The following is a 72,089-nucleotide window of genomic DNA, read 5'->3' on the forward strand; positions in this document are numbered from 1 at the left end:
TGTGCTAGCCAGTACAAGTCCTTCCGAAAGTGCATTCATCATACTGAGAATAGAAATGCCATAACGTATAATCAAGAACGACATAAACAGGCTACAGGAAATAACATATATGTATGCATTTATGTATGTATGCCCAAATCCTGTCGAGGCTTTAACTCCTTTGAACCTTAACCTTATTAGCCCAAACATTTCAACTGTCATGCCCCAAACCTAGCATATGTGAAGATATTGGTATCTTTCTTCTCTCCTAAGTAACATAGCATAGCTTTATGGCTAGGGATATAGGCATAGGAAGAACTCGCAAAATGACTTTGGCAAAACAATGCATTGGGAGACTTTCTCTTTAACATTGGTGTTCAACTTAGCATGTCATGTCATTGGTGTTCCACAAAAGAAAGGATTCAACTACAAGGAGGTTCTTTTGCATTTCAAGGAACTTTCTTCCTTCTTCAAGGCCCCTAAATTTGAAGGTAACTTAGTTTATTGTTTTTGTTTTTTTCTCTCTATATGCCCCTGCGATAGCAAAGGCATGTGGTTCATCCACTAAGAGAAGGTAGATGCAAAGGTTCAGATCGGAATTGGCATACAGCTAAGTACAGAATATAATCATCTGGCCTACTCTGCAGCCAAACGAGTTTGAAAGATTATTAAATCCACAAAAAAGAAAAGAAACCTAAAATCGCAAGCTTAGCCACGATAGTTAGCTCTCATTGATTAAGAACCTACTCTCAGTATATGGGCAAGTGTCTGTGCAAGCTGCCTTTTTTTTTTCCTTTTCATTTGTAGGTTGGATCAGCATAAAGCAAACATTACCTGCCCATTATCATGTTGACGACAAGTTTCATCTTTGCTCCATTTCCAACCTGCCCTAAGTAAAAAGACCTCTTTCCAAGTACATTAAAAGCTGGCATTGCTTCCTCATATAATGCCTGCATTCCAAACAGTGAAAATGATGCAATGGACAGGAAAACTGAAGAAAGGTGAATGTATAGCATACATGAAGCAATAAAAGGATCATTTTAGCCTATCACGTTTTGAAAATATAAGCTTGAATGTCCAAAGTTCACAGGCTAGCCTATTAACAGCTGTACTAACAGAATAAAGATATGCAGCACTCTGGAAATGACAAAATAGGCTCAAGGATCATCATGTGACAAGGTTGCTTCTTGCTTAGTTATCTCCACTTCTTCTTTCTATGAATCAAACAAGCTAGTGAATCTCTTGTGAGTTCTCAGTGAGACTAAATGATCATCCAACTAAAGCTCTGGGAAGAAGTGTTGGAATTTAGTACAACAGAGCGGTGTGGCAGAAGATAGAATTTATCAGTTATCAACTTCTTGCATATGGCTCGAGTTCTTTCATTTCACAAGCATGTTCCCAAACGGTTTTGGAGTGATACCGTCCTCACTGCCTATCACCTTATTAAATTTGTGTCAGCCTTAGTTCTATATGGTGCATCTTGTCACTCTGTTTTGTTTCCTACCTCTCCTTCCTTTCTATTCTACTGAAGGTTTTGAATGTGTTTGTTATGTTCAGTCACTTGGTTACTTATAAAAAAAAAAAAAGAATGTCCAGTCATTGGGTTCAATTTTAATAAACCTAATCTTGTCCCACTATATATGTGTATTAAATGGATACAACTAGATTTAAAAAGGATATTGTTGCTACAGTATTATGATACTTCACCAGCCTTTATGTCAACTTTGGATCTACATTTAAGTTTTAATGTTCGTTCTCCACATGAGAGCAATCCTGTGTCGGCCTCATCATTCATTATGCTGCCTATTTCCAAGTGCTTCTTCATCACAACTTGGCCTTGCTACATCAGGTTCTTTAGCATCACCTCATACAAATCCATTAAACATTAATTCCTGCTGCATGAGACTACTGACTCCCATGCTTCCACCATGTTTGCCTCCATCTCTAGACCGGGATGTACTCGGTGTTTCGGACTTCTTGCCTATTGCACTCATAATGGGTACATGTTCTTTTCCTTTGACAATAAGTAATGTATTAGCTTATCTGAGTTGGAGGAAAACCATGAAAATAGAGATAGATGTCTTTCATCATAATAAAAGATCAAATCACTAACTCCTAGTAAACATATTGTTATATGCTAAAAGGCCGATTTGTCAATTTTTTATTTGAAGATGAAATCAACAAATTACATGCCCATACTGAATCAAACTTCTTAAAATATCTCAAAAATTGTAAATACAAAAAATGGGTGGTAGTCCAACCCTCCAAGGGTGGTCGGCAACCCCTAGAGGAGTGCCTGGGCCACCCTAGCCATGCCATGGGTGACCGGCCATCTCATTTGGGATGGGACCAGCCACCGTAGGATGCCGGGTGTCTGCAGCAACCACCCCACGGGTGTGGTTTTCAAACCACACTGCCGAGGTGGCAAGATCCACCCCAAGGGGTGGTCCAGCCAGACCTGTGGTTACAAATGTTTTCTTTTGTGTTTTCTTTATGTTAATAAATAATTTCGGTGTGGTGTATTCAGTTTTTAAAGATTGTAGAACCCCTACCCTTGGGGGACAATCTGTTATTGGAGGCACCACATCCTAACAGTAGGTGGACTCAATTAAATCGTGATGATTCTATATAACACTTGAAGGCACGAACAGTTGCTAGCATAAAGTTTTTTTTTTTTATTGGCACCGGGTGTCCGAGAACAAAATCCCGACTAATCCTGTGGGTGAACCGGCCTTCGGCAAGGAGTTTCCTGCAAATGCACCTCAGATAATTCAAGGGGAAGTTCCCCAAGTCCGATAGCCCCTAGAAATTGTTTGCACCCAAGAAGATTCGAACCTTAGATCTGGAGGGAGCATACCACCAAGACCAAGGCATTTACCACTTGGGCGAACCCCTAGGGGTTAGTTGCTAGCATAATGTTACAAGTTAAAGAAACTGTTATAGGACATAAAAGCAATCCCAAATAGTGTGGTTTGGTTTTATTCATACGGTATTACAGCTTGGTCCTCGTAGATAACAAACATACCATTCACTGTTTTACTTACTCCTTATTACTCTGTCTACTACATACTCCTTATTACTTGTTATTTGACAGTTTTAGAATTTGAACCTAAAACATCCTCCAACTTCAACAAAGTGGACACGGATGAAGCTGCAAATAGGACTTCAGAATAACACCAAAATTAATTTGGCAGTTATGCCCATTTCAGACGTGACAACCATTACAGAAATTTGGGTTCTATATAAAATTCTGCACAACCAACTTAAGAGATTATAAAAAATGGACAAAAGAAATTTATCGTCTGTTACAAAATTAAAATCAAATGCTTGCTTTAGCAGGTAATAATGTGGTAGTTAAAAGAGCAAGATTCCTTACTTTAGACATTACTTTTCATCTCATTTATAGTGAATCATCCATGTTTTTGAAGAAAATTAATTCCCTTAGTCAACGATAGTTTTGAAAGGTGATTCTAATATTTTACAACAGCTGGAAGTAGTACTTGTCCATTTGAAACATCAAATATGGTTCTATTGGTCTCATCTTCCAAGCCCTTTAAAACAAGATGTTAATCACCAGTGTACCAGACTAGCAACCAATTGAAGCACCATAAACTCATGAACTGACCTTCTCCCCAGCAGCAAGGATTACCAGTTGACCATCTTCAGCCGGCTTTTTGCTACCGGACACAGGAGCTTCAATGAAGTGACCACCCCTTGATGTAATCGCCTAAAAATATCAGGTGCAAAATTAAGTAATTTATCTAAAGCAAACTTCTTGTGCTTTGTCCTCAGCACAGATAATCATTTACAATGGGAATTACCAGGAAAAAAGAAAACGATGTTGTAGAAGAATTAAAGATGTGAACAGAGAATGTTTAAAGAGTCATAGAGAAGGAAATGTTAAGATGTTCTAGAATGTTACTCGTCTTTAACAAATAGCATATTAATAACATTGATAATGGGATGACTAAAAAGTAGGCTTACTTAGCATCTTTAAAACACTTATCCATGCATCATTTTTCCAGCATCATATTCTTTCATACTTTTTCCTTTTTTGAATTTGCCAGATACACTGCTGCCAGGGTTTTGAATCCATGGTAACACCATCCACCCATCCCGACAGCCGATGGAGGTGCATCTCAGCTAGATTTCATTAGCATTTCCGAGGAAATTTGAAAACAGAAAATTCATTGAAGAAAAAGTATGGACTACTTAAGGGCATTTCTGTTTTTTTTTTTTTTTTTTTTTTTTTTTTCCTTTCCAACCAAGTATTTTTAGCATTGAAAAATCATCTACTCTTGGTTCTGTAAAAAAAATCCCTCAGAATATCTTTTTGGACTAGCATGGGCAATCAAAACCCTAAACAAACTATATAACAAGTCTCAAAAATCATTTATATATCGATCCGATGTAAGACAATTTTTTAACCCAAACGATGACATACAAGAGAAATAAAAGAGAAATGGTATCCATCATCAGTACTTAGTGTAATTAGGCGTATTTTGTGTATGCTTCATGTGTACTTGGGCTCGCCTTTTTCTATTAAGTTAAGTTTTTACTTATATATATATATATATATATATATATATAGAGAGAGAGAGAGAGAGAGAGAGAGAGTAAGAGAGAGTGAGATGGAAATGAGGAGTAGCATTAGCCTTTAACTCAAACCTCATTTATCTTAGAAGAAGTATCAGCATCTACAGTTGACATGTCAATGTAACCTTTTCCGCTGCAAATTTGCTCAAGAACACCATCTTTATCAAAAACCACCTAAACATTCACCATCGTATGGCCTCCTAGTGAGCAGAGAACTGGAAATAAAGAAATGAAATATCAAATTCTAAAGTACAAGTTACGAACTGAAAGAGCAGCTTTTGGTTCAGATAACATTGCAATGGTACACTTGCACTTCTTAACAACAGCTGCTGGGGTTTCTCCAATTGAAGCACCATTCTCCACCAGCTCATCACACTGCAATTTGGGGTTACAAGCCAAACATGCATGAGGAATTTATTTCAGTTCAAGCTATCGAACACATAGTATTCTGTCTGACGATAACAGGGACATGTGAGCTTTGCATGCTCCCTACCAAATCAAAGTAACTTCTACCTAAGATCTCACAGTCAGAAAATAAAAATAAAAAAATACTTCTGGTGTGTCCTTCAGGTATTTGACAAGGTACTAAATTTAGAATATATAAAGTACTATTTTTAAGAATATATCAACAGATCAATTGCAATTTCACCAACTTACTTTAATACTTCAGGATCTTTCAACATTTTATGCATCCTACTGAATTTTTAAACATGTTGGGAAGTGCTTAAAGCATGAAAATGGAAGGTTTGAAAAAAGCATGAATGCAACTTTTATAGCGCTCATACCAAAAAGGCCTGGTGTTGTAGAGGTAAAAGATTATCGTCACATTAGCTTGGTGAGTGGATTGTACAAAATTCTCTTTAGAGAATTAGTGAATAGATTGCAAGGTGTTGGAGAAGTTAATATTGAAGCCTCAAAATGCCTTTGTCAAAGGTAGGCAAATCCTCGACTCAGGGCTTATTGCCAACGAATATTTGGATAGTAAACTAAAGTTGGGAGAGCCAGGGCTTCTGTGCAAGCTGGATATGGAAAAAACCTATGATCATGTCAACTGGAGATTGTTACTCTACATGCTCAAGAGATGTGGCTTTGGTACAAAATGGTGTACTTGGATCTATCATTGTATCTCTACGGCTTGTTTCTCTATATTGGTGAATGGCACGCCAAAAGGCTTCTTTAAAAGCTCACGAGGATTGAGACAAGGTGATCATCTATCTCTACTACTCTCTTTTTTTTTTTTCTTTTTTCTTTTTGGTGATAGAAGCTTTTAGTAAGATGATTTTAGGTGTCATGGAGGGTTGGGTCATATCTGGCTTCTTTGTGGGGGAGAAAATTACTAGTTCGCTCAACATATCTGATCAATTATTCGCCGATGATATCTTAATCTTTTGTGGGGCTAGCCATGAACAAATTCGAGCTTTGAGGGTTGTCCTATTATGCTTTGAAACTATATCAAGGTTGAAGGTGAACTTGGCCAAATCAGAAGTAGCATAGTCAAAATTTATTTGGGATGTTGTTCTAGAAAAATGGCGATGAAATTAGCTAGTTGGAAGAGGATGTATTTATCCAAAGGTGGTGGGGTCACCTTAATCAAAAGTACACATTCCAATTTGCCAACTTACTTCCTCTCACCTGTGCACCCCCATAATTAGTCGGGATGCTATTCCTGGACACCCCATGCCAATCAAAACAAAAACTTCCTCTCATTATTTCCACTCCCTGCCAAGGTGGCTCATTGCATGGAGAAACTCCAATGTGACTTCTTTTAGGGAGGATAAATGATAAGTTTAAATTTCATTTGGTAAAATGGGTCACAATATGCCCTCCCACTAAAGGAGGATTGGGTATTTGAAACTTGAAATTTTCAACAAAGCCTTGCTTGGTAAATGGTTATGGAGATATCACTATTAACAGGGAGCCTTGTGGAGAACCGTCATCGAATTGAAACATGGAGAACCATGGGAAGGATGGTGTTCTAATGAGGTGAGCGGGCCTTATAGAGTGGGGCTATGGGAGCATATAAGAAGAGGTTGGGATACATATGCAAGAAATATTCGCTTTACTATGGGTAATGGATCTAAGGTCAAGTTTTGGCATGATGTATAGTATGGTGATACGGCACTGAAGGAAACTTATCTACAAGTTTCTAGTCTAGCAAGAATGAAAGAAGTCTCAATTGCGGACCTACTAATCATCTCCAATGGAATGTTACATTCCTCAGATAAGCACAAGATTGGTAAATTTATTTTTTTTCAGCTTTCTTTAACATTGTGCATTACACCTATTTGTCAAGGGTAGTGGAAGACAAGATTTTTTGGTGCCCCTCTAAGAAAGGGATATTAACAGTTCGCTCTTTCTACCAAGCCATGACCACGAGCGACACAAAACCATTCCCATGTAAGAGCATTTGGAAGACAAAGGCACCTCTAAAGGCAGCATTTTTTGTATAGAATGCGTCTTTGGGGAAGATCCTCACTCTAGACAGCTTGATTGAGAAAATGTTGAATCATAGTCATGGATTGGTATTGTATGTGCAAGAAGAGCGGAGAGTCTCTTGACCATCTACTACTTCATTTTGAGATTGGCATTACTTTGTGGAATGAAGTCTTTGCTTGGTTGGGACTAGCTTCGGTGATGCCAAGAAGGGTAAGTGACCTCCCAGCTTCTTGGAGAGGCATTCAGGGCAACTCTCAAATTGCATCAATATGGAAGATAGTCTCAATATGCCTATGGTGGTGCATTTGGAGGGAGAGGAATGAAAGAACCTTTGAAAATCAAGAGCGGTCAATGGATGAGCTTAGAAACTTATTTTTTAATACTTTACTCCATTGGTCGATTGTAATTGATTTTTAAGGCATGACTTTTAATGAATTCCTTGTATATGTCCATAACTGGGCTCTTGTATACTCTTTTGATCAATAAAAATTTGTTTACCGATAAAATAATAATAATAATCATCGCATATAAAGAACAATCGATGACTACATGGTTTATTTTCAAGTAGTTCGTCAAGTGATCCTCTAAGAGTTTAAATTCAAGTCAAGATTAAACTTGTTTTGCACGAGTAAGCCGCAAAAAGATTGCCTGTTGTTTATATTGGACCACTAAACTCGAATCCAAACTTTTTCTTACCTCGTTGTGGTCGTTTATGTCACAATTCAAACCAGCGCCATAAACAGTCGTTACTCGGAAAATATTTGCTATATTATAATCAATTTGAGTTGAAGACCATTTTCTCCAACATGTTTTTTCCCTAATAAATGCTCATTCTTAGGATTACTCTTATCATAGAAATAAGCAGCATGAAAGTGAAGAAATCAATCATATACTGCGCACACAAACACACACACACACACACACACACACGGAGAGAGATGGCATCAGTTGAGGAGGGAACGGAAGCTTACCTTAGACAAAGTCCTGTTCCAAACCGTGACCTTAAAGCCATTGCGTAACAGATTGGTGGCCATGGCCTTCCCCATTATTCCCAGCCCCAAGAACCCTACCTCCTCTTCCACTGCCATTTCCCTTCTCTTACTTCCGACTATCTCCTGACTCAGGGTGTACCTACTATTTTCCTTTCTTTATACACGCACAGATATATATATATATATATATATATATATATATATAATTATTTATTATATGTATTTGGAAAGATTCTCCCTGGTTGGTCGGGGCTGTATCTTGTTCCGTCCGTAGTGGATGGATGGGATGCGCTCCAGGTCACTCATCTTGTTGGCTTTCTCCCATCTCTTTCTATTTTCTACTCTCTTTTGAATATTAGGAATGTTAAATCGTATTAATAGATTATATTTCGTGTTATATCAAGCTATGTCTATTATATAGCTATGTCTATTATATTATATGAGTCAACTTGAATATGATTTGTTAAAATTATCGTGTCAAAATTTTAAGTTCTAATATGATCCATTAACATAATGGATTTACACGACACGACTCATTTTGATCCGTTAGTAAATACAAAATAGATTGACACGATACGACACGAAACGATTCATTTCAATCCGTTTATATTAATGGGTTGAACAGACCTGAAATTAACTCATTTGACCTAATTAATTTTATATAAATATTAAAATATAAACAATATCTATAAAAAATATAAAAGTAACTACAATTCCAAAATTACAATTTAAATAATACAAATATCGAAATAAAAATCTCAACAGTACAAAATATAATAAATATTGTTTATCATACTTTCTTTCTAAAAGAAAATAATATCAACGTCTACATTTTTATCTATACTCGATTCATCCAAGTAAAGCTCCAATTAACTTTTTTGCATATGGGTAGCAAAATCATAAATCAATCAAATTCCTATTAACAAAAAATAAAATAAAAATGTGTCAAATTAATATATGATATGAAATAATATAATATAAATAATTAAACAAAAAATATTATTTGAATTTACCTTGTCTATTCCATCTAGTTGAGGATTGACTTTCCGTTCTACTAACAGTTCTTTCATTTTTCTTTTCTAATTTGGATGGAGTTCAATATTCTTAGACATTTATTTCTATTCGAAAACCTCCATACATTTTCAGTCAATTTGAGTAATTCATATTTTGCCCATATATAAGGGAAAAAAAACCTTATTAAATACAAAAAAAGGGGTAGATCAACTTCTGTCTCCAAGGTTTGGGTAGGAAATACCATATAAAATTCACAGTTTTAAGATCTTTAAGAGATAACGGAGCTGCATCCATCATCCTGAGTACTCTTGACTAGGGTTTTTTTAATGACCGTACATCTACATGATATCATGCATGACAATTTAAGCAAAATATTAAATATATTCAATGAACCTCTCAATGTCATGCAAACTTTATATATAAGTAATGACAGTTTCTGGGTCTCATCTCAAAGATATAAGCAAAATATTAAACTAGTGCCTCCAGACCCTCAAAGATTAAATATATTCACTAGTATTCTGTTTTCAGCATTTTTGGAAAGACAAACACTATAAGAAAAATAAGTATTTGTGACGGATTATTTACGATAAAAATAAACTCATTTTGATAAAAAATAATCATTTTTACTGAAAATAACTTGTCACAAATAAGTAAATAACTGGTCACAAATAAGTAATTTTCTTGTAGTGAAATCTTGGACTATGATATATTCTTGCTCATTTGGGTTGAAGGGTTGTCATAATGGAATCCTTTCTAGCGGATTTCTAATTTTATCCACCTTTTGATTTCTTTTTTTGGGATTAATGAATCTGCGTAAAGAATTGGAGACATGTTTTCCTACATATGCATGAAACCTTAATTGTCTTGTCATTTCTGAGCCATGCATGAAACCTTTTGCTTGTATCTAGTATACAATCATTTGATCATATAGTCTAATACTATATTACTATATATAAATTACTATATAAATCACTATACTAAATAATTATATATGAAATAATGATATAGTAATACTAATATTGTTAGTATTAGTACATACTAATACTATGACTATCAATGATATAGTTATAATAAATTAAAATCACTATAACATATACTAATATATAGTTATTCTAATCACTATAACTAATACTAATATATATACTAATACTATTAGCCTAATATAAACTATAGTTATACTTATACTAATATAGTTATACTAAATCACTATAACTAATAGTAGTTTAATACTAATATATAGCTATGCCAATACTAATGCTATTATATAGTCTAATATAGCTATAACTAATACTAATATTTATACTAATACTAATAGTCTAATATAGTAATATAGACTATAGTTATACTTGTACTAATATAGCTATACTAAATCAGTACTAGAACTAATACTAATATATAACTATACCAATACTAATACTATTATATAGTCTAATATAGGCTATATAGCTATAACTAATACTAATATTTATACTAATACTAATACTCTAATATAGTAATATAGACTAAATTGCAAATTTTCCATTTTATTGCAGATTTTTTGTTTTCAGTTTTTGTAGCAGTTATATTTATAGGCTTATGGCAGATTTTTCTTTTTCTTTTTCTTTTTTTATAGCAAATTTCAATTTTCAGTTTTTGTATTATTGTAGATTTTTTTTATAAAGTAGATTTTGTAAATAGTAACAGATTTTTAATAAAACAGATTTTTTTAAAGCAGTTTTTTTTTTTTTTTATAAACAGATTTTTTATGACAAATTTACATTTTATTAAAATCAAAAGACCGGACCAAACCATACCGAAATTGGTAAAATCAGAGGTACCGGTTTAGAAAAGTAACCGGTGCGTAATCAATTTTCGAAAATGTAAAATTGATGTATACTAGTTCGGTCTCAAATTTTGTCCAAAACCGGACCGGTTACACCCCTAGGCATACACCATATGACTCTAAGGAGGGTAGGGGATCATATGGTGTTCTAAGGAACCCCCTACCTTCTAATAAACTTTTAATGCATTCTTGTCTCTCTATCATGAAGTTGAAAATTGTCTTGGAATGTCTGCAGTTGAATGAGGTAAATAAGCTATTTCGTATAAAAAATTTGCTTTGGGAAAGGAGGCAGACATAGTTTGCTTACAAGAAACTAACCTGAATTTTGTTTCTAGGCGGATAATGCAAAGTGTTTGGAGTTGTATGTATGCGGATTGGATTTATCGTGCACCAAATGGGGTGTCTGGTGAAATCCTAGTGATGTGAGACAAAAGAGTTGTGGAGAAAATAGAAGAGTTTGTGAGGGATTACACTATGGCATATTCTTTTAAGAGCGTGGCAGATAATTTTTTGTGGGCTTTTGCAGGTTTATACGGACCAAACTTAGACAATGATAGAAGACTCTTATAGGAGGAACTTTCTAGGTTATGTAGTTAGTGGGAGCTTTCCTGGTGCATTGGAAGGGATTTCAATGTCATCAGATTCCCTAGTGAATGATTGGGAGATAGTAGGATGCGCCAGTAATGACTGAGTTTTCAAAATGTATTTTTGACTTAAATTTGTTAGACATTCCTCTCATGGAGGGCACTTTTACTTGGTCGAATAACCAGCAATGATCTCGGCCGGACAAATTTTTAATCTCAATGGAGTGGGAGGTGCACTAACCAAACGTGTGTCAAAAGAGGTTGCCACGTCTTTGCTCGAATCATTTCTTCATCTTTTTGGATTGTGGTGGCATTCAAAGCAGGCGCCGATACTTTAAGTTCGAAAACATGTAGCTAAAAAGTCAAGGCTTTATGGATAAGGTCAGGCAATGGTGGCCTTCTTACCACATTCATGGTACCCCCCCTCTTACATCCTAGCCGGTAAATTGAAACCCCTGAAGAATGATCTTAAGCTTTAAAATTCTCAGTCCTTTGGAGATATAGGGGAGCGAAAGAAATCCATGGCGGAGGAGTTGCAACTGAGAGGATACTTGAGGACAGAGTCTTTCACCAGAAGAGTTATCGTGGAAGGCAGAGCTGGTTTCAAAATTAGAGAGAGTATTATCTTTGGAGGAGATTTCTTGGCACCAGAAATCGATAGCATTGTGGTTGAAAGAAAGGGACCCGAGCACAAAGTTCTTCTATAGAGTTGCCAACTCTTATAGAAGAAATAATACTATTGAAATGCTTAATATTAATGGTATAGAATGCAAGGAGACCCTTATGATTCGGGATCATGCGGTGGATTTCTATGAACAACTGTTTACAAAATGAGAGGGATGGAGGCCAAAACTTGATGATCTCAGTTTTGATTCTATTGAGCCTCAGGCAGTAGCTTGGTTGGAGCGGCCTTTTGAAGAAGAGGAAGTTTATGATGTAGTGAGACGCATGGTTAAATATAAAGCCCTAGGTCCAGACGGTTTCTCGATATGCTTTTTCTAATCATGCTGGGAGGTAGTGAAAAAGGACATCATGAATGTATTCCAGGAAGTATTCTTGGCTGGAAAGTTTGAGTAAAACCTAAATGCCACTTTTATTGCGCTGGCCTCGAAGGTGCTTGCCAACATATTAGGAGAGGTTTTAGGCAAGATCATTATGAAGCCACAAAATGCGTTTGTTAGGGGTCAGAAAATTCTTCTTAATTTAGTCATTATAGCAAATGAGGGCTTGTATAGCAAGTTAAAGGCTAGCTCCACAGGGGTTATTTACAAATTAGATATGGAGAAGACAAACGAACATGTAAACTGAGACTTTTAACTATATTTGCTAGGGAGATGCAGCTTTGGGGTTAGATGGTGTACGTGGATTAGTTGGTGCATCTCAATGGTAAGATTCTCAGTATTGATTAATGGTTGTCCTACCGGATTCTTTAGCAGCTCTCGAGATCTAAGGTAAGGAGATCCATTATCTCCACTTCTCTTTGTTATCATTATGGAGGCCTTGAATAGGATGATCTCGGTGGTGGTTGCGCACGGGTTTGTGGCTGGATTTCTGGTTGACGACCCCAATATATGCATTATTACTTTGTCTCATTTACTTTTTGTAGATGACATGCTCCTATTTTGTGAGGAAGATCGAAACCAGTTAAAGGCGTTGATGGCTCTCTTACTATGCTTCGAATCAGCATTAGGCTTGAAAGTGAATTTTGACAAGTTGCCAGTGGGGAACATCAATAATACTCAATAGCTAGCTAGTATACTTGGGTGTAAGGTAGCCTCTCTTCCCATAACTTACTTGGGACTACCTCTGGGGGTTGCCTTAAGGGCCTCATTATTTGGGATTCAGTTATTAAGAAGATAAGAAGTAAATTGGCAAGGTGGAAGAGATTGTATTTGTCGAAAGGTGACAGGTTGACTCTTATTAAAAGTATCATTTCTAACTTACCTACATATTTTTTGTATTTGTTTCCAATTCCTGCATGTGTGGTGGCTCGGATTGAAAAACTTTATCGTGATTTTTATGAAGTGGCATGATGGATGGATTCAAATTCCACCTGGTGAGTTGGGACAAGGTGTGTTGACCAATATCGTTAGGCAGGTTGGGTATAAGAAACTTGAGAACATTTAATCGGGCTCTACTTGGGAAGTGGTTATGGAGGTATAATATGGAACTAGAAACCCTATGGAAACTGGTGGTTGATTGCAAATATGGAAACTTGTGGGGTGGCTGGTGTACTTAAGAGGAAAGTGGGACCAATGCTGTAGGGGTGTGAAAGCACATTAGGTGTGGGTGGGGAGATTTTTATAGCCATTCTAAATTAGTGTTGGGGGAAGGGGGGGGGGGGGGGGGGGGGGGGGGGGGGGGGGGGGGGAGAAGGGCCCGAATCAAGTTTTGGAGGGACATATAGTGCGAGAATGAGGCCCTAAAGGATTTATTTCCAGCTGTTTTTCGAGTGACTCATAATCAAGAAGTTTTAGTAGTGGACCTCATGTTTCGATCAGGGGACCAAGTGTAGTGGAATGTCACTTTTAGTAGAGCGGCGCAAGATTGGGAAGTAGACAACTTTGAGGCTTTTTTCAGCCTATTATATTCTATAAAGCTGAATAGATAGCAAGTCGATAGGCTGTGGTGGACTCCCGCGGGTAAGGGTACTTTTTCGGTTCGTTCCTATTACAAGTCCCTTACCCATGCATCAAATATTCAGTTCCCATGGAGGAAACTTTGGAGGAATAAGGCGCCTCTGAAAGCGGTCTTCTTTACATGGACAACAAATTTGGGGAAGATCATGACTATTGACAACTTGAGGAAGCGCTAGATAGATATACTAAACTAGTGTTGCATGTGCAAGAGATCCAGCGAGACAGTGGAACATCATTACATTGTGAGACAACTAGAACCTTGTGGATTGAAGTGTTTAGCCGAGTAGAGTTATCATTTGTAATGCCTTCAACTATGGTAGATCTATTGGCTAGTTGGATACTTCTGAGAGGATTCCCACAAATCAAGGTTGTGTGGAAGATGATCCTCGATCTGCATTATATGGTGTATATGGCAAGAGCGCAACGATCAGACTTTCGGAAATAAAGAGCAATCACCAGAGGAACTTCAAACTTTATTTTTCCATACTTTATTTCTATGGGCCATAGCTTTAAACTTTAATGGCCTAAATTTTCATAATTTTCTAGTTTCCAACACTTCAATAGATCTTATCTCTTATATACCATCTTGTATACTTGGGCTTTGCATATCTCTATTAATAATATTGTTGTTTACTTATAAAAAGAAAAACACCATCCCCCTATTCATATCCATACTTCCCATCAATAATCTCTCTACATTGAATTTCCTTACATTTGATACCTCCACAACCACTTTCCTAATAATGCTTTATTGAAAATACTCAAATTTTGCACTCTCAAACCACCATTCACAATTGGACAGCTCACCATTTGCCCTCACAAGATGAAATTTATTCTCCTCCCCATGCTACCCCACAAAAATTCTTTAAATAATTTTTCAATCCAGTTTGCCACACCCACTAATAATGGGAATAAAGAAAGATAATATGTAAGAAAATTGGAAATTGTGCTTTTGATATGGGTTAATTTCCCCTCTTTTGATAGATAAAACCGCTTCCAATCCGACAATCTTTTCTCAACCTTCTCTACAACTTCTTCCCAAATAATCTTTGGTTTGAAGGATACTCCCAAGGGAAGTCCAAGATATTTCATAGGAAGAGAAACAACTTTGCAACCCAACAAATTTACAAAGATTTTAATATTCCTCACTTCCCCCATCGGTATCAATTTTGACTTTCCCAAATTCACCTTAAGGCTCAAGACAGCTTCAAAACACAATAATACAACCTTTAAATCTTGAATCTGTCCACTGTCAGCATAAAAAAAAAAAAGAGTATTATCCGCAAATAATATGTCGAAATTGAAATAACACCGTTACTATTGTTTCCCACCGCAAAACCAAAAACTCCCTAACGAAGCCTCTACCATGCGATTCAACTCCTCCTTAATAGTAATAAAAAGAAAATGAAATAACGAATCCCCTTATCTCAAACCTTTTAAAGTCTGAAGGGTGTAAATTAAAATAAAAAATCCACTTTCTCCTTACATTAATAAAGCTAAGTTATCACTAAGATTTCGTTTCTCCTTGCATTAATATCTCAGAAGTTTTGGCAGTTTAATCTCGGGTAACACCATTTTTCATCACTAATAAAATCTTCATCATACTTAAAAATATATATAAATATATCTTTGAATACTTTTTTTTTTTCTTGAATGATTGCTGCTTTCTAATTTTTTATTCCAGGGTTACCTGTTGATGCATTTAGTAAAACATTTGCTATGCTTTTTATGTTTACCTGCCAATGCATTTATTACGTTTCTCTTCCTGATCGCAGGTTTAAGCAGTATGTTGACTATGCTCTAGATGTTCCAATGTACTTTGTTTATCGAAAAAAGAAATATATCGACTGTACTGGAATGACTTTCCGGGTTTCCATCTATCCTTTAAATCTTGTAACTCAAGGCTGTTTTAGCCATTCCCCCTTCTTTTTTTTTTTTTTTGTAATTCAATTTCACTTGACCATTAAACTTGATTTGAACCCATTTATTTGTAGTAATAAATAATATTTTTTCTGTTAGTTGTTTTGCAGGACTTTATGGCTGGAAAACTTCCTAGCGCTAGCTCCAGGTGAATTGCCAACACTCAATGATTGGGAGAATCATTTGACAACAATATTTCCAGAGGTTCTACATGCATTTCTTATCTACTTTCTGAATTTGCTTCATTTTCAAATGTTTTCACCGCATTTATACTGAAGTTTACTTCCTTTCTTCAGGTCATGAGGCGGGAGAGGTACTTGGAGATGAGGGGTGCTGATGGAGGAGGTTATGTGCTTTGCCTGCATTTTGGGTAGTTGACCTCTTTGACTGTTTTACATAACTAGCCTGTTTCTAATTGGTTGTATTATATAATTTGCCTGTTTCTAATCCTTTATTACATGTGTGTATCAGCTTTCTTAGTGTAATCTCATTGCTTCATTTTTGGCACAAAACTTCTGATTCTTATATTATTGTCTAAGAACGATTAAACACAAACCATCTCAGCTGAGTTGTACGACTTGTTTTATCTGTGTATCCAAACGGTTAAAACCATGTTTTTAACTCATCTTATCTTATTTCTACACTGTACATATTTATCCAAACAATTCGAAAACCTCCTTCTGACACTCATATTTAATCAGCCAGTTCAGCGATTTGAACCAGGTTCAAATGGGAGCCGAACCGGTCGATATCGATTTTCTCTATTTGCTGACGCATGTCGATCGGTTCTCCATCGGTTTCTGCCGGTTCCGTGCTCCGGTGGTCGGTCTGATCGGTTTCCGGTTAGTTTGGACGATTATTGTACAGCCTTAATCACAACTCATCTCACTATCTAAATATATTTTTTTACAAACGATCTCATCTCATTTTAACTAAAAAATCTCATATCTATTTAAAATATCTCATTTTATCTAATTTGAACTGCATAATCAAACGAGGCCTAAAATTATTAACTTACCATGATTGTAGAGAAGTGATTTTGAATTTGTACCCTAACTACACACGCTATCCCAATGTCAATTAAAAATTTCATATACTAGATCTACTTATAAAGAAGAGTTCGAATACACCCATGAAGGTGAGTTTAAAATATAAATTAAATGATTAATTTCACAATTTTTTCCTTTAGTTTAAGCTTTACTTTTGGGATTTAATAATCTTTATAAAAATCCCACTTTGCCCATCCTCGCAATTTCAGCCCAAATACAGTTAAATGTTAGCTTCCCCTGTCTCTGACATGTTTACATTGTATTACAAACTTAGGATTCGTTTGGTTGATCAACTTTTTTTAATTTATTATTATAATTTTTTTAAATTTTAATAAATAATTTAATTTTTTTAAATTTTAAAATAATAATATTATTAAAAAATAATATTTTAATAATATTTTATTATCTCAACTCAATTCAATTCAACTCACTTCAATATCTAAACACAATTTTAATATATTTGAGCAATGTCAGTTTACAATTTTATTTTGCTTATAAAAAATCCAAACTTATTATTTCTAGGAACATCCGTACGTTCATTGTGATTTCCTACCAAATGTCAGGTAGGTATATTCATTATGAGCAATGATGAGACTTCACTGCAAAAAGTTGTAGACATAACAGCCGATTGGACTGCAGAAGAAAGACACAGCTGCTGAGGGATAAGGTATTAAAAATAAACGTCAATATTTTTTCTCTCCCTCAAAAAAAAAGCCACAATCCGTTATGGTGCTTGATGGTCTATTTCCTGTTCTCCATTTCCTCAACAACGTAAATTTCTTGTGCTGGAAATGATAAGAAGTTTGCATGGTTGGCTAGAAGAGAAACACCCTATATATAGAGTGGTTGACGTTACTGGTTATAGATGTAAAAATTTAGTTATAATTAGACGATTAAGTTGATAAGTTTGTATAAGATTAAATGATTAAAATGATAGAGTTTAATCCTATCATTAAGTTAATAATTTTAGATGAATATAAATTATTTAATGACTTTATCTATAATAATATTAAATTTATCTAAAAGGTATTAGAGATTGTTTAAATAAGTTATAAGTAGAAAAATCGAGTCTCAATAAATCTGTACTTATCCAGAAAAGATGTTGATCTGAAATCTGTTACTGCAGTGAAGAGTTATTGCGAAATGTCAGCATTCCGCTAGGAGACGACTTCGTGACCGTTAGCAGAGTCCTATTACAGATCAAACTTCCATAAAATTTGTTCCATCAGCAGAATCCTACCACAATTGGAATTAATTTTCAGATTGTTTATTTAAGGGATCTTATTGGTTAGGATTAGTAGAGATTTAGATTTACATATTTTCTAGATCACTTTTTAGTGTATATTTTGGTGAGAAAATTTCTTGCAGAATTTTCATAATATTTCTCTCAGAAAGTGGTACTTGAGAGTGGTACTTGAGTGTAAGAAAATTCTCTTGAGAATTCTCTCAGAGGATCTAGCTGCTACTATGGTAGGAGACAAATGAGTCATTTGTCTAGTCAAGTAAGAGTGTCAATTGACAAAGGTTTTGTAATTGTACTTTACTTGTAATTGATTTTCAAATAATAAAATTGATTTTTTTGGGTTTGGTTACCCCGTATGGTTTTACCTTTAAAGAGTTCTTTAAAGGGTTTCCTTTCGATACTAATCATGGTATTACACACTTCGTTAATTTATTTATTTGATTGTTTATCAAATTAATTGCATGTTTGACGACTAATCAATTTGTTGAGTGAATTGGTAGATAATTCTGCTGCGTTACAGGAGTACTAGGGTAATTTCAATTGGCATTAGAGCGTGGTTCGCTCATTCGAGTGTGATCATTGTCTCTGTAGATCATGTCGTCGTCATTATATGTACCGTTACACTTTGATGAGGAAAACTATACTTATTGGAAAGTTCGTATAAGGGTTTTCCTAAAGTCTTTGGATAAACATGTATGTGACATTAATTGATAGGACTACTTGCATATTCTTGCATTCCTTGCATTTCATTTTATTAGTTTAGGACATGCATTTTATTTTTCTATTTTTAATTTATATTTCTGGTTTCAGTTTTTAAATAAGAAAAATAATATAAAAAATTTTCTAATTTGTTTCTAATTTTTTGTGAAGTGCATGCTTGATATGTCAAAGTTTTGAGCACGTGTTCTTACAAAATAAATTTTTGAACTTATGCATCTCTTTACTCTGTGCAATTTACTTTGTGCATACTAACCCTATGGATCATATTGACAAAGTTTATTTACAAGTACTGTGAGGAACTTATATGTATGTTCATTATAATTAAATTCTATATTTATTATCGAGATACTCACCATAGAGAGAGTCATGCCTTGAATTGACTAATACTAGTTGAACCTAATATAATAATAAAGAGATATTCCATTACCAAACACAAATAGTTGATTCCTTTAGAAAGAGTTGGTGTTCTATCATTGCGGAAAAAGACAAACACTATACACAGATCTATCTTTTAAAGTCCTTATAGAAAGAATCGTGATTCAAATCATTGTGGAAAAAGATGAGCAACAAAAATGGACATGAAATGGGTTGTGCAAAGTAGTATTTGGAGGAGATACTCATGTATTTAGGCTCTAGTATAAAGTTTGACTTTTGAACTAAGTGACAAACTCTTGAGAGCATCTATAAGAAGAAAATATTCTTGAATGATATTATCTAAAATATATTGAAGATAAAAAGAAATAAAGAGTTATTTTTCTATATAAGTTTGCTCACTCACACACTCACATGAATTTTGACATTGATGATCTTATGAGGTGTGAACATCCATGGTGATTGTTACAAATAAGAGGGTGTGCTCTATTGAATTTTTTTTTTTTTGTGAGTGATAGTATGTTTAAACTAAGATGTATTTAGGCACGTTATTTGCCTCATAGTTTATACATAATTAACAAGAAAAAAATGGATTATTTTTATGTTTAGTATTTTTTATTATTGTTTTTCTTTTATAAAAAATGAGTAAAGTAATAAAAATATAAAATATTATTGAAGGTTGGGTGGATATTGGGTAGTGATATAAATCTGGGTGATATTAGTTTGACTAAGTCTCAGTAGGACACTGATGTATATCCATGTTGAGTCCCAGAGAGACCCCCTAGTGCATGTCTCGCACGACCCTTAGTCACTTAAGTGACTTAAAGTGATTTCGGTCACTACAAATGCTCCCAGTGCCCTAATGATACCCATCTAAACACACGGCACCTCGCATAAGTGTGCCCTAACACTCCTCTTCGCATCCTCATCTCATACGATCTACTTGAGAGAAATACTCAGTTCTGAGTTTCTTGCCTAAAAGAGTCATCATCACGGTAAGATTTTGAATTTATTCAAATCATACATTCTATCTCTCAAGTTCTAGGTTCTATATAAATATATATATATATATGGGACTGCGTTGATGATTTGTGTTACGAGTTGTTTGGTTGAGTGTCTGCTTGAACTTTTGATCTCTTTGGATTACATTAATCATGTATAAAAGGCTCAATTTTGGTGGATTCCTGCATTCCACTTCTCTAATTTAAACTAATGCCCACCAAGTATTTGTTTTTATGTCTCAACCAAGCTACTTCATTCATTTTGTCGTGATTTTATTTGCATTCATGCTCATACATCAGGTGCATTTAATCTATGAAAAGTTGAGACATATGAGAGTTGTTCATCATGTCTTTTTTAGTGTCTTCATCTCGGCTCACATAAGTGGTATTCATTATCTTATGAGTCTTGTCAGATTAGTGACAAAAAGGAGGAGATTTAAATGTGTTGTTGAGGGGGAGTTGAACGAGCTGAGGGAGAGTTGAATAAGTAAGTGAAATAAGTGTATTGCTAAAAGAAAAAAGGGGAGAGATTGAGGGAGAGCAGCATAATATTGAGGGGGAGAACTATATACTTGAGGGAGCAGTAAAATATTATGGGAAGTACTAAGTACTGAATATGGTTATTAATGATGACTAGAACACTATTTTAGTAGGTTTAGATTACGTCTAACCTTTGATTTTGTTGAGACGAATTTCAAAGAATGTTTTATGTCATTTTTTCTCATTATTGTATTAAGATTTTCTTCACGAGATCTTGGTCTGCTAGTTGTGTTTGTCTCAGGTACACTTTACATTCATTAAGTTGGTTTTGTTACCAATCCGCCAAAGGGGGAGATTGTAGATGTAAAACATTCCTTAAGTTGACTTTGTCACATGTAATACCCTGCTCATTCTTTCTTACACACGCTTCTTCTTTCTGACGTAAGTTCCCCCTTTATGACGTAAGCAAATTCCGAGGGCAGAGATTATGTGAATTGTCTGCCCTTTCTATCTAGCGACTGCGAGTCTCGTCATGCGTGCCGAACCCCGATGACGTGTTTTAAAAGATATTATGTGACTTTTAAGGCATGCCCAATGTTTTAAATGTAATGGAAATATTTAGAAGGAATATTTCCAGTGTTATTGAACTAAGTTTGATTTTAAATACGACAATTATAATATTCTTGAAGAGCTCCAAAAATATTATAACTGTCGGAAATCATGTTAACATTATTATTAAAATGATTCTAGTTATTTAAAATATTATGAGATTTAAATTATGTTGAAAGCTTTAATTAATTAAATGGTTTTAATCCTTTTAAATATATTAAATAAGACTTCATCATTTATTAATGATGAAGAATATTATTTTATAAACTAAAGTTAGTTAAATAATATTCTACCTTAATTCTTCTAAGTGCTTTTAATTAAGTTAATGTTTACGTATTTTCAAATCAGTGTTTTAATATCTCATCATTAGATCGTTTTGAGGATCCCCCAGACGAAGAGACTGGATTAAATACCCAAACCCCTCTTCCTTCTCCCTCACTTTTCCCCCAGCTCTCTCTCTCTCCTCCCTCTCTCCTTCAGCTTACGCAGCATGCGACTCCTCTCTTCTGCTCGATTCTTCTACTGCACAGCCCGACGCCGCCATGCGCCGGTGAGCCTCACCTCCACCACCATTGACACCACCTCACTCCGGTGAGCTTACCACCACCGATCTCCCCCTCTCACGCTCCCTCTCTCTCTCCGCTAGCCGTGCAATGCCCGAACGGGCTTAGTGCTTACTATGCCGCAGTGTGCCTTCCTCAGGCGCCACCACCTCCACAACAGCTTCCCCTCCCACCGGCCATCATCCTCCACCGAATCTGGCCTCCACCGTGCCGCCCTCCCTCTCTCCTTGCGCCGCTGTACCCGGCCACCCACGGGCACCAAGCACCGGCATGAACTTCCCCTTCCCTCCTCCTTCCTCTTCCACATGACCCATGGCCAGTAGCCCCCTCCTTCATCTCACGGTTTCTCCCTCTCTCATGCACGAGTTTCACACCCTCCACCGCCGTGCGCTGCCACCCACAACATGTAACCACCATCTTCAGCCTCCTCAAGCCACTATCGATCCATCCCACCCACCCACATTCCCGATCTGCCACCCATGCATGCACATTCTCTTTCACTCTCCCACGACTTCTCCTCCACCGTGCGGCCAGATCCGCCGCAGTGAGTCACTGTGCCACCACCTCCGAGCCTCCACGGCTCCACCAACAACTCCTTTAGCTGAACCCTATGTCCAAACCACCACTTTATGTAGTGGGTAACCACTGCACGTGATGGACAACCACTGCGCGTGGATGACCGCCACTGTACATGGCTAGATCCGCCGTGTTACGCTCCTTGCTACCATCACAAGGCCACCACGAGCACTTCCAAGACCACACTTAGCTATCCAAACGCCCAAACAGTCACCATACGTGGGTTAGCCGCCACGTATGACCCTTCCTACATCATCGGTTGTGACGATCAGGGAGCAATGCACGGGTTATCCCGTCGATGGTATAACCCTCTATCTCTCGATTATGAATGTTAGATGTTGATTAGTTGATTAGATTGTGGATTGTGCTGTTGGTAATTGTGGAGTTCGCTGTATTGTGATGTGTTGTGTAGTGAAGTGTTGGGCGTTCTGTGTAGTGAAGCGTTGGGCATTCTATGTAGTGAAGTGTTGGGCATATCGGTGTAGTGCATTGTGAAGTGTGGAGCATAGTTGGGAATTGTGCTGTGCAGTGTTGTGGACTGTGCAGTGTAGTATGGTTGTGGAGTATGTGCTGTATTGGTGACGTGGCATGTGGAGTGGGAACAGTACATGCTGAGTGTACTCTGTGTGTGGCGTAGTGTGGGATAATGAGAGTATATGTAGAATATACTCTCCTGGCGTATTGTGGAATGAGAATAATACACGTAGAGTGTACTCTGTATGGCGTGGTGTGTGAATGGAGTACATGTGAAGTGTACTCTATGTGGTAGAGTGACGCACCATATGGCGGGTATGCCATCATGGTGATGTGGCGTGGCGTATATGAAGAGAGTACACGAGAAGTGTACTCTATGTGGTGGAGAGATGCACCATATAGCGAGTATGCCATAATGGTGATAGGTCGTAGTGTGTATGAAGGGAGTACATGAGAAGTGTACTCCATATGGTGGAGTGATGCACCGTATGGCGGGTATGCCATAATGATGATAGGTTGTAGCGTGTGAAAAAGGAGTATATGCAGAGTGTATTCCATATAGTGGAGCAATGCACCATATGGCGGGTACGACGTAGTAGTGATGTGGCGTAGTGTGGAATAAGGAGAGTATATGTAGAATATACCCTCCGGGGGTATTGTGGAATGGGAAGAGTACACGTGGAGTGTACTCTGTGTGGCATGGCGTGTATGAAGAAAGTACATGTGGAGTGTACTCTATGTGGTGGAGTGATGCACCATATGGCGGGTATGTCATAATGGTGATGTGGCGTAACGTGTGTGAAGAGAATACACGTGGAGTGTACTCTATGTGGTGGAGTGATGCACCATATGGCGAGTACGCCATAGTGGTGATGTGGCGTATGTGAAGGGAGTATACGCCCAGTGTATTCCATGTGGTGGAGTGACGCACCATATGGCGGGTATGCTATAATGGTGATGTGACGTAGTGTGGGATAATGAGAGTATATGTAGAATATATTTTTCTGGCAAATTGTGGAATGGGAAGAGTATACGTAGAGTGCACTCTGTATGCCGTGGTGTGTGAATGGAGTACACGTGAAGTGTACTCCATGTGGTGGAGTGACGCACCATATGGCGGGTATGCCATAATGGTGATGGGTCGTAGTGTGTATGAAGAGAGTACATGAGAAGTGTACTCTATGTGGTGGAGAGATGCACCATATGGCCAATGGGAGTACACGAGAAGGTACTCCATGTAGTGTAGCAATGCACCATGTGGTGCATATGCCATGATGGTGATGGGTCGTAGCGTGTGAAAAATGAGTATACGTGGAGTGTACTCCACGAGGTAGCGACACTTCGTGTGGAGTGTCGCAGAGATAAGGATGGTTGTGTGATTGATGGAAGTGGAACATGGTGAATAGTGTCGGGAATTGGGGAACAATGTCCCGAAGTAGTTATGGTGCAGCCTGTAGTCTGAGGTGACAAGTGCCACCATGATTATGACTAGGAGTATGCGTGAAGTAGCAGAACAAGTATAAGGGAATGCAGCGGAGGCATGACTGGGCAACGTCACGAAGTGACATGGTTACTGACAATCATGCTTATGATGGGTGAGGAGTTAGTGTAGAAATGATGTAGCAGGATCGTGACGAGATGTCACGATGTAATAGGAGTACGTGAGGAACCGTACTCGTGATGAGTTAAGGGTTGATGTAAGAATGACGTAGCGGGATGTCAGGTGATGTGACAAGGTCATGGTGTAGTTGGAGTGTAGTCTCAAGCTATATGATGTGACATAAGGCGTAGTGATGAATGGAGTCTTATCATATTAAGTGTTGGGATGAACTGTCAAAAGAGACGGATAGCATGAAGAGTCATGCTAGCCAAGTTAAGAGAAGGTTGGTATTGAAGTATGACCCTTGTCCCTACGAGCAGGTGATCAACATGTCATATGTTGATCTTAGGTGATAAGGGGATAAGGTACATGTGTAATCTGGTTTGAGACATGTACCGGACGGATTCACTATATGTAATGGGTAATCTGTCCTGAGTACAGTTATACAGTGCTTAATCCTCAGAGTTAGCTTAGAGCCATGTGGCTTGTATGGATGGGAATGAAGATTTAGTGTGGGCCAAGGTGCATGAAGGTAGTGACGAGTGTATTGTTAGGATTGGGATGCATGATTCCATCGGTCGGAATCATGCGTCGAATGTGGTTAGTAAGAAGAGTAAAACTAAGGTCTTAGTGTCTTAATCCTAAGGTGAATCATGGGTTCACTTTAGTGGATGAGCACTCGAGGCAAGACCTTAAGTTGGAAGATGTGGTGACCGTAATGGTCCCCGAAGGGTTTAAGATAGTTAAGGGCTCGTAAGAGCATGTGATAGAAGGAGAGTGTTCCAAGTGATGTGTAGTTCTATTTCTAGTTTAAGTTGATTATGCATTAGATAGAGAATGACGTTAAGGTTATGTGTATGCATGTAGGTTGCCATCTAACACGCACATGAATGGACTGCATGATATGCAAGTAGCATGCAGTGCAGGTAAGTGTTACGTTCATACTCTTCTAGAGTCTTCTTAAAAAAATATAAAGAACCAAAAAGGAAACGATTTTCCTCACGATACCTTACGAAAAGACACGAAAGACGTTTTACGAAAGAAAATGCTAAGTGGTCAAAGGTATACGTATGTACGGCCCTCCTTGGCAGCCCCTTTTTACGCAATGAAAGTATTAATTGTACGCATGTGAATGGATGACTATACGATGTATCTATTGTATGTATTTTCTAAGAAAATCTACGAACTGCATGAAAGGCATGAAGACAGACGCTTTTACGGATCCTACGAATCGACGCTTTCACGAGCGCCATGAGGTGATGCTCATGGATGTCGTGAAAGACGACGTTTAAAGTGACTCTTATGGATGCCACGAAAGCCGAAGTTTAAGTTCATGTATGTTTTAAAATGATGTTTTCTACGAACGGACTGTTAACGATGTTTTCTCATGAAAAGAAATGTTTTCTCATGAAAATGAATGTTTTCTCATGAACTGAATCTTAAATAAAAAGAAAGAACTGAATGAAAGCTCCAGCTCTTTAAAGCTGGCATGAATGAATGAAAAGCAAAGAAAATAGATGAAAGCTTGAAATGTATGAAGACACGTAACGGTCACATGAATGAATGAAAGGGTACTAATGAATGGGTAGATTGCAATGCTGGGTAAGTAGTACTGAAAGTGCATCCAGTGCTGCTCCCTATGAAAGGGATTCCCAACCCGTGGCCATGGGTGGAGTTCGGGTCCAAAAGAAGACCGCCAACCCCAACACACGGGGCATAACAGTGTATACTGGCCTATGAAAGTGATAAGAAAGAATGTATATATGTATGTACGCATGAAACGCACGAAACGCACGAACGCATGAACCTTTTAGAAATGAAGGCACTGACGGGGGAAATGTTTTACGAAAAGAAAGTCACTTTTGAAAGAAAAACTTCGTCCAGTGATGTTTTCGAATGAACGCACGTATGTAAGAATGCACCACATTTTTGCAGAAATGAAGACACTGACAGGGGACACGTTTTAAGAAAAGAAAGTCCATCTTTCAAAAGAAAATCCCGTCCAGTGAAGTTTTCATATGCACGCACACACACGTACGTATAGTATGTATGAATGATGAATGCATGAATGAAAATCTATGTTGTTATATTTTAACTGTATGAAGTAATGCTTACGAGTCATCGACTCATTTTAGTTTTTATGCATGTCCCTCTCCCTCACAGGAACTGAGTGAAAAGGACGGACATGGCCCATGGGGAAGAGTATGAAAGTCTAGGTACGAGTTTTAATCGTACAAGGGACTCTTTTATTGTAAGATTAATGTTTTTCACTGTAAACCTCTTTTATTCTAAAAGCACATTTTTATGTCATAAATATAGAGTCTTGCACCCTGGGTATGCAAGTAAAAAGTTTTAAATCGAATTGTAATTCCCATCGTCTTTTATAAAAATATTTTATAAAAAGTCTTACCACAAGGACGGACGTTACATTACAAATCTGTCAAATGGGAAGATTGTAGATGTAAAAGTTTGGCTATGATTAGATGACTAAGTTGATAAGTTTGTATAAGATTAGGTGACTAAAATGATAAAATCTATCCTATCATTAAGTTGGTAATTTTGGATGAATGTAAATTATTTAATGATTTTATCTATAACAATATTAAGTTTATTTAAGAGGTATTAGAGGTTTTTTAGATAAGTCATAAGTGGAAAAATCGATTACCAATGAATCTGCACCTATCCAAAGAATAGGTTGATCTGAAATCTGTTACTGCAGTGAAGAGTTATCGCGAAATGTCAGCATTCCATTAGGAGACGACTTCGTGACCGTTAGCAGAGTCTTACTGCAGATCAAACTCCTATCAGATTTGTTACATCAGCAGAATCATACTGCATTTGAAATTGATTTTCAGATTGTTTATTTAAGGGATCCTATTGGTTAGAATCATTAGAGATTTAGATCTGTATATTTTCTAGAGCAATTTCCAGTGCATATTTTGGTGAGAAACTTTATTGGAGAATTTTCATACTGTTTCTCTCATAGAGTAGTACTTGAGTGTGAGAAAATTTTCTTGAGAATTTTCTAGTGTTTTATCTCTCTTTCTGAGTGTGTGCATACTCGTTGTCGGAGTTGAGGTGATCGAGTTCAGCCACTGAAGTTTCAGGAGTAAAGCCAATGTTTGAAGATCGTCAGAGGTTCTGGCTGGTAAAAGACAAATGGGTCATTTGTCTGGTCAAGTAAGAGTATCAATTGACAAAAGTTTTGTAATTGTACTTTACTTGTAATTGATTATCACATAATAAAATTGATTTTTCTGAGTTTGGCTGCCTGTAAGGTTTTACCTTTAAATAATTTTTTAAAGGGTTTCCCTTCGATATCAATCTTGGTGTTACGTACTTCGTTTATTTTATGTATTTGATTGTTTATCAAATTAATTGCATATTTGACGACTAACCAATTTGTTGAGTGAATTGGTAGATATTCCCGCTGCATTACAGGGATACTTCGATAATTTCACTAGTGATTCAAGATTGGGTTGAAAATGCTCTTGCCCTGCCTCATGCTTTTATATACTTCGCGTTTCTTGGTATCGGCCTTCCAAGGGATGAAAATTATAGATGCTAACATAGTAAGTCGAATATTTCCTTATCTTCGAAGTAGTTAATAAGGTTGTGAGGAATTTTATTTTTTTGTCTAAAGTCCTCTGATTATGGTTTAGTGGCTCTGGATTTATTTGTATAGTTTTATTTTGTTTTTCAGTTATTTGTTTTTTTTTCTTACACATGGGTTTGGTCTTGTTGCATATTTGTTGACCCTCAAGTGTCTGGCTATTTTCACGGTATTCCTTTGTCATAAGTGAGAGTTTATTAATAAAATTAGATACCGTCATCTTATAAAAAAAAAAGTTAAATATTTATAACCTAATATATAAAATTTTCATCCATAGTTAGAACGATATGATAAATTGTATCCTATTCTATTATTGTGTTCTATGAAATTCTATGCCAATTACATCTTTTTCTGGTGTTAAGATGGCATCCTAGCTAATTGCAAAATCTACTCAGTAGGTTCCAAAGACTGGGGGTTAAAGACACCTTTTCGGGATGGGTTGCTGAGGCATGTTGTTGTACAGTTGGCTAAGGTATGTAAGAATTTCTTTCTTTTTACTTGATTTTATTGTTGGAAAAAAATTATTTTATCCTCTCAATCTTACCGTCCAATTTGATTGCTTGCTAATTTTTTTTTCTTTTTTTCTTTTTTTCTTTCTACTTACTAATTAAAGAATTAATTTTAAATATATTAAGATATTTTTTTAAAATATTTAAATATATTAAAAAATAAAAAAAAATAAAAAAAGAGTAAGATTAAACGGGCTACTCGGACGGTCCGAGTCGGGCGTAGCCCGACTCTTATTGTTGTTGTAAAAGAACGTCATTCGAGGCTGCAGGATGGCTTGGAAAGAGAGGCTTCTTTTTATTAATCTTTTTTATTCTTTTTCTCTGGCATTGGGAATCATTACTTCGGAAAGGTCTAAAAGGTCATGCTCATCTCGAAAAGGTCTTAAGGTTTCTGTTCACATATTTTATTGAGGACTTCATATTTTTGTGGGAATCATTACTTTTGCTTACAAGGTATTCCAGCTGCCATTTCTTCCTTTCCAAGCCTGATAAATTCAAACATTCCAAACACTCATGAATTTTAAAAATTAATGCAATCATTAAGGGCTCATTTATTTTTAGAGATGAGATGAGATGAGTTGAGATTAAAGTTAAAAAGTTGAATAAAATATTGTTAGAATATATTTTTTAATATTATTTTTGTTTTGGGATTTGAAAAAGTTGAATTGTTTATTTTATTTTGTATAGGGATTTGAAAAAGTTGTAATGATGAAGTGAGATGAGATGAGATGAGATGGATGTTTCCTGAAAACAAACGAGGCCTAAGACTCCATTGTTACATGTAAGCAGGTTCTGTTAATACATAAATGCTACATGCAGATGCAAAAAATGTACATTTACTTTAACAGAGTGTCATTGGAATCTGTCTAAGCTTCAAAGTTTTTGTACCAAATTTTGGATGTGGTAAGTGAGGTAGGGTGAGTATATAGCAATGCCAATCTTCCTGGATTGTATTTGTGCCTGACAGGATTCCAGATTTGTCATTCACTGGGAGGAGGGACAGGGTCGGAGATGGGAACACTTTTGATATCAAAGATCGAGGAAGAATTTCCTGATAGGATGATGTTGACTTTCTCAGTGTTCCTGACGCCCAAGGTCTCTCTTTTTTTTTTATAAAAAAAAAAAAAAAAAAAGAGTTAGGTCCACATGTTCAATAGTGACCTCTCCCCAATTTTATTAATAAGAAATCCTCACTTATGGCGAAGAAATACCATATAAACAAAAAACTTATTGCTTATCAAAAGTACCTAACAATGCTAAGAAAGAATTTACATTAAAGGCCTATGAATACGACTATGTACTTCAACTACTTTAATCTGACACCTCTGTAAAATATCAACATGGGCACAAATGAGTCTTTTCTTCCTCTTCATTTTAATAGATATGTTCTTGAACTAAAAAAGAATTTGCTCCCAATAAGCTAGAATCGATGTATCTTTATCCTGCATGCGCAACCTACATCGGCGAATCCACATAGACCATATGATGAAAACCGGCATGATGCCCCTTAGATGTTCCAGTTGGGATGACTGCTTACCTTTAGAAACCCAAGTCCACAACTGATACCTCCAATTTTGCTGCTGCTCGTACTCGACCTCAAGCATATCTGATGCCTTCCTCCATAGCTTCAGCGCAAACTCCCCTTCTCCCAGTACATGGTCCATTGTTTCAATCTTAGGCTGCTCGCAGCATACACATGAAGAGCATAAGGAGATGCCCATGCGCTGAACATTTGTGTCCACACTCAACGCCCCTTGTAAACCTTTCCAGCATACAAAAGAAACTCTAAGAGGAATGACAGGATCCCAAACAAACTTTGCTCACTTGACTCCCTCATACTTGGATCAGCACAACTCCCACCCGGATTTCACAGTGACATTAGTTCCTTTCGACGGCTTCCAATACACCCTGTCATCCATCTCTATCCTGCCCAGCTTCACCTTCAAGCTAATGTGCCGAGCCTTATCTCTTCCTATCATTGCCGTGAGAACATCTTCTTTCCACTCTGTTCCATTAAGCACCTCCCACAACACCAATTTAGGTTGATGTATAGTACTTGTCTATTTGCCTAGGATGCCAAGGCCAGACCAATTTTCCCACTAGAAAGGGATTTGTGCTTCATTAATCTGCCAACTTGATTGCTCTATGATAACCGAAAAACATGATGAAATTTACTTCCACACAGGTGAGGCATTCCATTGAACCATTCATTGAAAATGATGATGTTTTTTACAGTATTTTCCTCTCATAAATTCTACCCATATAGAATTACCATATAAAACACTCCAAGCTAGCTTCAATCAGACGACCTTCTGAACCTCCCATAACTCACGAATGCCTAACCCTCCCTCTTGAACCGGTTTAGCAACCTTTTGCAAGACACCCAATGCTTTTTACGGTGCTCTTTCGTGCCTCCCCATAAAAAACTAGTGAAAATGGAGTTAAGCTTCCTAATGACCATCTTCGGAACATCCATCACTGACTTAAGATGTATAGGTAAGCTAGAGAGTACATGTCAAAGCATGACAATGCGTCCCCCAGCCGATAGAAGAATTTCTTTCTAGCCATCTAGCTTCGCCCGTACTTTATTTAACAAATCCTCAAAACAGCACACTCCAATCACAGAAGAGGCTATAGGAATGCCCAAATATTTACAAAGAAATTTTCCAAGACCATATCTAGTAATCCTTTGTAGCTTTTTTTTTACTTGCATATGAAATACGCTTAGAAAAATAAATGGCCGACTTATCCGTGTTCACCTTTTGTCCCGACCACTTTGACTAACGATCAATAACTTCCATGAGCCATTTCACCGATTTTTTATCCCCATTTAGAAAGAAAACAACATCATCAACATAAAGTAAATGGGATACCTGCGTACTCACTCTAGGAATTGAAAGATGTTTGATTTTCCAAAGATCCAGTGTCTACTTAACCATCCTTGTGAACACTTCCTCTGCTAGAATGAACAAGTAATGTAAGAGGGGATCCCCCTGCCTATCCCCTCTAGAAGATTGAAAATACCCTCGATATATTCCATTAAGCATCACGGAGAAACTACAATTCTGAACACAATTTTTAAGAAGGGCAATAAACTTATTTGAAAAACCATAAGCAAGTAAGGCCTCCTATAGAAAATTTCACACTAACCTATCATATGACTTCATCATATCTAGCTTCAACATAATATTTCCTCCCCTAGTCTTTCTGTTTAGGCTACGTAATAATTCCTGAGCCAACAAAGCATTCTAAAAAATGCTACGTCCCTTAACAAATGCACCTTGCTCTTATGAAATAATAGTAGATAATAAAGGCTGAATTCTTCCAACTAAAGTTTTTGAGAAGCACTTATAAATAACCGAACATAAACTAATTGGGCGAAAATTAGCAAACCTATTTGGCCGGTTTGTTTTAGGGATAAGGACCAAGAAAGTGGAAGTATAATATGGACCAAATGGAATGCCTGAAATAAATTATGTGGCTGCTTTGAGCGCATCTGTCCCAACAATGTCCCAGCAGGAAATAAAAAAACTAGCCCCAAATTCGTCAGCCCCGGACAACTATCCTCCGGAATTGACTTCATAGATGCTAATGTTTCGTCCATAGAAGGTGTCATGACCAGATCAAAATTATCCTCCTCCAATAAAATCGGTTGAACCAACTTACATATGTCATCTTGTGCACTATTATGCCCCTTAGATTGCAAGAGCTTCTGGAAAAATTCCACTGCACCATCATGCACGACAATTGAGGTTTGAAGCACCTGGCCATCCTGCAACTCCATATGCTCAACCCACGCCTTTCGTCTATGCTCTCTCGATATACCATGAAAGAATTTGGTATTTGCATCTCCTTCTTTTATCCATTTCACTTTAGCCTTTTGAGCTATGAAAATATCTTCTCTATGAAGCCAATCATGCAACCCCTTCTGAGCTTCTTGTAACAGTTTATCATCCTCTGCTTCACCCCACTCAAGCACATTCCCTTCCAACTGAATGATCCGATCTTCCCAACCTGAAATGTTAGCGAAAATATTCCCAAAGGACGTGCGATTCCACTCTTTTAAAGTATGCTTCAGGTGCTTCAACTTAGCAGCCAGATTCAAGAGCCCATCAAATTCTGTAGGTTCCTCCCAACTCTTGGCAACCACATCTTGAAACTGAGCAGTCCACATACGTTGGAAGAAAAAAGGCCTTGGACCATAAAACTGTCTAGCAGGTGAAATTTTTAGGTGCAATGGACAATGATCCGAGGTGCTTCTGGCCATCTTGATTACTTTCACAGTTGGGAATCTCCGTATGAATTCCTAATTAACAAGTACCCGATCTAACTTTGCCCATATTCGGCCACACCGATCTAACTTTCGCAGTCGAGAATCTCCGTACTTGACAACATTTGCATAGATACACCCTTCTGCCAAAACACCCATATTTTGCCTTCTTGATGATATTTGGTCATGAAACTAGCAAACTTCAATTTCCTTGCCCATTTCTGAATTCGACATTCCACAGCGAACGATTCCAAAATGGCCAACACATCAGGTTGCGTCTCAAAAATGTTCTTCTGTAATTGTAAAAAAGTACCCAGCCCCCAAACATTCCACACTAAAATGTTGTCTAATGTATCAAACTTGTTTGGAAGACCGAGCAATCATACTCGGAGGAACAATTATAACTCTTTTCTTCTTCTTCAACTTAACAATCGGCATCTCAGTTTCCTGATCTAACTCTACTGCTACTTTCTCTATACTTTCTACTCCTTTGGTGTCATATCCTTCTTGATATACACTATGCACATCCGCTTCCATGTTGGTATTAACGACTAATTCCACTTCAGTTACCACAGCCTGCATATTAATGTTCTCAACATCCAACCTCTTTGTCATTCCCTCCTTTACTCGGCACAACTCTGATGACTCTTCGGCTATGTACTCCCCCACACCCTGGACACTGCCATGCTGTAATTGCATTTCTCATATAGGAGTTGAACCCAACTCTGGTAAGTACGCATGCTCCCCTATTTGGTTGTTGATGCCCATGACACTCTCGTACCAGGATCACCATCTACCACCATATCAGATATTCTTTCTAATTTAGCATTTACAATTTCTTCCAACAATATCGATGCTTCTTCTTGGATATTATCAACCCCTTGTGTTTTCCTCAGGGAATCGGATATGTTTACCAACCTCGGAGCCCCTTCCACATTCATATTCATGTCACTCAGTTCTTTCTCTCCTCTTTCAATATATAACCGTGTTTCGCCATCCTACTATATCAAATTTTGATCATCCGCTGTTAAGGACGATACCATCACTCCATCCTGCCTCATGTACAAGATTGGTTGTTCAATTTCCTTTTCCTCTATTTGCTAATCTTGCACTTGGTTTGTTTTATGCACTGATTTCCACACCTGTTTATGTCTCTCAGATCTTCATTTCCACATTAGCTTGAGCATACTCTTTTTCTGATTTCCTGCATGTAACTTTTCTCTTCTACATGTATTATTCGAATGACCTTGTAGGCGGCACGTCGAGCAATATGCCGGTAATTTTCAAAGACCACTTATTGAAAATGGCTTCCCGTTTTACTAGGAGGACCAATCCAAAAGTAGCTCCTATGATCTTTAGAAATGTCCATCTCCACACACATTCTTGCACCCTCTGGCCTAGAAATGTAGGTTGTTGCATTATCTCTTTTCAGATATCTCCCATAAGGCCCTGCAAAAATCTTCAACGTAGACTCATGGAAAAAATGCGATAGTAATCCTAGTAAAAATATCCACACCGGAGCTAACGTCGATTCCTCATATTCATTGAATGAAGGAGTCCAATGGAAGATTTTATATGGGACGTTTGCAATATCCATCACTTCCCTGGACATAGCCGTGACAAAATCTGCTTCATTAGTCAGCCGAATCAAAACATTGCGGGCCTTCCTCATGGCACCGACAACTGGCATAGAGGTTACTCCCCAACGATTTTTAATGTATCCCTGAATGATATCTAGAGAAGGGCGACATCGCTAGAAAGATAACACTATCGAGAACCGAAATGGAGCCATCATTCGAGTGATCTCTTCTTTGTTGAAAATGAAACACAACTCCCCCTCAATTAGTTTTGCCTCTCGCATGGGAACCACTACCTCTGGCATAGGTAATGGATGAGATGAAACAATGTCAGCATTCGTCCTTGCTGTGACAGGCAACGACCCAGAAGCCGCCATCGTGGCCAATAAAATACCAACCCTAACAAAACGACAAAAAACCTAGTCACCCAAGGTCTCTGATACTGTGGTTGAGCCCTACAGTGCAACCCTCTTTGTGCACCAACTTGTTGAAAATGCTGATGAGTGTATGGTCCTTGACAATGAAGCTCTCTATGATATTTGTTTTCGAACCCTCAAGCTCACAAATCCAAGCTGTAAGTACAAACTTACTGTTATTTCTATATACGTATTTGTTAATTACCCTAAGCAATACCACGATGTTAACTATCTGTTGTGTACATGTTTGTGTCCCAGTTGGTGATCTCAACCATCTGATCTCAACAATCGTGAGTGGAGTAACATGTTGCCTCTGTTTCCCTGGTCAACTCAATTCTAATCTTCACAAACTAGCTGTCAACTTGATCCCCTTCCCACGCCTCCACTTCTTCATGGTTGGTTTTGCACCCTTAACTTCCCATGGCTCCCAACATCACCGTACACTCACTATCCCTGAACTCACTCAACAAATGTGGGATGCCAAAAACATGATGTGTGCCGCTGATCCACGCCGTGACAGGTACCTAATAGCCTCAGCTATGTTCTGTGGCAAAATGAGCACCAAGGAAGTTGATGAGCAGATGATGAATGTACAAAACAACAACTCCTTGTACTTTGTTGACTGGATACTTAATAATGTTAAATCATGTGTTTGTGGCATTCCACCAACTGGGTTAACCATGTCTTCTATGTTCATGGGAAATTCCACCTCGATTCAAGAAATGTTTAGGTGAAAGGCATTCTTGCATTGGTACACTGGGGAGGGGATGGATGAGATGGAGTTTACAGAGGCTGAAAGTAACATGAATGATTTGGTTTCAGAGTATCAACAATATCAAGAGGCAGCTATAGAGGAGGAGTATGATGAGGAGGCGACGGTGGAGAATTAAGGGGCATGTACTCTTTTGGGCATGGTCATGACTCGTGTTTTAGAATGTTATGTTTGTGCTGTGGTTGTGAAGAAGGGTTCATTATTGATGAGATCGGCTTTCATCTGTTCATGTTTTTGAATTTTTGATTGGCATAATTTATGTAACCTTGAATTGTGAAGAGACCAATAAGAGAAAATAATCATGTAATGAGAGTATGAGGTTTGGAAGAATGTGAATATTTTAATCGTATTTTTATTTATACGCTCACGAGATCAATGTGACCAAGCCCTCTCGATCATAATGCAGAGAAGTAAAATCAGATAATGAAAAAAGTTCACATCCCTGAATGATTTTTATCCTCTTTTTTATGTTTTTATTCTAGAATTGTTGATTAAATTTTGTAGCAACTACAAAACCTGTTAAAATAAGAGAGGAATTGGAATATAGAGCTCAAGTATAACTTCTTGCATTGTCACTGTTCCCATAAATTTGTAGATTACAACACCGCATATCACTCAAACAAGAGCAACTCAAAAAGAGTTGAAAGACACCTAAAATATTTGCATTAAGGTTGAGAATTAAGAAGGTTACAAGTAGCCAAAGGCCTATGGCTTGATTGACATAACCCCGGCCTTCAAAAAGGACGTCTGGAGTTCGAAACACCCCCTCCCTCAAATGTATCAAAAAAGGAAAAATAAAAAAAATAAAAAAAGTTATTTCTTGGAGTAAAGGCCAATGTGAGTACGTGACCAAATGTAAATAAAATATTAATCTAGACATCAACTCCACAATAGGGCAATAAGTTTTATTGGAAAGGAAAAAAATATAGAATACAAAAACAGGTGTTTGGCCATACCAATTGGGTTGTACATAAAATTACAAGCATTACGCATCTCCAATTCTCCCTTTGAATCCAAATAAAAAATTGAATCCTTTACACAAGCATATGAGTTGTTTCATATCATCTTTTAATTATTTCCCAAGTTCATTGTATTTTAAAAGTCAGAAACGTAAAATGAGCCAAGTTGTGATTGCAAAAGCATGGAAGGCCAATAACCCCTTGCAAACTCACTAAACCAATTGATCCAATAATGTGGCAAACGAAGGTTCCCAGATGCTGGGTGACGAACCAGACATGCAAACAATTGATAGGATCCATTTCTCTCTTAATGTTTGCTTCAGGTTGTTAAAATCTTGTGTCATTGTCCAGAAAGTGAAATGTTCGTGTTTGCTCTTTGGTGCTCGTCTTGAAGAAAAGTGATACGACAGACAGAAAAGAGACTTTCATTTAATGGCACAATGAATCTCAACAAACGGATAAAGCTCAACAAACAGATCAAGATCAAGATCAAAACAAACATGAAGATGAAGATCACGTTCACGGAAGCAAATCTAGGAAATAACAAACTCTCTGTAAATTTAAATATTTTCAAATGCTTGTAATAGATTTAGTTTATCTAGAAACATCTATAAATAAAACAACATATGATCCTCCTTAATCAAGAGAGGAAAACATTTCTTCCATCTATCTTTATTTTACCTTTTATGGTATCAAGAGCCACAAAGACATACATCTTCCATCCATGGCCTCCAACGTATCATCTGCCAGCAATTTCATCATTTCATCACAATCAAACTCACCAAAGATAACTATCTTCTTTGGCGAGCTCAATTAATCCCATACCTCCGTGGTCAAAATCTATTTGGTAACCTAGGTGGCTCTATTCCCTGCCCATCTATCACAATTCCTTCCTCTTCCAACAACTCCAGACGTCCCTAATCCCAAATACATTCACTGGTCATAACAAGATCAAATCATTCTAAGTGTCCTCCTCTCTTCCCTCGCCGAATCCCTTCTCATCCAAGTTGTTGGTCTTACAACTTCTTGAGATGTCTGGCACGCATTAGAGAAAACATTCTCTTCCACTTCCTCTGCCTGAATCCTCAACGTTCATTTCCAACTATCAACTCTTAAAAAATCATCCCTCACAATCACCGATTACTTCACCAAAGTCAAACAACTTTCAGATACTCTCTCTGCCATTAGTCATCCCCTTAGCTCCTTAGCAATCACCTCATATCTTCTTGATGGTCTCACCTCCTCATATGACTCACTTGTTACCTCTATTACCACCAGATTAGATCCCATCTCCTTTGATGACTTATATAGCTGCCTACTCACTCTTGAAAATTGTCTTGACCAATAAAACACCTCCAATGAATTCAACTTACCCTCGGCCAATATTGCCATTGTGACGCCCCCAGATTCCGCTTGGGATCAGACTGACATTCGAAGCGTCGGGACATGCAACACAAGGTTATCTGCCCCGTTCATGACATATAAGATGCAATATTCCTAACATGCTACTAGCATTATGTAATATTTGCAGCGGATAATTTTTTTTTAGCAATACTATGCACCAAACTTATAATATCCCAAATAGTTAAAACATAAACCATGCATACTTAAAACATTCCCGATTACAGCACGGGTCTCAGAAAACTGTGATATCAAAACAATGGAGACTTGGCTCTATAATTACATTGCCAAAATATACTATTGGGCTAGTTCGTTGAGTAACTCGACTAATGATGCCGGAATACTATCCAAATACCTAACTATGGAGGCTGCAAGCTCCGTGTTGCGTCTACGGCGTCTAGTCAACCTCCTTCAGTCTGCCAGTGTCTGCTCCCTGCTCTGGTCCTGACACATCGCCTACCATTCGGGAGGAATGGTAGTAGGAAACTTCCACACAGGTTAATGATGCATGCATGACAGTAAAAGCATGAATGCATAATCAAAGTCATAGGTAAGCATAGTATAACTTGACATATAACATGGCATAAGTGACATAACTTGAACTGAAACTAAAACTTAGGTTGACATGACATGATATGTACGTGAACTTAAAACATAACATGGACTAGAAACATAGTATGAATGTGAACTTGAAACATAAAATGGACTTGAAACATAACATGAACATGAATATACATAATTTGAACATGAACTTGAACATAACATGAACTTGAGCACAGCATAACATAAACGTGAACTTGAAACATAACGTTAACGTGAACGTGAACATGGCATAACATGAACGTGAACTTGAACATAACATGAACATGACATAAACATGAACTTGAAACATATTTTTGTCTCATGGGATCATCATGATTGAATAATCTTATCTTATGAGATTACCCTAATTGCGTATTCTTACCTCATGAGATTACCATGATTGATATGAATTTGAAATTTGACATGAATGTAAACTTGAACATAACATAACGTGAAACACGACTTGAACATGAAATACATGAACTTGAAATCGTATTCAATAGACTTAATTAATAAAAGTGACTATACAGGTGCTACATGGGTCCCCTTGAGCCGTGTGTCCCTGCCGATTACCGTATCACAACACATGTGTCTATACCAGTTGTGAGTGCGTTAATATGTACTCCACAGTTGTTGTGACCCCACGTATTCTACGCCTCACAATTGTTGTGTCTCACATAGTGTATGCTCCATAGTTGTTGTGGCCTCATACTTCATGTTCCACAGTTGTTGTGGCCCCATAAATTGTTTGTGCCACACTTACTGTGGACACACGAAACATAAAGTGTGACTCCACTAGCGTTAGTGCCTGGCACGCTCCGGTGACCAGCTAGTTAGGTCTCATTCGTAACCTATTGACTGTACTTCATCAACCCAGGAAATTTCACACCTATTTAGACACTCCAGCGTGAACAAAGGAGTTCCACTAGAATGTTACCATATCCTAGCGCTTAGGGTCGTGATTGACATGAATAACTTAGCTGGTATACATGACATTTCATAATGTGATGTGACATGAACGTAAGATGACAGACATGACATACTTTGAGACAAAAATATAACAGACAACATTTCATAACATGGCCTACATGTAACAGACAATATTTCAAAACATGGCATAACATGTAACAAACAACATTTCGTAACATGGCATAACATGTGACAGTGAATTTTACGTGACATGACATACATGTGATAGATAGTATACGTAATGTGACATATTTGCAACAGATAGTAACATGAGATAAAATATATTGTGTAACAGATAAGTATTTTGTAACAGAATAATTTGTGTAATAGATAAACATATGATGACATGGCATATATAACAACATACGAACATAAACTGTAGTTCCCTTACCTATCACACATACACAGTATACTGATAGTAAGTTAACAGCTAATTTACCTTGATCGTCGCATTCTACGAGAATGAAGCGCGAAATACGAGGAACTGTAAGAGGGTATTCTAAAAGTTAGAAATTTAATTACTAACAATTAGAAAAGTAAAAAGGGACAATGTAGAGTAAAATTACCATTTTACCTCTACATGTGAGAAAATGACCATTTTACCTTTAATTTAAGGATTTTACATTCTAACTCTAAAAATTACCAAAATTTACATTCCTCATGTAAATTTTGTCCTAAACTCAAATATTAACGTAGAAAAATTTAAAATCATTCACAACTATGGAAAAATCACAATGGCCGAAACATTCATAGGCCATTTCTATTGATTTTGGTTGTAATTTCTTCAATCTTCAAAATCCATGATTAAACCAAAATTTTGTAACAAGGATCTTCCTATCCTAAGTTTAAAAATACACTTAAAATATCCATTAAGAAAAGCTAATCATCAACACCAAACTTTTTGTAAAAAGACCCAAACTTTTTAACAGAAAGTAAACCCTTAAATCACAAGTTTTGACCTTAATAAAAACATCTCCAAGAATTCCAAAAAAATCAAATTTTATTTCTAACATATTCATAACATCATCCTAAGATCAACCATGCTTTAAATCATCAAACAAAAGTCACCAAAATTACAAAACAACACTTAGTCCAAAAACATAAATTTTTCTCTCAACTAACTTTGATCAATCTCTTCATCCATGGATTAAAGACATGTGATCTTCAAACAAAAACATCTCATGGTTTAAAAATATGTCTTAAAGAAGATCCAACCATCAAACTTAAAATCACATGGCTAAAACTCAATAAAACATGAATCTAACTCAAAAACATCAAATCTTAGGCCTAACCGAAATCCTCTTGTATAGAAAAATCATATCTTTAAAAATAATATTAAATATCTTCAAAATAACATCCTAACATATATATAAGAGGGTTAGGATCATCATATAAAAATATCAATATTTTTGGAATAAGATCAAACCACGAAATATTCAAACTTTCACAAAACAAAAACTGTTTTTCTATTTCCAGTTTTCAAGTTTATAGATCTAAGGAAATTTATCATCAAAAGCTTTATCCATGCAACAAAACCTCAATGAACGTTCATACACACATGCTAACAACACTCCATAAAATTTTCGGACCAAGATATGTCCATTAGCTTGGTCAAAAATTCTAAAACATAAAATACTCTCTAGTTTCACGCCCAGAATTTCCTTTCCATGGTTAAAAATACTTTTGACCAATCAAATGAGTATGGAATGAGAATAATAAGAAATTCACGGAAACTAAACTCAAAGACGAATAAATTTTATGAAGGAGTTATCATGCGAAAATACCTACAATGGGTCAAAAATCTACATGCAAAAAGACTCAGAAATCTGCCTGTGAAAGCTCTTTTGAGTTTCTCCATAAGAACGGGGTGAAGAAGTGATAAAATAGAGTAAAATGTGCCTTGCACGAATTTAGACTCCTGGAGGGGGAAGTTATGGGTTTGAAGGACCCTTGATTAGAGTTTTCTATGTGACATAAAATAGAGAATAGTGAGGGGCAAGGGCTACCTGCAACAGTTGTGAGAGATGGATGTTGATGGAGTGGATTTCTTCTTCACATCAATGCACTATTGGGTGCAGCCAATGACAGTGGATGGTCTGCTATGTGAGGGAGGAAACTTCTTCAAGAAGCTTTGACAAGGTGGCCAAATCCGTGGGCCTTGGTGGGCCCAAACCAAGTGGGCTTCAATTTGGAGTTTAAAGGGAGTTTGATTAGGGTTTGAGATCCTATCAAACCCAAAACTAATTTTTCTTAGTTCAATCCAATTTCTAAGGCTTAAAAGATTGGATAATGATGTCATAACAAGGATTTGATTAATTAATAGCATGTGGAAGTGATTTAATCAAGTGATTAAACATAATACTAGAAATCGGGTTAAAAAGGGTTTGGAGGCCAACTTTAGGGTTTGGGAAACCGTTTAGGGTTTCTGTTTTAGCCAAGCTTTTGGGATTTCAATTGGATTTCAACCATTTAGGGTTTCGCTAGGATTGAAGCCTTCATTGGTCTGGCACAATTTGGTTGATCAGATGAAACAAAGCTTTGCTTAGGTGGCATGATCTCACACCTCGATTTCCTCACAAATCTATCTAATGGTTTCTCTTTGTGCCAAGTGTCTAATACCATTCACTATGTGTGGTTAAGATCTTGCCAAGTGTCCAAATAAAACTTCTCTAACCTAATTTGGAAATTCCACACTGTAATTTTGAAAACACTGCACTAAATGCACTTATCGGTATTACTATTCACTCCAAAAAAATAAACTTAGTATTGAAAAATTCTAAATATTCATATTAATCTATAGTGAAAATTGTTTACTGAAATTCAACCCCGAAGTGCCCCTAAAAATAATTTCACAATTTCGAACAAACGTTTCGTCCGGAGTTATAAAAATTGGATATTGCGCCATAAAATCCTAAATAATCAACTGAGTCTAATGGCGTAGACCATAACGCATTCAGACACTTCTAACTACCTCAAATAATTAAACTTATATTTCTAGCATCATAGTGAGTGATAATATTGATTATGTTAACAGATTAAAACCTGCACGATTCATCGATTCGTAAATCTTAAGAGTTTTCACGAGATTCCTAAAGTCAATAGAAATTCTATCAGTGAATTTCTAATGGGCTGTTACAGCCACCTCCTACCCTAATCGAGGTCATCGTGGTTCACCTTCAAATAGAGGTGCTCCTCACTATGGCAATCAGTCGAAAGGCAGGGGGTGTGAATTCCAAAATTACTCATCTCAACAAAAGTCACCTTCAAACAGACCTCAATGTCAAATTTGCTCCAAAATTGGTCATATAGCTGCCACTTGTTGGTATAGATTCGACCAACAATTCCAATCTCCCTCCACACCCAATACTCAAGCAAACTTAGCTCAATCACACACGTCCCACCCCACCTCCTGCACCCAAATAAGATCAAATTGGCACCCTAACACTGGTGCCACCAATCACATTACCTCAAATCTCAACAACCTTTCCCTCAATGCCGATCCCTACACTGGACCTGATCAAATTCAAGTGGGCAATGGACAAGGTTTGAAAATCCTTCACACTGGCTCTTATCTTCTTTATTCAACTTCAAAATCTTTCTTTGTCAATGGAATCTTACATGCTCTTGAAATAAAAAAGAACTTACTATCAGTTTCTCAATTCACAGACGATAATAACGTTTATTTTGAATTTCACCCCTCATTTTTCTATGTCAAGGATCCATCCTCGGGAGCTATTCTCCTCCAATGATCGAGTAAAAATAGCCTTTATCCTCTGCATACTCTCGCATCTCCCTCCACCAGTCTAGCTTCTTACATTGGCGAAAGAGTTTCGGTTCCACAATGGCATCGACGCCTCGGACACTTTACTTTACGCACAGTGAAAGAAATCCTCTCAAAGCATCATCTAGCAGTCACCAATAATATAAGTTTTCCAGTTTGTCATGCTTGTCAATTAGGGAAAAGTCATAAATTACCTTTTCATTTGTCAAATTCTATTTCATCTACTCCCTTTGAGTTAATATTTATGGATGTATGGGAGCCCTCACCCACCGAATCTGTTCATGGAAATAAATATTACTTAAACATCATTGATGATTTTTCTAAATTCATATGGCTCTTCCTTATCAATGCAAAATCAAAAGTTGCACATACCTTCATCAATTTCCAACTTCAAATCGAACGCTACTTTGATTGCAAAATCAAAAGCGTACAAACTAATTTCGGAGGCAAACTCAGGCTTTAAAATCACATCTCCTTCACTCCGGCATCATCCATCGTCTATCTTGCCTACACACTCATGAACAAAATGGGTCTGTCGAGTGCCATCATCGCCACATCGTAGAGACTAGCCTCACCCTAATGGCCACTACATCTATCCCCCACCAATATTGGGATGATGCCTTCACCACTGCCACCTATCTCATAAATCTCCTTCCTTGCCCCATCATTCAACACAAAACTCCACTTGAACTTCTCTTAAAAAAAACTCCAAGCTATACCCTCCTCCATACCTTCGGGTGCACCTGCTAGCCCTATCTTTGTCCATACAACTCAAACAAAATGGATTACCGCTCAGATCTCTGTGTCTTCCTTGACTACAGCCCCAACCATCAAGGATATCATTGCCTGCAACAGTCATCAGGCCGAATCTTTATCTCTAGGCTTGTGTATAATTTCAGTCCACTAGATTGAAAGGCTTTCACCAATTACCAGGTATTGACTATGATGCTACCTTCAGTCCAGTGGTAAAACCCATGACCATTCGAACTATTCTCTCTTTTGAAATGTCACAAAATTGGCCCATTCGACAACTAGATGTCAAAAATGCCTTTTTACAAGGAAACCTACAAGAAATAGTTTACATGTCCCAACCTCCCAGATTCTCTGATCCATCATGTCCTGAGTATGTTTGTCGTCTTGACAAATCTCTTTATGGACTCAAACAAGCACCTCGAGCTTTGTTCTCAAGACTCAGCAATAAACTGGTAGAAATGGGCTTTACTGCCTCCAAGGCCGATACTTCTTTATTCATTTTCAAGTCAAAACATGCCGTCATCTTTTTTACTCATATATGTTGATGACATCATCATAATTGGGCCTCACCAATCTCTTTTACACTCAATCATCACAAATCTTCAGCAAGATTTCGCCCTAAAAGATCTTGGGCCGCTTGACTATTTTCTGGGTATTGAGGCCCTATAGGATGATCGTTGACTTTTTCTCTCACAACAAAAGTATATTCTTGACCTGCGCAAGAAAACCAATATGCTACATGCAAAGCTGGTGAACTCCCCTATGTCCACAACAACCAACTTATCACTCTTCAATGGTGATCCTTTAAGTGATCCAACTCTTTATCGTAGCACAGTTGGGTGTCTCCAGTATCTCTTATTTACAAGACCCGACCTCGCATTTGTCGTCAGCAAAGTGTGCCAGTTCATGCAGCGTCCCACGATAGACCATTGGACCACTGTCAAACAAATTATTCGCTATCTCCAACAAACTATCCACCACGGCATTCTCATCTACCGCACCTCATCCACATAAATACATGCCTTCTCTAACATCGATTGGGTCGATTGTCCTGATGACAGAAGATCTGTAAGTGGCTATTGTATATACCCTGGTTCGAATTTAATATCCTGGATCTCTCGCAAACAACTAATGGTATCACGTTCAAGTTCTGAAGCCGAATATCGTGTGGCTGCCAATACGTGAAGCAGTTGCATTCTTTTTAGTTTCAAGGATAGAACCCTCTTTGAGCGCTACTTGTGCTTCATTCTCCCTTTCCAACGCCAAAAGAGCAGTAGCTTGTAAATAAGATGCAAAATGCCAGACGGGAGATATTACTTGGGCTCGCATTGCATCATTAAGAGCTTCCTGTGGCATATCACTCGTGAGATAGCATAGACTACGGCGTGCAAAAACCGTTGGGGAAAGCATGGTTCCAACTTCAATGAACTGCAATTAAATGAAAAAAATTGTCAAGCAAATGCTGCAAATTCTCCAATCATATTTGATGCACAATTGCAGAGAAATTATTCGTTGTACACCACAAAAATCTGCCAAAACATTTTAGTACACAACTTTCTGGTGGACTGCCCAGAAATACATTTGCATAGACAACCCCCAGATAAATGAAGCTGGTTTTTTTTTTTTTTTTCAAATTCAAATAAAACAAAGGAACTTGATGTTTTACTTTGTTCATCCATGTTTGTACCCAATGAAAAAAGATATAGGTTTGGTTTGCAAGCAATAGGACTGCCATTTGTAGACATTCACCCAGAAAAGTAAGCAATTCAAAGCAGCAGTTAATCATTTGACCTGGGTGTAGCATTCAATTGCAGCTCTGAGATCTTTATGCTGAAAAGCAACATCGCCCTTCTTTTTTGAGTTCAATGTTTCCTGCATCTGGTTGGTCCACATCTGGAATGAGAGCTGCATCAGAAAGATGGTATGAAAAAGTAATCAGCAGACCATACACCACGTACAACTTTCATTTATGTCCATAAATGGTTGAGGAGAAAGCGTGGGTGTATTTAAATTCAACAAACCACAAATACACATGGACTAATGCTCAATTTTTATGTTTTTTTATGTTGGAACCACTCCAAGGCATGGCTCTTCGGACTCACCCTTGCAGAGTAAACCCCAGTTTCATCACTGCACCCTCGAAAGTTTCCTTTCACGAAACTGGTTAAATCGTAGACTTTTCACCATGGGGTGTGGCCCTAAAGGATTGCTTGCACCTATGATGTGTTGAACTTTGGACCTTGAAGGGAGTGATATCCCAAGACCAAGGTCTTCACCACTTGGGCCAACCCCTTGGAGTTTGCTCAATTTTTATGTTTTAACTAAGCAAGAAAGTACTTGCCATTGAAAACAATCATGAGGAGAATTATCACTGCTGATTCAGTGCAGCTCAGCAATGTGACAATTAAGTACCAAGTTTACCACCAACTCTTGACACCAAAATCACAGCTAGATGGTCAAGAGTATGTACAATCAAAAGTAATAAAGATATAACTTAAAACCAGAGTGGTGTATTAATATCTTAAATTATGAAAATAATAGACAGCAGAGATGAAAATCAGACTCAACACCTAACAGAAATTGCATTTCTTTATTAGTGGAATTTCCAAAATATTGCCATGCTTCAAGAACAAAAGTTTTTTCCTGATTATGTACAGAAGCATTAAAAGCCCAAATGATTCGTACAGATCATTCAGTAATCCCTGCTGGTGTCATTAAAAAAAAACCTCAGTTGCAGCACCTTCATCATTCTTATACCCAATCTTTTCCAAGATCTCATGTATGGCGGTCAAATCCATTCTTGGACAAGCTTCACCAAGTGGCGACAGATGGAAAGATTCAGCACCATGGGGTACACCCATCAATACATGAGATGGGACCTGCAGACCAATTTCCAAAAGTTCATTAGAGCTAATGAAATAGCGCCCATCAACATTCAACAAATAATAAAACGAATGAATTATAATCAGAGACAGATGGTGGGAAACGTTCTGATATCCTTGGCACAGTCTTTATCAGAATATTTTCATCCAAATGGTCGCGCTGTCTTTAGTTTTTGAAGTTCAAAAGGGTTTATCCAGAAGAAAAAACAAATGTAAAAGGATTTAAGTAAAAGATGGGTTGTCAAAGGTACCATATTTGATAGAATAAGATTTATAAGTGTTCACAGTTGCAGAAAGAATAATATGTGCAACTTCCTAAAAACAAAAGACAGCCTGTTGGGGTATATGTGGAGACTGGTTTGGAGCTGAAAAAGTGTTTGCTGAAAGTTGGCTCGAGCCAAGTTCGCTCGACTTCGCTCGACAGACCGCTCGAGCGAAGACAAGTCAGAGAGGTTCGCTCGAGTCTCGCTCGACACTCCGCTCGAGCGAGACACAATCCCTAGTGTTCGCTTGACACTCCGCTCGAGCCAATGTCATATTAGACTTGTGTTGTACGGTCAGAAGTATATTTTGAGAGAGAACAATTGTCTTGTGAGTGCATATTGTGTGAGAGAGCAAAAGCCCTAGAGAGTGTGAGTTGAGATTGAGTGATTGTAATCTCCTCCGAACAATAAGATTTCTGCAGCTCCTGTGGACGTAGGCAATTTGCCGAACCACGTAAATACTGTGTCGTGTTCTTGATTGTGTTGCTTTTACTTTATTTGTCATCGTTGGTGTGTGTACTTTGCATAGTATTTCACAACACAGCCAGCCTCAGAGTCATTCTGAAGAGGAACCCACCTAAGAAGAATTAGATGTGTTTGGATGTTAAGATGAGTTTAGATGTATTTATAGGAAGTTGAAAAAGGTTGTGAGATTTACATGTAAACAGATATTGAGTTGAAAAAAGTTGTGGGTCTCATATGTAATAGCAATTATGAGAATGATTATTTTAAACCCCAACTTAAAAAAAAAAAAAAATTAGTGGATTGAATTACTGGCAAATGTATCTGTTGAAGGAAAACATCACCATCTCCCCTCTCACATCTTTCATATTCATAAGTAGTTGCAAGATAGAATTAAATATTTATATATTTTTATAAGTAATAAAATTATGAAATCAAGATGTCTGAGCCTGGGTACGAATTAAATATTTATTTTTAAATGTTTCAACTCATGAGTAGTGGATTTGGTTATTACTGGATCATATTGAATTTCATCTAGTGTAGACTCATGCAACAACATCAAAGAAAAGCTAGTTCAACAAACTTACAATGAAATAAGTGCTTTGCTAATGTATCATTGGGCATGCATTCAGCAACAAGTAACCTCTCATCACCTTCAAAGCAACAACCAAGTAGATTTGCCAGCCTATATATGGTTCCGGAGCTGACCGACAGTCCTGGCTTCTTCCTGAATTAGTACGAGTTTAAGTTTATGAGCTCAATATGGGAACAAATGTAGAATAATGCATTGGTCACAAATTATATGTTTGGACTGAACACAAGTATTTCTCAAGAGAATGAGCAGAATGGATTGGAGTTTAAACTGGATTAGTAAGTCATGATTATAATTAATTGATGGAAGAGGTGGCAGCTCTTGAATTGCCAAAGACTAAAGGGCCATTTGGATAGTGAGATGAGATGGTTTGTGAATGGTAGTGAGATTGTTGAGTTGAAATAAGTTGAAATGAGTTGTATTGAGTTGAAGGCAAAGAGTTGCCAAGCACAACATGATTAAAAAAACTCTAAAGGAGAACAATTACATGGCAAGAATGAGGAGAAACAAAAGTCACCTTGATGATTATAAATGAATGGGACATGTGTAGGTGATAAGTTTAACAAGGTCATCCTACTTGCCATGAACGAGTTGTCACAGTCGCAATTTCCCGTTCTGTTACATCCTTTCTAGCATGTGGAGGATTTAGATATTTTGTCCACAACTTCATTTCAACTCAAAAAGCTTCCCTTCCTATATATACTGAAAAACACAACTCCAAGTTGCTTCTCCAGTCATTGTAATCTAGGATCAGGATTAACTGGTAGTGTATAAATTTTAGACTTACTAGGCAAGGGGATAGAATTTTGCTTTTTCATAGAGCAGGTGAACTCTCACACACTAGCAAATGGCTGGGACAAGGTGCACTAATTGCGTTCATGCAAAGTCGAAATAAATTTAAATAGATCAACATCTGTGATACAACTAAAAAAGAGGCATAGGAACAAAACTTACATTCTAATCTACATCACACAATGGACAGTGATTTGTATGTGATTTTTATTACTCTTTTATTTATGAAAAGTCTTAGTTCTTCTTCAATACTATTGATTTTATTTTAATTCTATATATTTTTCTTTATTTTCTTGGATTTGAAGGAATGATAAAATTTAGTACAAAAGAAGAGATTATTGATCCAGATCAACGAGAGACAAAAAGATCTGAAGAGAGCCAAGAAGATTTAGGTGAGGAAACTGAATGACGACCAGAATTGGCGACAAGAGTTAGGCGATGAGCGAGATAGTTTATCTCTTGGACGAGAAGACTTGACGACAAGGCTCTGGATGGCTAGATTGGGTGACCAGTCTAACCGACCAACTTAAAAGATTAACATAAATGATATCGTGGACAACAACTAACAAAGGGTTTGAAAGTAATTTTGATCAAGAAAATGAGAAAGAAATTACAGAAGGAATCCACAAGAAGTCCAAATACGAAATACACTAGGAGACAGCCTGGACATGTTTGAGTGTTTCAATCATAACTTTCTATTTACATATCCGATGGATGGATTCTGGATGAGTTGGAAAGCTATCTTAAAGGGCTACAACTTTGTCTCTAATAAGAATTTCTAAATTTTGACTCCTGGAACGTGTACGAGGCTGCCAAAATTAGTCCTAAAAGTTAAGCGACTTTTTAGGCGGAAATCATAAAAACATTAGGCTTTCTTTTATACCATATTTAAGCATATCATTAGCATGAAATTAAGGGGAGAATTTGAGTTTTAGAGTCTAATATTTCATAGTTTATTATTTAAGTTTCTTTCAAGGAGGCGGATCTGGGGAGTAGAGGCAAGAGCCGCATGCTTCATCAACCAACTCCAATGAAGAACACTAGTTTTATTCTTTTTCTTTTCAATTTCATTATGCACTAATTTTATTTTCTAGAGTTTTGATGTAGTCTAGCATTGAATACATAATTTATATTCTAAGTTATTATATTTTCAATATTTCTATGATTGAGTGTTTATTCCTTATTTTTAATGCTTGCAATTTTCTAACTAATTATTGTTAGATCTATTGAATCGCAATATGATCGAGAGATGATTTGCGATTAGAGCTCTAGGATTAAGCACTATTAGTTGAGCGAAAATAGAGATACTTTATCGTGATTAGTGTGATTTTCAAGAAAAATACAAAGAACTTAATGAGTCTCCAATTAGTTAAATTCACATAAAAATATGGAGTTATTAATTGAAAATATTATTAATATTGTTCGAGAGAAAATATTGAATAGTTAATAGATTTTTATCATTAACTTGAGATAATTGAAATTCTATAACCATAAAGAATAAATTGTGTGGAATTCGCTAGGTAAAATCATACGCTCTAAATCTATTCTTATTATTTTTAAAAATATAAAATTTAATGCTATTTTCTTCAATTTAGTTTATAATCTATTCTTCAAATTTTGGTTTTTCAAACAATAATTAATTTAATAAATTTTAATATTCAATAACATAATTATTCTCTATGGATTCGAACTCTGTTTTCTTTTAAAAACATTTTACTACTTGCTATAATTTTGTGCAGTTGTAGGCATGTTTAGTATAACAGAGAGTTATGACTTGCCAGGATTTGTATATTTATATTCTGAGACTTGTCCCTGCAATTCCAAGCAGCACTAGAAATATTCTTCACTCGTGGCAACACGTGGCTTTGCTGATATAAGTCTCTGTGAAACCTCAGCAGTCGCTGATTGATTAGATGAACAAGGTTTATGGGCATCAGCATTGTGACTCTAGTTTAAGTAGCACTTCCGATTCGCGATTTTCATCTAGTGATGCCAAAGCAAGTAGTGTGAGTGCTGAAACTAAAAGAATCATGTAATAGGCAGATAGGGCATATCTACTTTGTAATTGGCAGTTTTTGCCCCTTCTTTGATCAATAATACTTGTTTACTTATAAAAAAAAATCATGTAGATTGCTTTTGGAATTTGGTCAGAGAGCAAAATTCCTGATATAAACTAAAACCATCTTGCCATTTGGACCATTGCCTCTTCAGAATATTGTATGCCTTCAATTCATTTTGCCCGGTGTTCATGACACAAGCATCAAACCTCAGGTCGGTGGAGCACAGATCATCAAACAGTTCGGGCACACCAGTTTCCATCTTTCCGGGAGGAACATGCTTCTTCTCGTGAACTTTAAAAATCAGGATATCAAGATTCTTATCACTGAAGGTATTGCACATTGTGTAATCCATGGTAGAGTATTTAAATGCAGCTGGAGTATATAAACAGAAAGGTTTCGGTTTTTCAGAGCTGCCCCGCGTCTCTTCTCTGTCATCAGCAAGGGAGACAGTACCATCTTCACGAAGCTCACAACCAGAATCTGGCACAGCCAATTCACTGGCCACCTGCTTGACTTCATCACATCTCAGGCTAAATTCCTTCTCTAAAGAAAATCCATCCATTCCTTCCAAATCTGAGTAGCCATTACGATACTCATGTAGTGCAAGTAGAATTGGAAGAGGAAGTACTGGACCAACAAGAGCATCATCTCGCTGCACTTTCCGTGACCATTTATTGCTTCGGTGTGAAGGCTTTCTTAGGAAGAAAGGAGGCAATTGAGGTAGGTCTGGAACAACTAGAAATTCCAAAGCTACCTTTTTCTGGTCCACTAGTACTTCAAGGAACTCAGGGTAGTAGGAATAGGCCAGTTGCAAAAGTTCTATTGGCAGGCCTGCCCATAGTCTCCTCAAAGCAACCTCGTGTATGCTCGCTGGCAAGCTTATGTCATCAAAAGCAACTGCAACTGCGGGAGATGATCTCAATCGACCAAAGCCACAAGCCTTCAACTTCTCACATAAGATTTCATGAGCTTCTGTACTAAAGGTTTCCTTCTCTCGAGGACCCTTTTGATGATTTTTAATTTTCGAATCCAGGACTTTAGTAAGGTTACCATTCAAATATGCAGATAGGTTATCAAAGTTCAGGTACTTAAATCTTCTGGGAAATCTATATTCCCCATCTTCCGTGGTAAAAAGGAAATTATCTTCAAATTGCAAAAATTCTCTGTGAAATTCTTTCAACTTCTTCACAGAATCCCACGAGGCACAGTATCTTTGTAATTCAAGCTTTCCTGAAGACATAAGCCTTATCAGTGTAAAACCACCGAATTCATCAGACTCGGCAAGCAGTGCAGATAGACCTTTGTTTAGGATGCCAAAGCCCAAAACTATCTCTTTCTTTTGCTGCCAATCAATCCATTCAGGAAGATCATCCTTCAAAATCTCCTCCCTTACAAGACAACTTCCACATCTGCATTCACGACCAGACAATAACAGGTCCATAGGGAGCTCCCATGCATAAATGGTTTCTGAAATTTCTGAAATTTCAGACGCAATGTTTCCTCGAGGGGCTGGTAAAGCAGGTCCATAGCAAAAGAGATTAAACTCACAATTCCAAAACGATCCTAATATAATGCAAAAACCTGATTCAGAAGCCCACTGATACGTTTCATTCCTTGAGTTTGATCTCAACTCAGACAATCTAAACACGTCAATGTAGCACGGTTTATCAAGACCATGAGCCCATTGCAACACCGGCATCATCGGTTTCCGCACATCACAAAGGAGCAACAAACTATGGGAAGCCAATGCAAAATGAAAGCCATCAGAACCAGCAATCATAAAACAAAGGAACCTTTCATTTTCAACCGATGCATAATTACTTAACATCTCAACCTTGGCTAAACAGATCACGACGCATTCATCAAGCCTCAAATCAACTAAAAACACAGCATCGGACCGAGCAACAATCAAGATCTTACAATGCCAACTGAACTCACAACCCAACCATTTGCGACTCCCCGAAGTACCCGACTCATCATCCCAAGAAACTCGCAACCTAGTCCCTCTAAAACGCGCACTCGGGGCAAAACTTTTCAAACAAGGCTCCAAATCGAACAAGAACAATGAGCCACTCTCCAACAAAACCACACTCTCCTCTGGCACATACGGACTCCAACAAGCACAAACCACAGAGCAACTCTTGAAAACCTTACTACCTAAGCAAACCAAACTCGGGCTATCCCAATTCAAGCCAATCTCTTTAACCTTCACAGCAAACCAATGCACAGAGTACAACGTAGAAACCATCAAATACCCAACAATAGCAGAGGACCCAAAACTTGATTCAACCATGGGGTTCACCGAGATATTGTTAATCCGGTACTCAAACCCAGTCTTTTCCCTGAAGACGCTGCCCTTCTTATCGACCCGAACGTCAAAACTGGAACCCGAACCATCCAACAATAATACCAAGAATCCGACTTGCTCAAAATTGACACCAGTAGGGAAGAAAACAATGACAGACTTGGAATTGGGTTGCTGAAGGAAGGAGAGGCGGTTGTGAAGGAGGTGAGAAGCGGCGTCATTTTGATGGGCAGCGTGGTGCCCGACGAGGGAGGAGACAGAGGAGGAAGTTGTGGGGGGGATGGACGAGTTGAGGAGGAATTTGGGAAGAGAGAGGTGGGGAGGAGAAGAGAGAGAGTGAGGCAAGAGAGACTGCGAGGAGAAGAGGTGCGTTAGGGTTTGGGGCTTTGGGTTGAAAACCAGTGGACCCAGAGCTTGTCTGGATGAAGGGCCTGAGAGGAGGAGAGGAGGAGTAAAGACTGCGGAGACCGGGAAGACGGCCTTCCACTCTGATGAGCACTCCAATGACTCCATTGTTAGCATTGGAGAGGTTGATTCAAAAAGAACATCATAGAAAGGACGAGGAGCCGGAAGAAGACGTTCGGTTTTAAAAAGAGTTCGGTCCTTGACTACGTATCCAACAAGCCAGAAATCCACAAAATATAAAATACAGATATAATAAATTAATAATCCTCCAAAATTAAGTACTTTTAAAAATCAATCTAAAGAAAATAAACTCCACACTATTACATATTTTTTAAAATCTCACAAATTCACTTATATCGCCCGACACTTATCTCACTTTTTTGTTATAATCCTGTCACGTAACATCTATTCCAACCACAACTATCAAATAAATCTAAAAAAATAGATATAAACGAATGAGTCTACCGACTCAATAGGCAACGAAGTTATATTAATGTGTAAATGTAAGCCAATTAAAGAATATAGAAACAAACAATCAATAATAGCGGTTGGGACTGAAAGTGGGCTGGTCTGGATCACCGGACCCAAAAAAGTCTAGGCCGGTTTCGATCCTAAGAAACTAAGGGTTTGGGTCTTCGGTTCGGTACCGAGTTGGGGGATTTTCAGACCAGACCGGACTGATCGAAAATATAAAATTAATTTTTTATATATTTTTTTATATAAAAATTGTATAATAAATTATATAATTTTCATCTAACCTACCTAATGTACAATATAAAATTTTGAATATGTAATTACAAATTTACAAATTAATATTCTATTACTTGTATATTACCAATTAACCTATCATCAATTCACCATTAAGTAATTATTAACATCTACATCTATCTAAAGTTATTGGATAACTTTTTTTTAAGATATCTAAGTTGTAAGTAAACATAAAGCAATTAAAAATAACTAATGTAAAGTGTAATTAACTAATGTATGACATGAATATCAATTAACTAACCTATCACTAATTCACACCATTAACTAATTATTAACATGTACATCTATAACCTAAGTTGCAAGTAAATATAAAGCATGTATGGATGTATGGATAATTAAATTATCTATGCTTATTGCTTCATATACAAAATGTAAAAAGTTGTATATAACTCATTATACATTAACTTAAAACTATCATAAATTATAATACATTGACATACTCTAAGTTAGTAACAAAGTAACAATTAATATCGTCAATATAATTATAACTAAACTAAATCACTATAACTATAATTATAAATTTATAACTAAATCAATGTAAGTCTATAACTATAAGTCTATATATAGTATTAATATCACTATGACTAATGAGTATTAGTAATGACTATATCGCTATGACTTTATGCGTCTATGACCATATATTACTATTAGTATAGTATAGTCCATAATTTAGTATCAATGTATTATTACATAATATATAACATATATATTATTAGTATCATTATATCATTATAATATATATATATATATATATATACTAAATGAGTATAATATATTGTATTATCATTAATTACTTTTTCAATGAGTTAAAAGAATAATCAACATTAAATAGTTTATTTAATTTTACTGATTTAAATAAAATTTTTAATTAATTTATGTGACAAAAAGATAAAAAAATCATTTTATCTTCCATATCATTTTTCCTTTTATCTACTCATGATGAAAGGCCTAGATTAAATATCAAAGAGAAAACCCCAGATCCCTCATTTTCCCTTATTCCCTCTCTCTCTCCCCTCCAACCGCAGCCCCTCTACGATTTCCCTCTCCTCTCCCTCTCCCTCTCCCTCTCCTTCCCCTTCAGCTGCACTACCGCATCTCAGACCACCACGAGAGCCGCTCGTTGCTGACGGCATCATCAACTCCTCCTCGCCGGCCAGATCTCCTCCCCCAGATCCCGATGCAGCCCCCTTTCTCTCCCTCGCACGCTCTCTCTCGCGGCTTCCTCAAGTCACTGTCGCATCCCAGACCACGAGAGCCACTCGTCGCTGACAACATTGTACTCGCCGCTCATCCCCACGTCACCGCCGCATCCCAAACTTACAATATCTGTGTATTTTTTCTTTGATGTGAGAAATCTTGTATTTTTTTTAACTAATTTACAATATCTGTGCCAAACGGCGCCATTTTGTTTTTGTGATTTATTTGATTGATAATTCATTGTGGGGTTCCTAAACTGATTCTTGAAAACTAAAACCGCATCATAATGTTGAAATGTCTAGATGTTTTGTACTTGGGATCTGATTTCATTTTATTGAATTCTAGAAGGCATGGACCGAATGGGACCGACTGGACTGTCCCATCCCGAATTGATTCTTGTGTATTTCGATCCGGTCTCGGATGAAAAAATCATGGACTGAATAGGTCCAATCCTGTCCACAAAACCACCTTAGGACCGACCGGACCGGACCGAATTCACCCTAATAGCGGTGGTGTTTTCAGAAGCATTTCATTACAATAAAATTACAAAAGACCTTAAGAGCAAGTATTACTGAAACAACATTAGAAACAAAAATAAAACCCTAGAAAATCTCCAAGAGACTCACGTATCCTCCCTTCTCCTTGCCTATAAAACCCCCCGAGACCCTTCAAAAAATAAACACAAAAATATCTGGAGAAAAACTCACTCGCATAGGCATCGTATTTTGCCCAGCCACCGTCGACGACCACTTGAACGTCGAAGCACCACCTACGGTGCCAGAAACTGCTGGCCAACCCAACTCCATCGGACCCCCCCCAACTATCTGGTAAGCTGACTACCGTTTGCCACCCCTCCCTCTTTCTAGCGCTCATTGGCTTGACAAATTCTCTCACTAACTCTCTCACTCTTTCTCTCTCTTGTGTCACACCACTACCCAGCGAAGCCCAGTGTGTCGCCAATCACTTTTAGCCACCTAGAGCCACCATGCATAAGCTTTCTCCTCTCGATGAGTTGCCCCTTCCGTCGCACGATGCTTCTCTCAGGAGCCTCTGTTCTCTTTCTCAGCCCTTAGGGCTTTTACATTACTAAACTTAGATCTCGTTTGTTTTTGCACATGAGATGAAATGAATTGAGATTAAAGTTGAAAGTTGAATAAAATATTGTTAGAATATATTTTTTTAATATTATTTTAGTTTTGAGATTTGAAAAAGTTGAATTATTTATTTTATTTTGTGTGAGAATTTGAAAAAATTATAATGATTATATGAGATGAGATGAGTTGTAAAAACAAACAAAACCTTAGAGTGGGCCATGGGCCTTAAGCCCATTTGGTCAGGAGCCTTATAAACTCTAAGAGGGCTTAATTTCTACACGAGCCATGTTATATGCTGGACCTAAATTTTAATGGTCTCCAGAAACTAGTATATTATTTAAGTGGACTATTTCTCATGTGGGCTTAATAATATTGTCACAACCTATCTCACTACTATTCACAACTCATCTCAACTCATCTTCGAATCCAAACGACACCTAAATCATATATACTATGCAATGTCATGAAGTATTCAGATCATGTATGCCAGGAATGTTTATGTAGTACTTAGACCATGTATGCCATGGAATATTATAAAATGTTTAGATCATGTTGTGCTATGTCATGTACAAGAATAAGCCATGCTAGAAAAGTTTATGAAATCCAACAAAGTTCTCATGCATGAAGAATGATAAGATGTTTAAGGGTGAAACAGACCAAAGCATGTTCATTACAGGTTATAATAAGTGGTGCCACGGACCTAAATGTGGTTCACCATATGTTAAATGAAACACGGACTCAAGCGTATTTCACTACATGATATGTTAAGACAATGCCACGGACCTAAGCGTGGTTCACCATATGTCAAGTGAAACACAAACCCAAACGTGTTTCACTACATTATATGTTGAGACAGTGCCAAGGACCAAAGCGTGGTTCACCATATGTTAAGTGAAACACAGACCCAAGCGTGTTTCACTATATGATATGTTAAGACGGTGCCACGAACCTAAGCGTGGTTCACCATACGTTAAGTGAAACAAGAACTCAAGCGTGTTTCACTACATGATATGTCAAGATGGTGCCACGGACTTAAGCGTGGTTCACCATATGTTAAGTGAAAGACAAGATGAACAAGTCATGTATGATTGTTAGGAAATGCATGGAGTCAGTCATTAATGCATTCATGTTATATGTATTGCCATGATTATGTATATTCCGCTCATGTTGATGAAGAATAATAGATATGCTATCTAATTATGTGACGATATATGTAAAGTTTGTCAAAAATTAAGCCTATGCCAAGCTAAGTTATGTTTATGATATGATGTGCTATTTACTGAGTCTTCGACCTATTTTTGTTTGTTTCTCTGTTTTCTTCTATGTTTAGTGTCACAGATAATAATTGTGAGGATGCAAAGTTGGAGGGCCAGGAGTAGATCTAGTACAAAGACTTAGAAAGGAATAAGTGTTATTTACACAATGATTAGTTTTGTTTATGTTATTTGAATAATAAGTCACATGTAGGACTAGTTTATGTTTTTACTTCACGCTTTCAATTTCATGTTTCAAAGACAGTTATGTTCAGTTTAGCTTGATGTTTTTTAATAAATGGGGTATTTTAGGATTTTGAATCTCTTTGCCAGGCATTATGCTATGAATGTTAGTAATATCTCTATCCTACGAGAATGGTTGTTACATGCTTACACCCATGGCAGGGTTGTGCATTTTGCGAATAGCCAAACAAAATATAAATCATTTTGTCATCAAAGTAATTGCACTCATAACAAAGGTCATGTTTACCCCCATGGCAGGGTTGTGCATTCTGCGGATAGCAAAACAAAACATAAATAACTTTGTTACCAAAATGATTGCACTCAAAATAGAAGCCACATTTTACACCCGAGGCAAGGTCAGAACAGAGGCCACCATTTTAGACCCGTGGCAAGGCCTGTAACCAAGGCAAAACAAGATCTTATGCCTTAGGGATTTCAAATACAATGAAATAACAAAATTAAATAGATAATATCATATATAATCAGACAAACATTATTTCAGACTCCATGTTCACATTTTATGTAGTAGAGAAAAAGAGTGCAAAAATTTGTTCATATCTACACCAGTCATGATAAAATGACACATTTTCATATTAAGATTAAAGAATAATAAAGAAAATGACTGAGGTCGTTTTCATAACAAAATATGCAAGTACTTCACAAAATCATCCCTAGTCAGTTTTAGACAAAGTCTAGCATAAGAGCACCACTTACCTAGCTTTTTGCAATATACTATCTAAGCCTTAAACTCGAACCATAGCAGTATCACAACGTAATCCAGAAAATATTGCTAACATATAAGTAACTCATACAAGTACAAAACCAACCTAACTAATAAAATTCTATAACCCAAACTATAGTTCAATACAAGCGCATAAACAACCCAAAAACAAAATAGTCCATCATGGTGCCTTGGGTTTATAATGGCCCAAGTGGAATGTCCAATGCACTACTCCACCAATAGATTAGCCCAATCTCCTTGGATTGGCTTAAATTTCACCATAATGCATATCACCATTTACAAAAAACTCCCAACACATCATAACACCAACCAATATTTTACGTCCATGCCCTCCTTCGACCACAAAATTACAAACAAGAGACCTTCCAAAGATCAACCAACTAAGAATTCACTCAACTACCAATTCCAATATATAATTTTTTAATAAGAAGTTTTATTAAGACATGACCCAAATTCGCAGGAAGTATATAAGCGGACGCACATATTTTACCAATTCCAATATATGAATGGGGACAACCCAAACTTCCAATAGTACAAAAAATATAAGAGTCACAAAAATTAAATGATGGCTATGAGGCTAAAGCTCGAAAATACCATACCCAATCTCGAAGCGGTAGTTGGTCAGATTCGAGAGTGAGACACTGTTGTCTAGAGATCTTTGAGGTGCTATGTGATAATGAAAAATGAAGTCAGATCCAAGCTTGAGATGATGAGGAAACATACAAAGGGAGAGAGAAAACCGGATGGAGTGAGCAAGAGAAAAATTGAGATGGAGAAGGGAGAGGAAAAGAATCAAGAAGGATAAGGGAGAGGACAAAATTGAGACAAAGTGAGGAGGCACGCTGGCTCCAGCGGCCTTTATTGGTCACCGATGAAACTAAAAATGAGAGAGAGAGAGAGAGATTAAACAGAGAGAGTAATTAGAGAGACGAACAATGGAGAGAGGCCGATAGATAGAGAGAGGGAGATGAGCGGAGAGAGTAAGAGGGGAAAAGATTACCATCGGCAAGGCCTGTAATGAACCCAATCAAGTGAAGTGGAGTCATGATGAAGGAAGACCTTATTCAGAGTTCAAAATGGCAATGCTTGAAAAAGATCTCAACGATGTAGTATTGTAGGCCTTAAACGACACTATTACATTTAGTGCTTTGAGTTGTATTTCTTGTTATGTAAAACACTGTGTTTTAGTAGTTACTTACTATAGAGAAGAGTCTTATAGTAATTTCCTTATTTGTTTGTTAGAGAGTAGTATGTGGAGTTAGAGAAGAGTCTTATAGTAATTTCCTTATTTGTTTGTTAGAGAGTAGTATGTGGAGTTAAGTGCCGGGGAAGGGAAAGAAAAAGGCAGTTTGAATCTTGTATGAACTTTTACAATATTTTGGAGGATTGAGTTTGCCTCGAACCAACCCAGATTATCAATGCATTTACAGTGAATTTCTATCATGTTCATCTTCATTCCATTTTTGTGTTCTTTCATACAACAATTGAGAAAGTTCACCAACAATTGGTATCAGAGAGTCGACGATCCATGGAGGACGATGCACTTTTCGAGCAACAACATGAGCACTTACAATGGCTCAATGACCGTTTGGATCATGATGGAAATGGCGCGAACCTTACTGGAAATCCAAAACAATACTCTTAATCGAAAAATGGTTATAAGAAAATTAGTAGGCTCAACATAAGAAAAAATAAATTTTCGTACTTCGAGAAGAACAAGAGGAGTCAAGGGACACTACCATTCCAGATACTCTTTGTGAAATTGTATAGGATTTCAAAGAAATCTCCAACAGAAATGCAATGGTGACTGTTGAAAATGCAATGGAGGGGAAAGAGCTTATTGCTGCACCTAAGGAAGTTTATCCCAATGAAATTCTCCTCTCTTCTCTCCATGCCCAACCTCTGTTATAGTGGAAGTTTCTTGACTGGATTCCCAACCACCACTTGGTATGGCTCTCTCTTTCTCTCTCAAGGGTTGTCTTAGAGTCTCTTCCCATGGTGATCTATTCTTGTCGAACCGTCCTCCAAAAGCAACCAAAAACCCATAAACCATCTACCTCTAAACCAGATCTGAAGTTGGCAATGGAGTATGTGGAGTCTGGCATGATCCTCGGACTTGGTGTTGACATTGGCTCCACTCCCAAGCATGCAGTAGACCACATTGGTGAACTCTAATGGCAAGGAAAGCTCCACAGTATCGTCGACATTTCAACGTCGGAGAAAACCCAAGACCAAGCCATTTACCTCAGCATCCCTCTATCTGATCTCGACGTGCACCCTGTCGTCAACCTCACCATCAACGACACTGAAGTAGAGGCTCCTCTCTTTGGCGGTCTCGCAAATCCAATCTCTGACCTACTCCTTGCACGCCTGGTATGGTGTTCCCCATAGGAGACACACTCCTCAAGTGGCCCTCAATTGGGGATCACTTCAAGGTATATGCAACAATAATAGAAGCTATCAAGCGTCAAATTATGGAGTTCTTTGTCATCCTTGAAAGGGAATTTCACTATCTGCAGGGCCTATTTGAGAGAAAAAGCAAGGTTTTGAGACATGTTGAAGCATTGGGGAATGTAGTGAGCATATGCGTTGAAGGAAATAAACAAAAGTACCAAAAAAATCTCGGGGATGAGGCTCAGAGTTACATGTTGCTCTTGTTGAAGCAAAAACAAGAGCTTGAGATGGAGGGTGATGCTGCGACAGGCAGCGGTAGCTTTGATTTTAATATCATATGCAGAATTCTACAAGAAGCTTAATTAGACACTCAGATAAAATTGGACATCCATAAGTAGAGATTTTGAAAGATTTCTAGAGCTAGGATTGAGAAGGAAGATGGAGAATGCCTTTTTGTGTTCTTTCATACGTCAATTGAGAAAGTTCACTAACAATTGGTATCAGAGAGTCGATGATCCATTTTTGTGTTCTTTCATACATCAATTGAGAAAGTTCACTAACAATTGGTATCAGAGAGTTGACGTTCCATGGAGGACTATGCACTTTTCGAGCAATAACATGAGCGTTTACAATGGCTTAATGACCGCTTGGATCACCTGATGGAAATGGCACGAACCTTACTGGAAATCTAGAACAATACTCTAATTGAAAAATGGTTATAGGAAAATTAGCAAGCACAACATAAGAAAAAAGAAATTTCATATTTCGAGAAGAACAAGAGGAGTCAAGAGACACTACCATTCTAGAGACTTTTTGTGAAATTGCACAGGATTTCAAAGAAATCTCCAACGGCAATGCAGTGGTGGCTGTAGAAAACGTACCGGAGGGAAAAGAGCTTACTGCGGCACCCAATGAAGTTTATCCCAGTGAATTTCCCTCTCTTCTCTCCATACCCAACCTTTGTTATAGTGGAAGTTTCTCGACTGGATTCCCAACTACCAACTAATATGGCTCTCTTTTTCTCTCTCAAGGGCTATCTTAGAGTCTCTTCCCGTGATTATCTACTCTTGTCCAACCGTCCTCCAAAAGCAACAAAAAACCTAAAACCATCTACCTCTAAACCAGATCTTAAGTTGGCAATGGAGTACGTGGAGTCCGGCATGATCCTCAGACTTGGCGTTGACATCGGCTCCACTTCCAAACACGCAGTAGACCATATTGGTGAACTCTTGCGGCAAGGCAAGCTCCACAGTATCGTCGGCATTTCGACGTCGGAGAAAGCCCATGACCAAGCCATTTCCCTCGACATCCCTCTATCTGATCTCGACGTGCACCTTGACGTCAACCTCGCCATCAGCAACACTGAAGTAGAGGCTCCTCTCTTTGGCAGTCCCGCAGATCCAATCTCTGACCTACTCCCTACACGCATGGTATGGCATCCCCATGGGAGACCCACTCCTTCAAGTGGCCCTCAATTGGGGAGCAGTTCAAAGCATATGCAACAATAATAGAAGCTATCAAGCGACAAATTATGGAGTTCTATGTCATCCTTGAAAGGGAATTTCATCGCCTGTAGGGCCTATGTGAGAGAAAATGCAAGGTTTTGAGACACGTTGAAGGATTGGGGAATGTAGTGAGCATATGTGTTGAAGGAAATAAACAAAAGTACCGAAAAAATCTCGGGGATCAGCCTCAGACTTACAATGTCGCTCGTGTTGAAGCGAAAATAAGAGCTTGAGATGGAGGGTGATGCTTCGACAAGCAGCAGTAGCTTTGAGTTTAATATCATACGCAAAATTTTGCAAGAAGCACAATCAGACACAAATAAAAATGGACATCCATAAGTAGAGATTTTGACAGACTACTAGAGCTAGGATTGAGAAGGCAGATGGAGAATGCTTGACATTTGACCATTTGGTTCTCAGAGCTCCACTCGTGTAGAGCACGATTCTTCTTAGATGTAAAATCCCAAAAGCATTGGGTAATTTAAAAATTATGTCAGCATGGATTTATCTGACAATGGATTTGAAGGAGAAGTCCTAAAATCTTTATCCACGTTGAAGCCACTCAGATTTCTACGGCTAAGCAACAACAAGCTGACGAGATTATGCTTATTGTCAGTTACAAGATAGGAATTGAACCTATTATTGTCAGCTACAAGACCCTTCTAATGGTTTCTGGTAAGGCTAATTTTTTTGGGAAAGGCATACATATTTTTCAGTTGATGGAAAAGAAGCACGAGAATTTAATTGTAATTTGTACATCTTTTGCTTCCAGTTGCTTGATGTTTTGGCCCTTAAAATTGTTTTTAAGCCTTCTGATAGAGGAAGGAAAAAAATAATGATGTAAGGAATCCCTACCACCATGAATAAAGTTGAGTTCAAGGACTTATTTACACAGTTTGGAGAGGTCAAGGAACACCAAATCATGCGAGACCATTCTATTAGTCAATCTTGTAGCTTTGGTTTTATTACCTTTGACGTGGACCAAATTGTTGATAGTCTCTTGTCTAGTAATGCCTATTATGTCAAACAAATTCATACTCATGTTGTGAAGTTGGGAACTCTTGGGGATTCCTTTGGGTCCAATGGCCTTCTTGCAATTTATACGAAAGGTAGGGCATCTCAGTTGTTTGATGAAATGCTTGAGCAAGTTGAAGAAATAACATTAAAGCTTGATTGAGATGGGCTTGTTGTTATTGGTGGTGATGACTCAAAACAAATACTTACCTCCTAGCTAAGAATTTATGGGATATAGACAGTGATTGGCAATGAATTTTCTTTTGGCTCCACTGCTCTTACGTCCTTTGCCATACTCTCACCTTTTGCTCTCAACCTTGAGGACAAGTTTCTTTGAAGGGGTGTACAATGTAATTAACCCAATCAAGTGAAGTGAAGTCATGGGGAAGGAAGACCATGTTTAGACTTCAAAACGGCAGTGCTTAAGAAAGATCTCAACTACGTAGTATTGTAGGCCTTAAACAGCACTGTTACATTAGTGCTTTGAGTTGTATTTCCTGTTATGTAAAACACTACGTTTCAACAGTTACTTAGCTGTAGAGAAGGGTCTTATAGTAATTTCCTTAATTGTTTGTTAGAGAGTAGTACGGGGGAGTTTAGTGTTGGGGAGGGGAAAGAAAAAGGCAGTCTGAATCTTGTATGAACTTTTAAAGTATTTTGGAGGATTGGGTTTGCCTCGAACCAACCCAGATTATCAATGTATTTACAATGAATTTCTATCCCGTTCATCTTCATTCCATTTTCATGTTCTTTCATACGTTAATTGGGAAAGGTCACTGAAAAGGCCTAATCCGAAAGGTGTGGCAAGGACAGCACGACCTGGTGAGAAAGAGGTTGAGATGAGAGAGAGAACAGACATAGTAAGAGAGAAACAGAGAGAGAGAGAGAATAGACATAGTAAGAGAGAAATCGAGAGGGAAACGGATGAAAAGGTAGAGAGAGATGCGGATGGAGAGGACTTACCAGTGGTGGTAGAGTAAGTGGCGGCTGCTCGGTATGATGGTTCGCAGCGGCCTTTGTGTGTGGGAGGAAGGGGCAACAGAGAATTGAGGAGGGCGCATAACAGTCTTAATAGAGAGAATAGGGGATCGGGGGCTGGGAGAAGAAAAAGGGGCAGGAAACAAGGGGGCGCATACATATTCAAAAAATCCAATAATACTGTTCAATCAAAGGTTCTATCTCTTAGGGAGAATAAAAAAATTCGTAGTACAAAAAGAACAATTTTTTATGCTGCTCTAGATACATCGCTAAAAATTGGTTTGATGAACCAGAATTTAGGACTGAAAATTTCTTAGTATTAAAATTTAAAACAATGGCATTCTTGCCAAAAGATCTCTAGTTGATGGCATTGCGAATGTATTCCCTATTCTTAGACTAAAGGTTGAAACTTCTATTTAATCAAGAAGGAAGTGTGGGGAACTAGATATGAAGAGAACCAAAAAAAAAAAAGAAAAAAAAAAAAAAAAAAAAAAAAGGAACTGAAATCCCAAGAGTCTAAATTTCAGATAATTCGTTCAATGATTTCTCTTCATAATTGCTTAGGAGTTCATAATTTCATATGCCTATTTTTTCTGAGGGCCAGTCGCATAATGGACAACATTTTATAGATGGGTAGGGTCTGATAATTGATTCCAAACTTCCAAAGTCCACAGTTCAAAACTTCAAAGTTTTTTATTTTTCCAAACCGCCCGGTTTGACTCGGAAGAATAGCATGATCCAAAGAGACATTCTTTCAGAATCTTTCATTTATTGATTTTTTCCAAACCGCCCGATTTTTGGATTTTTTATGTAGACCGGGTTTGCCACGTATGAGGGGGTGTGTGTGGGGTAGTAAATCGACTTCAGAGTAGACTTTTCTTTGTTATTAAGGGTAATGATAAATATAGTTTTAGGATGTGCGTGCACTCTTACAATTTTATGGGCTACATTATAATCAGATATCATCCCTCCTACCAATCATAGTCAAAGGTATAGGGGCTCAACATTCATGGCATCATCCATCGTAATGGTCACTGGAAGGTCACAACTATTTGTCTATTTTTAATTTATTTTTTCCATTTGCTCTTAGAAAACTTATCTATGTATGTTTGATAAAGAAATATTGAAGGGTACACTCTTTTGCAGTTTTTTATATATTTTTTTAAAATGAAGTCTATTTTTGTAAAAATAATGATATTCTTCTCTTTTTTGAATAATTCTACAAGAAAATCTCACATCTCGTACCTCCATCTAATCAACATGTGATTTATCATTTTTATCATTCTATTTAAATACACATATTTAAGCATTAAGATAGATGAGAAAGAATGACAAATTATATGTTGATATCCTAATCATTCACTCACTTACTCCCATTTTTTAAGATGATTTTCCCCATTCAAAACATGAGAGCAGCCATTGAAGCTAAATATAATTGTAAGGGTCAATTTGGTTAGCAGAATAGATGGCTAAAGAGAAATTACAATTGTTTGGTTATAGTTTTAGAAGAGAAAATTGTTATTCAGGAATAACTACTCATGAGCAATTGGATTACCAAATTAAAAAAAAAAAAGTAATCTTACATACAGTCGTAGAGTGTGCAAGTACCGCCCAGTCGTTTTGAAAAATAATGGAGTCTACTATTAAAAACTTAATTTTTTTATGTAGGTCCCGTATAATTTATTCATTTTTTTTCAAACTGATTACACGACGCTTGCGCATTCACGATTGCAATTATAATTTCTTCTTTAAATCTTAGAATTTTGGTGGTCTTACCGCTCCCAAGTCCCATTGTGGTACGGAATGGCCGAAGCCATCTTGTTAGTATTTTAGGAATAGTTTGATATGATAAATTAAATTATAAAAAATTTATTTTAACATAAATTTAATATATTGCATAAATCCAAATCAATTTAATTATAAACTTTCTTTTTGTATCAATTCTCTTTATGACCCAGCATTTATCTTTCTACCTGTAACGCTTCATCCCCTAAAATCATATCACTAGTCTTTCTAACTTTAAGGTATGGTTTATTTTCATCGTCCCGTCTCATCTCATTTAATCATTACAACTTTTCAAACTTCCAACCAAAATTCAAAAATAAAAAAATAAAAAAAAGATCAACTTTTTCAATTCCTAAAATAAAAATTATATTTTAATATTATTTTATTCAACTTTTGTCTTATCTCATCTGTGTAACTGAATAAGGCATAAGTAAGAATTACAAGTGTAGGTTTATAGTCAAATAAACTAAACTATGTTGCCAATATAGGACCTCGAAAAGATGAAAACTAAGCAAGTGTATAAGACGCACATTCTATACCATTGACACATAAATTGATTATTTTGTATCAAAAGTTTGCAAGTAGGACACCAAAAAGATTAACCATATCGAAAGCTTTTGACCACTAAGGTGGTAGTTCAATAGTCGTTGGGTTACTCTCAAATGGTTTAGTAGCATTTACTAGATCCTCGGTTTGAATTTGAAAATAGATGCACCTTAAACTATTGGAATTAGCTATCTAAGAATTCATAAAATTCCCTAGTTGGCCTAAAGTCTAGATTATGGCTTAAATTTGACGTAAGGGAGCGCCTAAAACTTCCAGTCATCTAGGCCCTTTTGTTCGATTTCTAATGAGTAGGGTGCTACTACGGTCACGCCCAGGCAGGCAAGAACCTAAAAGCATCTTGTTTGTAATACTCTCTTGCACACATTTTCTTTGCAATATTTCTCATGTAGTGTGTTGCACCCTTTGGCGCCTTTAGATATTAAAAATAGAAAAACATTACCAAATTCTAATTGTTCAATTAAATCATACGCATTACAAGTTTGCATTTTGCTTTCATTAGAATTTGAATCATCATCCACAAGGAAAGCCTTTACATCTTTCAATGCTTTCTGAATGCCTCGTTTGTGGAAGACTTCCTTGGAATGATTTGCTCCTAGTTTTAGCACAATCACGCTATGATATGCCTATACAACAGAATATATATGCCAATATCAAAAGATGGGAGGAATAGATTACAGATTAGAGCTAGCATGGAAAGATGCCAGCTACCATGTGTTCTGTAAGAAACCAAGTCTCTCAAAAGATGGAACCTTTAGGCTATAAGAGTTTACACAGATAAATTGGCAAGAAAGCTTTGATGTATTTCCAGTAAAACATGTCTAAATATAATACAAGGTTGTAGCTAATTAAGGAATGTACATTTATGAATAGAAGGTGGAAAACAGATTGATTACAAATCTATTTACAGAATCATAAATCATGGGATTGTCGTAAATCATGCGGATTCCCTTATATAGGCAGTCTCAAAGATACAAAGCCTTTTGCTTGATCTTCATGATCTCATTATCCATCCTTTCATATGACTAACACATAGGGCTAAGCACCGACCAAGAGTTGATATGGCCATCCTCCGACTCTGACCCGACATTGTTGAATCCAACTCCACTCCGACTCCGATATGTTCATCTTCCGCTCCGACTCAGTCTCTGACTTGTCGAAGCGGAGTCGGATTTGAGCTTTTTTTTTATTATTATTTTCAACTTTTTATTTGGCACACTTTTTAAAAAAGAATTTTTTGTGTGAGCTTTTAAATTTAATTTTTTTTCAAAAATCACAATCTAAAGTAAATAATTTACTTCTTACTAGAAACATAAAAATAAATAAAAACAAGTAACATACTGAGTTACTAACATGCTTCAAAAAAATTAAAAAAAATGTCTAATCACCGCAATAAACATCCACTCCCATCAATGCATCATCCATCATCCAGATCCAACTAATCACTTCAAGTCTACAATAAACATCCACGCCCATCATCCATCAACCACATCCACAATCATCTACACCCATCATCCATATCAATCATAATAATATATTCTTACAACGATTACAACAAACATTTTTTAAGTTTTAGTTTTGACAAAAAGAGAAACGCAATATTTTCTAAGTGCCAACCAAATTAAATATTCCCAACAACAAATATATTACAACAAATTAAATGTTTCAAGTGTCACACTGTCATTCCAACTTCTAAGTTGTGCTTGAAAAAAATATGCCAATCAAAAAATAATAATGACAATAGAGCTAACTATGAATTTTGCTATGCGTAACTATCCATTATCCTCCATGAATTTCACAGAGAATAACATTAATACCATGAAATTTAGGAGTTCCTGAACTCCAAGAACTATATAATAGTTCAAAGAGACTAATAAACTTCAACCACTAACAGTTCAATGATCTTACAAACTCCAAAAATCCAATGCAAGCGTTGTTGATGGTCCTCTTAATTCAACCAAGGAACCTGATATAAGTTATCAAATCTTTCTTTTCATGATTGTCAGCCACAAAACAGACATTAGCAGGACTTTCAGGACTAACATGACAACTTATGTCATATATGCACTAAATTAGTTTATAAAAAAAAGGTGAATATTTCATCAAGTCTGAACTCCTAAACGTGAAAAAATTTCAACTTTGTACTTATAAAAATGTTCAACTTCGAGGTACATAGATTAACTGCCCAACCACACAATCAATTACAGAAAGAAAATAAAACAACCCACATGTTCACTAAAACAGTCCCAACTTTAGCATCATATTAATATATAAACAACCCCAAACCACAACACACAAACAAAACAGCTCCAAAAACAAGTATAATCACAGTTCGTTAGTGTTTATCCATTTGTATTACATGTTTTTATACATTAATAACTTAGTTGATTAGTATTACATGTTATTATATTTATATATTAGTAATTTAGTACTACATGGTAGTAATATTGTAATAGTATGATGTTTACATATACTAAACTATTATTAGTTAATTTAGTCTATATATATTATAGTATAAATATATTATTTAATAATAATGAGCTCATGCTAGTATAGTATGGAGTTTGACTAACTATATAAAATATAATTATATAACATTTTTATGATTAATATATAGAAATCCACATATATTTATAAAATATAAATAATATTAATGCCAGAGTCAGAGGCGGAGTTAGAATCGGAGTAGGAGTTGGAGGGCAAAGTCGGAGCTAGATCGGAGCAAAGTCGGAGTCAGTTCAACTCCACCAAATCGGAGTTGGAGTCCCATTTTTGAATTTTTGCTTAGCCCTACTAACACACGTGATAGCCCTCAAAATGTTCTGAAAAGCTACTTTTTTACTTTAATTTTGTAATCTTGTTGAAGAAAAAAGCACTGGAATTCTTGCTTGCACTCTGTTCCCTTCCGAATACCCATAAAGATTGGGATTGGGATATGCATTCGTGTTCTTTTATCCTTTGAGTGGATGGTTGACAAACAGATCTTATATTTAAGATGCAGGCATCCTCCAAAAGGCAAAAAAAGGTACACTTAATGTCCACTTCCTTTATGCATTTGAAAACATATATCCCCTTACTTTTTCTCTTTTTTTCTTGAGAGTAAAAATTTTCATTTCCTCTTGGCCAAAAATAATGATTACAAAGAAAGCAAGAGAACATTGCTAAGCAATTATGCAACACAAAAACTACAAAAATACGGAAATGACCACTTCTGTAGTATGAACTATATATTACAATCTAACGTAACCTATACAAAAAAGGCCCACAAAATTCTTCCCTTAGCATTCCGAGTTCAAAAAGGTGAATAGGGAGGAAGATCAAGCAGCAAACCTCATTCACAGACTTTTGTGTTTTACCATCCAAAATATTTGAATACCACTTAAAAGTTTTCGAAGGCATACCTACAATAGCCCTAGTGATTAGAAATCATTTATAGTCAGTGACTAAGGCCTCGTTTGGTTACACAGTTCAGATGAGATGAGATGTTTTGTTGAAAATTGAATAAAATATTGTTATAAGATAATTTTTTAATATTATTTTTATTTTAAAATTTGAAAAAAATTGAATTATTTATTATATTTTGTGTGAAGTTTAAAAAATTATAATGATTATATGAGATGAGACGAGATGGTTTGATTTTGTGTAACCAAACCAGCTGCCCTGAGAAGATGTGGGTATATTGAGCTACTAGTACTAGTGGTTGCCTGCTGAGCACCAAAACTTACAGCTGGTTGAAGGAGCTTTGCCTGTGGAAAAGAGCCATTGGATGGCACGAACTCTAGAAGCAGATCCTGATCAGAATTTTCTTCAACAAAATGAAAAGAATCCAGCATGAGGGAGGGAGCCACCGTCGGTGGGCAAAGCAAATAGGCTTCTTAGACTAAAGGAAGAACCATCATTGTCTATCACTTCCTTGGTCTCGTAGCTAGCCTTCATGACCACCCTTTTCGGGCATTTCATCATGGTCTTAAATTCTACAAGATGCAAGATTAAATTTAAGAACCATTTCAGTCTACATCATTTAAATCTTATTATGCAAACATGACCATCATTTCATGCAATAAACTAACAATGTACGTAGCTCTGAGTATTCAATCCATGGAATACGGTATATTCTTCATAGGCTTAGTCATACTTAAAAACCACAATAACTGAGATTTGCATGTAGAGATGGAGAAGGAAATGTAAGTTTTCAATACACATCCAAGTTCTCAGTGAACACAAATCATGCATAGCTGTCTTGTTTGGCTTTGTTCTTTTTATAGTTGATTTGTGTCAGTGTAAAATGCATATTCTTTATCTTATGAATGAAAAGTAATCTAAACAAGATGACAGAGATAAGGGAAAAAGTAGGCTTGGAAATTGTGATGTATTTTCTGGTTCAGGATATCAAAACTGTTGATGAGGTTGAACACAAACTGTTCTTTAAGCCCATGTCAGTTTTATGAGTAACACCCTGTTGTCATTTGGCAAAGAAATTCACTTAGCTTTCTGAAGCCTCATGTTAAGCTTCTTAAGTA

General features: G+C 37.0%; 4 protein-coding genes and 2 pseudogenes across 4 annotated transcripts in view; 2 read left to right on the plus strand and 4 right to left on the minus strand.

The window, feature by feature from the left end:
* LOC121263513 (glyoxylate/succinic semialdehyde reductase 1) overlaps positions 1 to 8,163 on the minus strand; it is a 9,528-nt gene extending 1,365 nt beyond the window's left edge. Inside the window, exons 1-6 of the mRNA XM_041166445.1 lie at positions 7,983 to 8,163; positions 4,840 to 4,950; positions 4,648 to 4,749; positions 3,605 to 3,706; positions 814 to 929; positions 1 to 43 (exon numbers count right to left, since the gene is read on the minus strand). The exon at positions 1 to 43 is cut by the window's left edge and continues 36 nt beyond it. Of these exons, the coding sequence (XP_041022379.1) occupies positions 1 to 43; positions 814 to 929; positions 3,605 to 3,706; positions 4,648 to 4,749; positions 4,840 to 4,950; positions 7,983 to 8,099 (591 nt within the window). The 5' untranslated portion in view covers positions 8,100 to 8,163. The remainder of the gene's footprint in view (positions 44 to 813; positions 930 to 3,604; positions 3,707 to 4,647; positions 4,750 to 4,839; positions 4,951 to 7,982) is intronic.
* An 8,548-nt stretch (positions 8,164 to 16,711) lies between these two features.
* On the plus strand, positions 16,712 to 36,181 carry LOC121262078 (annotated as a pseudogene).
* Positions 36,182 to 45,414: 9,233 nt separating this feature from the next.
* LOC121262080 (serine/threonine-protein kinase BSK7-like) lies at positions 45,415 to 49,140 on the minus strand. Its single transcript, XM_041164509.1, has 6 exons — positions 49,052 to 49,140; positions 48,522 to 48,605; positions 47,966 to 47,993; positions 46,998 to 47,150; positions 46,063 to 46,176; positions 45,415 to 45,699 (listed from the first exon to the last, which is right to left on the minus strand). The coding sequence occupies exons 1-6, from the start codon at positions 49,138 to 49,140 to the stop codon at positions 45,415 to 45,417; spliced, it is 753 nt and encodes a 250-aa protein (XP_041020443.1).
* Positions 49,141 to 51,183: 2,043 nt separating this feature from the next.
* Positions 51,184 to 54,140, minus strand: LOC121262081. Its single transcript, XM_041164510.1, has 2 exons — positions 51,388 to 54,140; positions 51,184 to 51,294 (listed from the first exon to the last, which is right to left on the minus strand). The coding sequence occupies exons 1-2, from the start codon at positions 54,138 to 54,140 to the stop codon at positions 51,291 to 51,293; spliced, it is 2,757 nt and encodes a 918-aa protein (XP_041020444.1). The 3' UTR covers positions 51,184 to 51,290.
* An 8,590-nt stretch (positions 54,141 to 62,730) lies between these two features.
* Positions 62,731 to 63,231, plus strand: LOC121262082 (probable ribose-5-phosphate isomerase 2). The gene has a single exon (XM_041164511.1). It carries the CDS (start codon positions 62,731 to 62,733, stop codon positions 63,229 to 63,231), a length of 501 nt encoding a protein of 166 aa, XP_041020445.1.
* A 5,813-nt stretch (positions 63,232 to 69,044) lies between these two features.
* Positions 69,045 to 72,089, minus strand: part of LOC121262083 — an 11,691-nt pseudogene continuing 8,646 nt past the window's right edge.

The sequence above is a fragment of the Juglans microcarpa x Juglans regia genome, chromosome 4S (genome assembly GCF_004785595.1).
Source record: "Juglans microcarpa x Juglans regia isolate MS1-56 chromosome 4S, Jm3101_v1.0, whole genome shotgun sequence".
Lineage (NCBI taxonomy): Eukaryota > Viridiplantae > Streptophyta > Magnoliopsida > Fagales > Juglandaceae > Juglans > Juglans microcarpa x Juglans regia.

Excerpts from the sequence above, each read along its gene's own strand:
- LOC121262080 (XM_041164509.1), bottom strand. The coding sequence starts at position 49,140 with ATGAAGTTGTGGACAAAATATCTAAATCCTCCACATGCTAGAAAGGAT. Across the intron at positions 48,606-49,051 it reads ACTGTGACAACTCGTTCATG|GAAGAAGCCAGGACTGTCGG; the intron begins GCAAGTAGGATG and ends GTACTAATTCAG. Across the intron at positions 47,151-47,965 it reads CTCTTCAGAATGACTCTGAG|GTCCCATCTCATGTATTGAT; the intron begins GCTGGCTGTGTT and ends ATTGGTCTGCAG.
- LOC121262081 (XM_041164510.1), bottom strand. The coding sequence starts at position 54,140 with ATGGAGTCATTGGAGTGCTCATCAGAGTGGAAGGCCGTCTTCCCGGTC.
- LOC121262082 (XM_041164511.1), top strand. The coding sequence starts at position 62,731 with ATGGCTCTCTTTTTCTCTCTCAAGGGCTATCTTAGAGTCTCTTCCCGT.